Source organism: Bos taurus, chromosome 2, assembly GCF_002263795.3.
Source record: "Bos taurus isolate L1 Dominette 01449 registration number 42190680 breed Hereford chromosome 2, ARS-UCD2.0, whole genome shotgun sequence".
NCBI classification, from domain to species: domain Eukaryota; kingdom Metazoa; phylum Chordata; class Mammalia; order Artiodactyla; family Bovidae; genus Bos; species Bos taurus.
The window spans coordinates 95,617,041-95,689,129 of NC_037329.1; the positions used below are offsets into that span (position 1 = coordinate 95,617,041).

General features: G+C 41.1%; 1 long non-coding RNA gene across 2 annotated transcripts; it reads left to right on the forward strand.

Moving 5' to 3' along the window:
* The first annotated feature begins 21,663 nt into the window (after positions 1-21,663).
* Positions 21,664-54,132, forward strand: LOC100847666 (uncharacterized). Of its 2 annotated transcripts, none has more exons than XR_003031182.2 (3): positions 21,664-21,746; positions 50,548-50,752; positions 53,478-54,132. It is a non-coding gene; the product is annotated as an uncharacterized lncRNA (long non-coding RNA). The 2 variants fall into 2 exon arrangements; XR_003031183.2 differs by having other exon boundaries at positions 50,619-50,752.
* The last annotated feature ends 17,957 nt before the right edge of the window (positions 54,133-72,089 follow it).

The following is a 72,089-nucleotide window of genomic DNA, read 5'->3' on the forward strand; positions in this document are numbered from 1 at the left end:
TTGATGAAACATTAAAGATGTCTCTGGTTATATGGCTTCTAGAGTCTCTATTTTCTTTATGAAAAATCCATGGTGGTAGAGAGAGCCTTAGCCACGGGAAGGGAATAGATTTCTAAATTGCTGCCTATGGCCCCCTGGGACTTAATGGCACAGGGCAAAGAAGCAGCTGATCTTGGCAAAGGAAGCAAGATAAATAAAATTAGCCACTAAATCATCTCCCCTTAAAATACCAGCTGTCAATTCCCTCCAACATTTATGAATTTGGGGGCATGTTACTGTCATGTTGCGTCTCATCCAGGACAAATAGCATTGCTCCTTTCACTCAAGAAAGGGTCCCTGGGTCCCCACACAGGAGAGGCTAAAGCAGAGGGCTTGACCTTTTCTTTCACCCTCTTCCCCTGTCACATGTACAAGGAAGAACCCAATTCAGGCCAATCAATGTTTATTGCTCTAATGATTGTAATTGTTGCTTATTTTTAAACTATGTTCCCAGTCATCCCTTCAAAGATTGGGACTTCCTACAGAAGATGATGCACACGCCTTTTGGAAAAGACCATCTGCTCAAAAGAGTGAATCAGTTGATGGAGGATGAATCTGGATGAGCAGAAACAACACAACGGTGGGAATCCTTGTCCTTCTCTCGTGGATCCCCAGTGGGATCAGACCGCTACAGCTTTGGGAGAGAGGCTAGCAGCACTTGACAAGGACACTGAAATCTCGAGGTAGAGCTCTCCAGGTAAAGACGGGAGACATGCAGTAACAACTAAAAAGCTAACCTTAGCCAGACACTGCACTAACTGCTTTATAAGTATTATCTCACTGAATGTTCAGAACAACTGCCAAGATGGATAATATTACAGCTGCATTTTAAAAACAAACAAACTGAATAGTTCAGGAGTTGTTATTACTTGTCTCCTGCAAAGAAGCACCCTATAGTCCTGTGAGTAGTATGAGGCACCCTCCCTCCCCTGGACATGAGAGCAACCAGCAAACCACAGTCATATCCTGGCCTGAATCATTCCTGCCCAGGCTGAAAACATGAGAGGAGCAGAGAGATCCCTCCAGGCTTGTGCAAATCCCTGAAGCATTGCTGGGCAGGTCCTCCAGGGAGACTTAGCTGGAGTCATACAGGAATCTACAAAGCCCTACAAAGTCCTTCCCTCTACACCCCACACACACCTTTAGGAAACCAGAGGGAAGAACCTGAATAAGATCAAACACAGACTAGCTACTTTACTGTTAATTTCTACCTGACTACATCCTTTGGCTAGAGGATGAAATTTCTATTACACTTTATAGGAGCAAAACCATGAAAGTTTTCTCTAGTTATTGTTGCTTCTAAAAAAATAGAAATTGTACAAAGCTGAGTCCATAGCAGGCATATAAAGACCATATGTTGGTTCATTAAAATAGTAAATTTTTTGTTACTGTTTATTTAAAAATACATGAAGCTTTTCCACTGTGCCTGGAGAAGAACTCTATATAATCCTTAGAACACTAAAGTCTTTACCATTCCCAAAACATGCAGAATATCAGAATACATACAGACTAAATCCATACTACACAAACTAATTAAAGGACCTGGAGAGAGTGAGCCAGAAGAGCTGATACAGTTTAGTCTGAAAAAAAATCTTCTTTACTCAAGTATAATAAAAATTATAATGCTTTCCTCTTTTTCCTCTTATAAAGAGCTTTCCAATGATATTACTTTGCTTGAGCGTCACAAAACAGCAAAGAGAGGGTGTGGTCATCCCCATTTCCAGATTCAGGCTGGCTAAGCAACTGTCCAATGTCATGGTCAGGAGTAGAGGGAACTCAGGCTGTATATGGTAAATTATTTGAGTAATCAAAAAAACATGGAAGTCATCAGGATTTTTCTGCTTGAATTTTCAGCATGAGAGCTGGTCACTGACACAAATGAAAACATACACTCATAAATCGCCTTTGTCCTTGACTCCATCTAGACCCAGATGGAAGGAAATTTTATGCACGTTATGTCTTCATTCCTCCGGTCACATCTTCAGTTATTCCATAGGAGGTGAGGATAGAAGGGGAGTACAGGTTGGTGAGAGAGCCGCAAGAAAGGCTCCTTGAGGAAAAGTGGGAAAGAGCAGGGGTAAGGCAGGGTAATTTCCCTCCACCTTCCCCCTGGAGTAGAGGGGTCTGCTTTCCTCTAATGGTCCCCTTTCCTCACTGAATTACTATGCTAGGCACGTGGAGACACCACAGAAGGGGTTTCCATAAATTTGAGTTTAAAGGGGATAATACTTGCTGTTAAATCATTATATTAAATCATTCTTTACAAGACATTTTTACAATTTCAAATCATTTTCCCAACTAAGTTGCACAGTAAATTAATTACTGTGTTAGTAGTTCATTGGTGACTCTTGTACACATGTTTTACTCAAAAATATTCTCCAAATATTTGTTCACATATTTGAATCCATTTAAAAGTGTTTCTAATTTTAGGGGGATAAGTATTCTTGGTAATTTCACTGCTTGCCTCATTTTGTCCTGGGAAGAGTTATGTTCATCTTCCAGTTGGCATATAGGATAATTTAGTGTAGCTACTTATGTGGTACTGGCTAACATAATTGAAGATTTTTAAGAAGTCAAACAGAGTTGGGGAAGGGTAGTTATTAATCTAGTAAAGACAACCTCAATAGTTTGGTTCATACATATACTAAAAAGAAAGATGAACCATTTTCTCATCCCTAATGGCTGAAAATATGAAAGGTAAAAATCATATGTAAAAGGGTAAAAATCAAAATGTTTGATAAACTTACAACAAAAGCCACACACTTTATACCTGTTCATGCCCTTTCCAAAAACATTTCACTTTGCATTTGTAAACAAATGCTTAGCCTTATTAAGTGAAAAATGTGTAATAAAGAGAATATACATTAGCAAGACGACCTCATCAAGATGGGTAAAAAGTATAATTTGGGTAAAAATGTTCTTCATATCAGTAAAAGTATGTTGTGCTCAAATTCTGTATAAATAACTTGGATTGCTTTTACATGCTTCTTAAGCTTTTCCTAAATGCACATATTTAATGTATTAGCTGAAAATCACAAAGCATCAAAATACCTGTGTGAAAGGAACAGACTTTTGTGAGAAGTATGTTTACATGTCTTATATCTGCAGTAACCATTTTCTCCAAGCCCAAGTTTGCCATAAGTGCTTTGATAAGTTCAAGGAAACTCATGGAACAATAGGTATATCTGAGATCCTAGTATTTGAAATCAGGCCTGAGCCCCAGAATCTATGCTCTCTGGCTGCTATATCTCTGCAGAGAATGAGGTCACACAATGCACGGACATTTATGTCCAACATCAAAAGACATCTAAAATCCAAAGTTAAAATCACCCAAATGTCCACGAACAGAGAAACAGACAAATTGTGCTATATACATACAATGGAATACTGAGCAGAAATTACAGCACATTTGTGGATCAGTATATGTTGGCACTTACCTGGTGGCTCAGTGATAAAGAATCCTCCTGCCGGTGCAGGAGACTGGGTTTTGATCCCTGAGTCAGAAAGATCCCCTGGAGAAGGAAATGGCAATCCACTCCTGTAGTCTTGCCTGGATAATCCCATGGACAGAGGAACATGACGGGCTACAGTCCATGGGGTCGTGAAGAATTGGACATGACTTAGCGACTGAACAACAACAACAACTATCTTTTTGAAATGATTGAACGTCACACCCATAATGTTGGACAAAAGTAGCCAGACATGCAAAGAACAGTGTAGAGTTTCATTTCTGTACAGTTTTTTAAAAGCAAAAATACTCTAGGGTATTGGAGTTCACAGATAGTAGCAACTCCTGGGAGACAAAGTCAGTGAGAGGAAGGGGCAGTGAGGAGTCTTCTGAGTCCTGGGATCTTCTATTTAGTCCTCTGTGCTCAGTCTCCAGGCGTGTATGACTCTCTGCGACCCTTTGGACTATAGCCTGACAGGCTCCTCTGTCCGTGGGATTCTCCAAGCAAGAATGCTGGGGTGGATTGTCATTTCCTCCTCCAGGGAATCTTCTCAACCCAGGGATCAAACCTGGGTCTCCTGTGTCTGCTGCATTGCAAGCAGATTCTTTACCCACTGAGCGGTCAGGAAAGCCCATTTAGTCCTCTATAGACTGTTTACATTGTCAGATTTCACTTTGTGAAAATTCATCTAGCTATACACTTAGGATTTATGCACTTCTCTATGTATAAGTTACAAGTCAATAGAAAGCTTGCTTAAAAAGTAAAAATAAGCGACTTCCCTGGTGGTCCAGTGGCTAGGAGTCCACACTCTCAATGTAGAGGGCCTGGGTTTGATCCCTGGTAAGAGAACTAGGTTCCACATGTGGCAACTAAAGATCCCACATGCCACAGCTAAGACCTGGCACAGCCAAATAAATAAATACTTTTTTAAAGTTAAAATAAGGAGACAGCTAAGAAAGTGCTCTCCAAATATAGCTGACCCAAGTACTATGCAGGGTTGACCCTCCCCGTGCCCTCTGCAGGGGAGCAGAGGCCTTTGGATTTTTCAGAGACTCCAGGGAATAAGAACTCACCATCACAAGAAAGCCCTCATCTTATCATACTATTATGGTAAACAAGACATTTTTACCCTAAAAGAAGGGGAAAGCTCGTGGCCTCCCTGAGATAAATACCCCTGAGTGTGTATTGTTTCAACTTCACCATAACCCAGTCACACAGAGCCAGGAATTCTTCCGAGGGTATGTCCGTGGCTCTAGTTAGATGAACTACTTGCCACATGTGTGGACAGCCTCACTGCCTAGAAGAGCCTGTTCACTTGTGAGAAAACAACCTGGTTGGGAAAAGTGCATTCTGCCTCTGAACACCCCTCAGATTTGACAGGGTGCTGTAAAAGCAGTATTACAGTTCTGCTGCCACAGTTAGAAATGGAGCCTTTTTATTTGGTCTGAACTTTCCTTAAGAAATGCGCAGAAGGAAATGTGTCCGGGCATGATTGCATTTGGGGAACATGGAGCTCTGCTTTTCTCACCCACACTACTCCTCTGCTTGGAGTCCAGGACCTCCTCTGGAAGCTCACAAACATCGAAACAAAGCCTGGTGCTGACGCTGGGGTTTGAGAGGGCAAGCTTCAATACAAACATGGACAACCAGAAGAGGCAACCGACAAAACCCTGTCTATTAACACTAACAGCTGGGAGAACGGAATATCATTCCCCACTTTGGCTCTGCCCTCTCTTTAAATCCTAAATAAATCATCCTTTCTTCCTGGGAAATGGCTCTGGAACACTTTCTCCAGGTGGAGGCTAGAAAGGCTGATGGCTATCAGGGAAGACAGGATTTTCCTGCCTGTCTGGGCATGTATCCATGCTGCCCCAGTGAGAAACATCTTTATCAAACCTGACATCATTCACCATGATCATAACCCTCTGGTTTCTGGCAAGAACACACTAGATCTGTAATCTTTAGTTCTTCTAACCCTATCACTTACTTGCATTGTCATCCTCAGCTAATCATTTAAACTCTCTGGGCTGCGAATACTTTGCCAGCTGAAATTACCCTTATCTTTCTTCAAATACTCAAAGGAGCAAGATAGAGGATGCTTCTATATTGCTTCAAGCATTCACAAACTTAAGTGATTCTCTGAATGGGAAGGCCAGCCTTGCTTGCTGTGCTCTCCTTTTTCATCTCTGTGTATAAGCCCTGCCCAGCTCTACTAAGAGAACTGATGGAGTTCTGCCTTCAACAAAAGGTGGGATGGGGCAAGTGCTTCTCTGAACTACAGAGAAGTTGGCTCACTCTCAATATTCTTTTGTTTTGAATCAGTGGTCTCTGCCTCCTACCCAAGCTCCTACCAGAGTGTTTGACACTCTGGTATTTTGCCACTTCTCGACTTAAAGAGACTTAAAAGTTTTCCAATTAGATAAATCTGATTTTTGAGGAAGTGATAATTGTTAAATCATGATAAAGAGACATTTTATCATGCTTTTCAGGGGAAAATTGTTGCAGCTGCTGACAATTTAGAAAGAGGAGCATACTTTACAACTAACATGTTAGACGTTAGAGTTCAGAGAAGGTCAATGAGAAGTAAGTGAAAGCATTGCTGAGATTACAATTTGAACAAAAGGGAAAGCACAGTTCAATTTCACCCCCAAAGGGTGATTTTATATGCACATTTTTAAGGGAACACATCCATGATTAAAAGTGAACTATACCTGTAGATCACATTCTTTCAGCACTTTCCAGTAATCCCAGCACAGTATGGAGAAAACGAATGCTTCTCTTAGTCAAGCATGTAATCACATGTTTCCAGATGAGAGGCACAAAGAATGATTAAAGGTTCGGGAAATTGGATCTATGCAGAAAGACTAATGTAAAATATATCCTCAAGAAGAAGGAAGGACTAGTAGGAAAAGGGAGCTCTCAACCCTATTATGAAGGGATATGCACAACCAGTGTTTCTATGAATTAACTGAAGGCAAAAGCTTAAAATTCAACATTCAAAAAGCTAAGATCATGGCATCAGGTCTCATTACTTCATGGCAAATAGACGGAGAAAAAGTGGAAACAGTGATGGATTTTATTTTCTTGGGCTCCAAAATCACTGTGGATGGTGATTACCACCACAAAATTAAAAGACGCTTGCTCCTTGGAAGAAAAGCTACAACAAACCTAGACAGTGTATTAAAAGGCAGAGACATCACTTTGCCAACAAAAGTCCATCTAGTCAAAGCTATGGTTTTTCCAATAGTCGTGTATGGATGTGAGAATTGGACATAAAGAAGGCTGAGTGCTGAAAAAATTGATGCTTTCAAACTGTGGTGTTGGAGAAGACTCCTGAGTGTCCCTTGGACAACAAGGAGTCCCGAATATTCATTGGAAGAACTGATGCTGAAACTGAAGCTCCAATACTTTGGCCATTTGATGCAAAGAGCCAACTCATTGGAAAAGACCCTGATGCTGGAAAAGATTGAGGGCAGGAAGAAAAGAGGGCAATAAAGAATGAAATGGTTGGATGGTATCACTGACTCAATGGACATGAGTTTGAGCAAACTCTGGGAGACAGTGAAGAATAGGGAAGCCTGGCATGCTGCAGTTCATGGGGTTGCAAAGAGTTGGACACAACTTAGCAGTTGAACAACAACAACAAACGCATGGCTGTTCAAGAGCAGCCAGATATACTGTGAATAGGTGTTTAAATCTTTGACTATTTTGGCTATAGGACTACTTAGAACCATTCTAACAGTATCAAAAGAGGCTATGGGTCTGTCTGGAAACTTTAAGCAATGTTATACCTGGGATTTCTTTCTGGGTGAGCTTGGTTAGCCACAGAGAGAAGACCAGAAAGACTTTGAGAACCTCTCAGAATTAACATTTTAGAAACTTGACTAGCATTAAGCTCAATAAGATGGCAGCAATCTGACCAGAAAATAGCAGTGACCTTCAACACAGCCTCCTCAATCACCATCCAGATGTTGTCATGGGCCTACATCATCTCCTCAAACCACAGGACTGCCCTGAACCTATCAGCTCCATAAAACAAGTTGTTTAGTATGACATTCCTATCACTGTAAATGATGTCACCTTTTCTACAGTCATCCCAGCATGACACCACAGAGTGATTTAGACTCATCTGTCTCCCTCTGTCCTCACTGCTGGTCTGTCAACAATGCCTGTTGAGTCTTCCTTCTGTCTTTCTCATCTGATAACCATGACTTCCTTTTCACTCCCAGGGGCAACATCGTAGTTCAGGTGATCATCAAGACACATCAGTGAGAAAATACTTAGATGTTCAATTTCCCTCTCTCAAATTCCAAATTCTTCATCAGTGTTTCTCAAAGGGTGGTGCAAAGATCAACTCCAAAACTACCAAGTTCAGTTCAGTTCAGACGCTCAGTCATGTCTGACTCTTTGTGACCCCATAGACTGCAGCATGCCAGGCTTCCCTGTCCTTTGCCAACTCCCGAGCTTACTTGAACTCATGTCCATTGAGTCAGTGATGCCATTCAATCATTTCATGCTCTGTCATCCCCTTCTCCTCCTGCCCTCAATCTTTCCCAGCATCAGGGTCTTTTCCAATGAGTGAACTCTTCGCATGAGGTGGCCAAAGGATTGGAGTTTCAGCCTCAGCATCAATCCTTCCAATGAATGTTCAGGACTGATTTCCTTTAGGATGGACTGGTTGGATCTCCTTGCTGTCCAAGGGACTCTCAAGAGTCTTCTCCAGCACCACAGTTCAAAAGCATCAATCCTTTGGCGCTCAGCCTTCTTTATGGTCCAACTCTCACATCCATACATGACTACTAGAAAAACTATAGCTTTGACTAAACAGACCTTTGTTGGCAGAGTAATTCTCAGCCAACCAAGCCCCAGGCTTAACAACATCCCAAGTTTCACATGACAAAACGAACAGCATTAATATGAAACCATAGCTGCAATTTGCTCACAGATTGATAATGATATTACTTTGCATCCTGGGATTATAAGTGGGAACCTCAAACTGCAATCTTTGAAGTCTCACCCACGGAGTGGATGGGCTGCCTGGGACATTTTCCCAGTTGGGACTCCAGATGTGCTGTGACACGGGACTTCCCAGTGCTGTTTGAGTCTGGATGTTGGGCAAAACCCAATTTGGTGATGTATCCTCTGCTGTTTCTATTTCTCTTTTCTTTCAATGTTAGTATATTGAAAGTAAGCTAGACAATTCTCTCATAAATATTTGCATTATTTATGTGGCTTATTTTGTTAACAAATTCTTTGAACCTGAGACGAAAGTGAAAACTTTCAGCAAAACATCAACCACACCTCCTCCCTCTATCCCAAAATGTTATTCTTTCTCCATCCAAATTTTAACCATACATGAAAGACTGATTTTGCTTCCTCATGACCCCTTTTCCTGATCACTGCAGGTTGAATTGTGTCCCTCCAAAAGATGTACTGAAGTCCTAACACCTGGTGCCTGTGAATCACTGTCTTTGGAAATAGAATCTTTGCAGATGTATTGATAATTAGCTAAGAGGAGGTGATACTGGATTAGGGTGGGAACTAAATCCAATGGATAGTGTCCTTATAAAGAGGCCAAGTAAAGATACAGAGGCACATAGGGAGTTCATGTGAAAATAGACACAGAAATTGGAGTGATGTACCCATCAAAAGCTAAGAAAGAGGAAAGCAAGGATTTTCCCCTAGAGCCTTCAGAGGGAACCCCGCAACACCTTGACTTTGGACTCTAAAGTGATGAGAGAATAAATTCATGTTATTTTTAATCACCAATTTGTGATAATTGGTTATTGTAGCCCTAGGGAACTAATACACTGCTCCTACCCATGATCACCCTCTTTTACTCCTTGAGTCCCATGGCTCCTAAATTCTAAACAAATCCTTTGGCTGCTGTGGTAGCCAGCCTCCCACATGGCCCACAGGGATGTCCACCTCATGGTATTGATGCCCTTGTATAGCTCCCTTCCATGTTGATAGGACTGATATATATTTCCAAGAGTACATTATGGAAATGGTGTGTGGTTTCTGAGGCCAGGTCATAAAAGTCACTGCAGAACTTCCCTGTTCTCTTGGACACTTCCCCCTGGAAGAAGCAAGTTGCCATGTCATTATACACTCAGGAAGCCCTAAGGAGACAGACACATGGTAACAGCCCTCACAACTCACCATTTATGAGAGTGAACCAACTTGGAAGCATATCCTCCAATCCCTGTCAAGCCTTCAGATGCCTGTAGCCCAGGCTGAGATCTTGGCTAAAACCTCATAAGAATCTTTGAACCAGAATTATCAAGATAATCTACTCCTGGATTCCAAATCCACGTAAACTATATGAGGTAAAAAATATCTACTGTTCTAGCATGCTAGGTGATGGGGTAATTTTATCAGCAACAATAGACAAATAATACAACTCTTATTCTCATACACTAGCTCATTTGCTTGGCTCTAAAGATAAAGATATTTGGGGGAATATCTTTACTCCTCTTCAGTTCAGTCAGTTCAGTTCAGTCACTCAGTCATGTCCAACTCTTTGCAACCCCATGGACCACACCAGGTTTTCCTGTCTATCACCAACTAGCAGAGCTTGCTCAAACTCATATCCATCGAGCTGGTAAAGCCATCCAACCATCTCATCCTGTTATTCCCCTTCTCCTCCCACCTTCAATCTATCCCAGCCACAGGGTCTTTTCTAATGAGTCAGGACTTCACATCAGGTGGCCAAAATATTGGAGCTTCAGCTTCAGCATCAGTCCTTCCAATGAATATTCAGGACTGATTTTCTTTAGGAGGGACTGGTTTGATCTCCTTGCAGTTCAAGGGACTCTCAAGAGTCTTCTCCAACAGTTCAAAAGCATCAGTTCTTTGCCGCTCAGCTTTCTTTACAGTCCAACTATCACATCCATACATGACTACTGGAAAAATCATAGCTTTGACTAGACAGACCTTTATTGGCAAAATAATGTCTCTGCTTTTTAATATGCTATCTAGGTTGGTCACAGATTTTCTTCCAAGGAGCAAGCATCTTTTAATTTCATAGTTGCAGTCACCATCTGCAGTGATTTTGGAGCCCCAAAAAATAAAGTCTCTCAGTTTTTCCATTGTTTCCCCATCCATTTGCCAAGAAATAATGGGACTGGATGCCATGATCTTAGTTTTTTGAATGTTCAGTTTTAAGCCAACTTTTTCACTCTCTTTTTCACTTTCATCAAGAGGCTCTTTCAGTTCCTCTTCTCATTTCTGCCACAAGGCTGGTGTCATCTGCATATCTGAGGTTATTGATATTTCTCCCGGCAAACTTGATTCCAGCTTGTACTTCACCAGCCTGGCACTTCACATGATGTACTCTGCATATTGGAGAAGGAAATGGCAACCCACTCCAGTACTCTTGCCTGGAAAGAGGAGTGTGGTGGGCATGGACGGAGGAGTGTGGTGGGGTCTCAAAGAGTCGGACATGACTGAGAGACTTCACTTCACTCACTCTGCATAAAAGTTAAATAAGCAGGGTGACAATATATAGCCTCAACATACTCCTTTCCCAATTTGAAACTAGTCCACTGTTCCATGTCTGTTTCTAACTGTTGCTTCTTGACCTGCATACAGGGCTCTCAGGAGGCAAGTAAGGTGGTCTGGTATTCCCATCTCTTGAAGAATTTTCCACAGTTTGTTGTGATCCACACAGTCAGAGGCTTTAGCGTAATCAATGAAGCAGAAGTAGATGTTTTTCTGGAATTCTCTGGCTTTTTCTATGATCCAGTGGATGTTGGCAATTTGATCTCTGGTTCCTCTGCCTTTTCTAAAACCAGCTTGAACATCTGGAAGTTCACAGTTCATGTACTGTTGACGCCTAGCTTGGAGAATTTTGAGCATTACTTTGCTAGTGTGTGAGATGAGTGCAACTGCACAGTAGTTTGAGCATTCTTTGGCATTGCCCTTCTTTGAGATTGGAATGAAAACAGGTCTTTTCCAGTTCTGTGGCCACTGCTGAGTTTTCCAAATTTGTTGGTATATTGAGTGCAGCATTTTCACAGCATCATCATTTAGAATCTGAAATAGCTCTGCTGGGATTCCATCACCTCCACTATCTTTGTTTGTAGTGATGCTTCCTAAGGCCCACTTGACTTTGTACACCAGGATATCTGGCTCTAGGTGAGTGATCACACCATCATGGTTATCTGGGTCATTAAGATCTTTTTGGAATAGTTCTTCTGTGTAATCTTGCCACCTCTTCTTAATATCTTCTGCTTCTGTTAGGTCCATACCATTTCTGTCCTCTATTGTGCCCATTTTTGCATGAAATGTTCCCTTGGTAGCTCTACTCCTCCTAGATTGCAATTGAAAGCAGGCATCATTTTTTGTATTTCTTTGCATCCTCAAACATGTCTAATAATTATACATATATAAATACAGATATATATATATGAAAGTGAAAGTTTTAGTCACTCAGTCATGTTTGACTCTTTGTGACCCCCATGGTCTGTAGCCCACTAGGCTCCACTGTCCATGGAATTCTCCAGGCAAGAATACCGGAGTGAGAATACCGCCATGCCCTTCTTCAGAGGATCTTCCCGACCCGGGGACTGAACCTTGGTTTTCCACATTGTAGGCAGATTGTTTACCATCTGAGCCATCAGGGAGGCCCTATATATATAGGTATTGATATCTCACATTATATATGTGTGTGTGTGTGTGTGTGTGTGTGGATATACATATGTGTATATATGTATATATATATATTTCACACACACACAATATGCTTGATAAATGTGGGCATACTGAATGAATAAAAGAGCACAGTGTATCCCATTAGATAGGCTTTCAAAATATTGCATTGAATTGACTCTCATTTAAAGATCAAGTTTATGGACTTCTGTTGCAAGCAAATCACTTGAGAAAAGCTGCGTTTGAAGCCGTTTCGAAGTCATTCTTTTTTCCCTCACCCAGTTCCCTGTCTCTCTGTTGTTGCTTGTTGGCTTCTGAAATGTAGGTCACCTCCAGTAGCATGACCTAATTAGGAGAGGTAATTTAACAAGAAAAATAAAATAAAAGAAATCCTCTGAGATGGCAGAATTGAAACAAAGAAAAGTGGTTCTTTCATTTTATGTTTTTTGGCAGTAGCTTCCCTACTAAAGTTATCCCCTTTCCACCCTCAAGCTACACAATTTGTAAAGCACAAAGAAGAAAGGAAGAAATGAGTTTGGGAGCAGCTGGAAATGATGAATTTATAATGATCGCAGAAGGAGTAAGAGTAAGCTTTACTTCACCAAAGTGCTCTGTGGGGCTTCTTCTTGGCAGCGCCGTGAGTGAGGCTTTGGAGGAAGAAGTATTGATGCTGATACAAAGCATCACACATCTCAGGATGAGAGGAGACCTTATGGCTCGTCTTACCCAACCCCCAGGAAATGCTGTGACACTTGTTGTGTTTGGAATACAATAAAATTTTGTATATACAGCATTTAAACAATAGTGGTTTTTTCTTCATACATTTGGCACACTTCTTTTAGAAAAGATAAAAATGGTAAGTAAGCTAAGCAGATTTTAAGGGTTATTACCAAATTAACTTCTAGGGGATGTCACGGGGCCAGGTTGGATTCAGCCCATCTCCCTCACGTCTTCCTCTCAGAGGCATGATGCTGGGTTCCTGTAAAATGCCTAAGTGCTTTCTGAATCACCCCAGAAACACTTAACTACACTGATCATAATTGAATGCATTATTAATTCCTTTTTGGAAAACTGATATTCCATGCTTGTCATTAAATGATCCCATTGATCTATGTGTTGTTGAGTTGCTAAGTTGTGTCCAACTCTTTTGCGACCCCATGGAGTATAGCTTGCAAGGCTCCTCTGTCCATGGGATTTTCCGGGCAAGAATACTGGAGTGGGTTGCCATTTCCTTCTCCAGGAGATCTTCCCCACCCAGGGATCGAAACTGTGTCCCCTGAATTGGCAGGTGGATTCTTTACCACTTCCCTGATAAACACTATATAAATTATATATGATAAATTATATTTATATCATATATAATATATTTATAATTTATCCATTATAAATATATGATATAAATATAAATTTTATCATGTATAATTTATATAGTCTATATATATATATATGTATATATAGATATATATAACTGTATTACTTCCCTGGTGGCTCAGATGGTAAAGTATCTGCCTGCAATGTAGGAGACCCAGGTTTGATCCCTGGGTTGAGAAGATCCCCTGGAGAAGGAAATAGCAACCCACTCTAGTACTCTTGTCCAGAAAATCCCATGAACGGAGGAGCCTAGTAGGCTATAGTCTATGGGATTGCAAAGAGTCGGACACAACTGAGGGACTTCACTAATACTGATTCTTTACCACTGACCCTAAATTCAAAAGCCCCTTTACCACTGACCCAAAATTCAAAAGCCTGCTATGTGTATAACCTACCTGATGGCTGACATTTATTAAGGTGAATACAGTTATATTAATCCCATTTTACAGAGGTACAGAAAGATTAGGCCACTTATTTAGTGAATAAAAGGTTAAATCCAAGAAAGAAACCCAGGCAATCTGACTGCAGAGGCTGTGCTCTTAATTCCCTACATTACTTTAAATTAGCTATAAAACTATATTCTTCATGTACTTGGGATCAGTGGGCATTTACTGCCCAGGCAGTATATCTAGTTCTCTTTACAAGTACTTTCCTAATTGCTGGAAAGTACCCTAGTCATTTTCAGCCTTCTAGGGTAAGAACAGATAGCAAACACCTGACTTCAGCATTTGGCCATAAAAAAGAATGCCCACTGCTGGGCATACACACCGAGGAAACCAGAACTGAAAGAGACACATGTACCCCAATGTTCATTGCAGCACTGTTTATAATAGCCAGGACATGGAAGCAACCTAGATGCCCATCAGCAGATGAATGGATAAGAAAGCAGTGGTACATATACACAATGGAGTATTACTCAGCCATTAAAAAGAATACATTTGAATCAGTTCTAATGAGGTGGATGAAACTGGAGCCTATTATACAGAGTGAAGTAAGCCAGAAAGAAAAACACCAATACAGTATACTAACGCATATATATGGAATTTAGAAAGATGGTAACGATAACCCTATATGTGAGACAGCAAAAGAGACACAGGTGTATAGAACAGTCTTTTGGACTCTGTGGGATGCGGGGGAAATGATTTGGGAGAATGGCATTAAAACATGTATAATATCATATAAAAAGTGAATCGCCAGTCCAGGTTCGATGCAGGATACAGGAAGCTTGGGGCTGGTGCACTGGGATGACCCAGAGTGATGGTATGGGGAGGGAGGTGGGAGGGGGGTTCAGGATGGGGAACACGTGTACACCTGTGGCGGATGCATGTTGATGTATGGCAAAACCAATACAATATTGAAAAGTAAAAAAATAATAATAATAAAAAAATAAAACACAGAAAATAAAAAGAATGAAGTACATTCTACAGCTTGGATGAACTTTAAAAACACTGTGTAAATGAAAGAAGCCAATCACAGTAAACCATATACTATACTATTCCATTTAAATGAAATATCCAGAACAGGCAAAACTATTATAAAAAGTAGATTATTGGTTGCTTAGGGCTAGGGAAAAAGGACACACAGTACAGGGGCCAGGGGGTTAAAGATTGGGAGCTATGATAGCCAAAGGATATGGAATTTCTTTTTGAAATAATGAAAATACTCTAACGCAGGCTGCAGTGATAGTTGTACATATCTATGAATATACTATAAACATGTACACTGATAAATTCTATGGATATGTAAAATATATGGTTTGCATCTCCTGCATTGGCAGATGGATTCTTTACCACTAGCGCCACCTGGGAATCCCTTAGATAAGAATGTGCATGTGCTAAGTCGCTTCAGTGGTGTCCAACTCTTTGTGATCCTATGAACTATAGCCCACCAGGCTCCTCTGTCCATAGGATTCTCCATACAAGAATATTGGAGTAGGTTGCCATGTTCTCCTCCAGGGAATATTCCTGAATCAGAGATCGAACCCATGTCTCTTTTGTCTCCTGAATTGGCACTTCTTCACAAGTGTCCACTCCTCACAAAGTGGTGAGGGGAGGCAGGTGGCCATAGACATCTTTTCTTCTGATATTTCCCATTGAGCTAGTGTCCCTGCAGGTCATACCTACTTTGGGAAATATTTTAGGACACAGCCTTACAGGAGTATCTTACAAACGTGGACTCCATTGCCAAAACAAGTCAATGTGCAGATTGTAGGAAGCCCAACAAAAAGCAACGAGACAAGAATCTAATCAGAAGATAGACAGAAAACCGCTTGAAAGACTTCTCAGACATTTGATATAAATCGTGCCCTAAGTCAGGAGCTAGGGATAAGAGATAAAGGCACTCACTACTGACCACTGAGAAACACCTCGTCAGGGTGAATGTGTATGTGAAGTAAAGAGTGAGGGAGGTGTGGTCTGGAAGAAAGATTTAAAAAGAAAGACAGAAAAAGGTGTGTGTGTGGGAGGAAGCACAATACAGTGCCAAAAGGCTATAAATACAGATCCGAGACAGCTTCTTGTCTCTGTTGCAGAAACTTAGGTCACAAAATAAATCCCCCCCATACACACACACACATGTTTGCAGAATGAACTGGAAACATGGGAAGCAATAATCTTAGCAAATACCCATTGAGTGTTTACTGTTTACTTGTCAGAGCCACCCTAGGAACTTGACATACATCATGTCATCTAATCTCACAGCTCTTCAGGGAGGTACGTTTTTAATCTCTGTTTCCCAAATTGTGAAATTACAGCTTAAAGAGGTTAAGTGACTTGCCCAATGACACTCAGATATGAAATAATTGAAGTTTTCTCCACATCCACATGTTTAAACTCTGCACAACGCTGCCTGGGCAGTGGATGAAGTCTAAAATAGACAGATTTTTTCCCTTGTTTTAAAATAAAACTTTACGTAGGAATGAAAAGGGAAAAAAAAAATAAAACCTAAGTCCTCCATCCTTAAATCCATTCTTAAAACAGAGTCAGCCTCAGCTGATGAAGGAAGACAGAAACAGGAGGGGAAAAAAAAGGAATGGTCAGTGCATAAGTGTAAGCCACACTCCAGGGAGACCCGACTCCTCTGCAAGAGGACAGAAGAAGCAGCCTTCACTCCGAGTGAGCACTTCCTGTGCCAGATATTGATCCGGTGAGACAGTGACACAGCAGAATGAATTAAGAAGTGTGTACTCAGAGCCACTATTGCCTCAGAATAACATATGCACCAAGCTAGAGTACATTTTACGGTGGGGGTGTGTGTACACAGAAACAGTTTCCCAGAGATCATGAAAGAGGGGAGAAATGCCTGTTGAACAATTGCAAGGTGTCAGCACAGTCTGTCTGTCTGTTAGAGCTGAAGATCGAGACTCCTTTGGGCAGAAGTTTTTCAGCTGCATCACTGCATGGATCCAGTTAGAGACACATACGAATGTTCCAGTTCTGAACATACTATACACATGCGTGCTATGTTGGTTCAGTAGTGTCCAACTTCAGTCTGTGACCCCATGGACTGTAGCCTGCCAGGCTCCTCTGTCAGTGGGATTTTCCAGGCAAGAATACTAGAGTGGGCTGCGTGCCTTTCTTCAGGGACTCTCCTGATCCAGGTATCCAACCCGTGCCTCTTCTGTCTCCTGCATTGGCAGGCAGGTTCTTTACCACTAGCGCCACATGGGAAGTTCTATATTATACACAGTATGTATTAATAGGGAGAAGGCAATGGCACCCCAATAGAAACAGATCCTTTTATCGGAACCTATGAACTGAACTGAACTCATGGAATTGTCTTGGCCATATTTCTGGTTCCAGAAAGTATTACAGTCAAAGTAGGAGTAAGTGTGGCACCTGAGACACATCCCAAGAACTGTCTTTCAGTTTGGTATCACCCAGATATTTGGGGATAACAGGGCCTCCTTCTGCTGGCATATTCAACTTCCCCAGACTTGGAATCTGGCCATCTTGTCCCATTCTCCCCACTCTAAGATCAAAATTGGCTCTCCTAATTGTCACTTTTGCCGTTTTTAATTTGGCTTCATATAACTTAATCCGAATATATGAATTTTAAGAAATTATATATGAGGTGTGAATCTCTTTGCATAGATGGAATCCACTTGAAGAATCCTTTTGTAAAACCACATTTGCTTACATTTGCCAATAAAAGCTTCATGATAGATTTTCTTTCTTGAGTCTTCCCTAGCATATCCATTATGTACTCTGAATCAGGAAAATGACTTTGAAGAAGCACATGTAAATTGTGAGCCATGCCTTTATGGAGGTGGGATATGGAGAGAAGTTGTGCGATTGGAGGCTTTTTAGGGACGACATTATCTGGGTATCTAGTTATTGCTGTGGATTATAATTCATACTGACAGTCCTCAGCTTATACCAATTGCTAATGCTGAGTTCAGTGTTCAGTGGGGAAAGTATAGAATATTAGTGCTGGAGAGAAAATTAGAAATTTTGAGAAAACATTTTGTCTGTTCTTCTCACTTTATAGATAAGGAATCCAAAATTCAAACTGTTCATAGCTTACTCCAGATCATATGATACTGCAAGTTTGGTAAATATCCCAAACATTATAAACATTCTGCTGCTGCTGCTGCTGCTAAGTTGCTTCAGTCGTGTCCGACTCTGTGCCACCCTACAGACAAACATTCTAACATCACAAATATTATTAACCTTGGGCTTAGCATATACAGACCAATCTACTGAAGACTTCAAGTGGTTACAGCAATTTTCTCTTATTCTCAGCTACAGTCATGAAGGAAATCAGATATTGTTACCCAGAAAAAAATTAGGGTGATAGGTATTGGTACAGGTTTTGGGGGGGCTGAAGTTTATAAAATGTAGAAGCCCCTCCGAAAAAAAAAATGCTAAGTACAAGTTTAAAATTAGGTACCTTAAAGCCCATTTATTTAGAAGGAAGAAACAAAATACACATAATTTTTCAAAATTAATGAATAAATATCACATACATCACAAATACAAAAAAAGTAACTTTTTTATTAACTTCCTGACATGCCTCTATGAAAACTATTTTTGGCTGCTTGCTCTTTGATAATTTCCTCACATGACAATAACTTTGATATATTTTATCCCATAGAGGAAATAGAAAGATAAACCAGTTTTTCCCCTAGTATGATTGGTCAAAATTAGACTTTGACTATTAATAGTTTAGAAGATCTTCAGTTCCAGAAGTCATTGTTGGTATTGTCATGTAAACTGTTGGCATGGTTGTCAAATTTGGCGAAATCTTCATCAAGTTTCTTTCCTATATATGAGATTTAGGATTTGGAAGAATTTCCCACGGACTGGCTTCTGGCTCTGCATGTCTGAAATATTTTTACTCCCTGTATACACATGTACACCCAGCCTCAGGCATCTTATTGGGATACTCTCAGAAACACCCTTAACCCAGGCTGGAGGGAATCTGAATTTACAGGCTACACTCTGTTCCTCCTCTTTTTCTGTCCTTCAACACAGGGCAAGGGAGAAGGCAATGGCACCCCACTCCAGGACTGTTGCCAGGAAAATCCCATGGATGGAGGAGCCTGGTAGGCTGCAGTCCATGGGGTCGCTAAGAGTCAGACACAACTGAGCGACTTCACTTTCACTTTCCACTTTCATGCATTGGAGAAGGAAATGGCAACCCACTCCAGTGTTCTTGCCTGGAGAATCCCATGGACGGAGAAGCCTGGTGGGCTGCTGAAGCGACTTAGCCGCAGCAGCAGCAGCACACAGGGCAAGGCATCTACGGGGTCAAATGGACATGTGTACTCAATGCCCTCAGACAGAAGAAAATCTGTCTGCAATTCAGGAGACCTAGGTTTGATCCCTGGGTTGGGAAGATCCTCTGGAGAAGGGAATGGCTACTTACTCCAGTATTCTTACCTGGAGAATTCCATGAACAGAGGAGGCTGGAGGGCCACAGTGTATGGGGTCTCAAAGAGCCAGACACAACTGAACGACTAACATTTTCACTTTCACTTTTCACTCAAAGCCAATGCTTCCCACTTCTTGATCTTGCTCCAGGTAGATAGGATCCTAGGATTTCTTGTTCACACAGCACTTGCCCTCTTCCTCTGTCTGTCCTCCCAAGGGCCAACTTTACCCCACTGTAAACATTCCCAGGACAACCTCATTGCCAGGGACAGAGCTCATGCAAATGAGGGACTCGGCCTTAAACTTCACCAGAGTTGTGGCAAATCTACCTCTACACAGCACCCAGCTTTTCTGTGACGCTGCCTATTTATCTTGGACCCAAGCCAACGTGGAAGCTACTCTACCCCCCAAAAGCAGTCTACAAAAATTTCACTACCACCTCAGCATGGCAACCATGCAGGGGAAGCAGATAGAAAAGTTTCAAAGAGATAGAACTGTACATGGCTCTGAACACTGAAATCTTCCTGGATGATAATTATGTGACAGCAGACATCTTGCCTGTCTACCCTCCTGTAGTGCCAGGGCGCCATCTTGGCACCCCTCAGAGGGCACCCCATTGCCATGTGGTGCCTCCACTGTTCCCATCTGGCAGAAATTGGGGAACTTTTCCTTAAACCTGACCCCTTCCCAGTCTCTTCCTCCTCCTTAACCCCATAAGATAACATATCAGGTAGAAATCCCTCCTCAGCCCCTCAACAACTCATGATATTGGCAAAGTGGGCCTGGCCATGGTTAATGGGTGGCACACCTCTATTTGGGGCTTCCCTCATAGCTCAGTTGGTAAAGAATCTGCCTGCGATTCAGGAGACCCCAGTTCGAGTCCTGGGTTGGGAAGATCTGCTGGAGAAGGGATAGGCTACCCACTCCAGTATTCTTGGGCTTCCCTTGTGGCTCAGCTGGTAAAGAATCTGCCTGCAATGTGGGAGACCTGGGTTCAATCCCTGGGTTGAAAGATCCCCTGGAAAAGGGAAAGGCTACCCATTCCCATATTCTGGCCTGGAGAATTCCATGAACTAAGTCCATGGGGTCGCAAAGAGTCGGACACAGCTGAGCAACTTTCACTTTCAACTCCATTAGCTTCATCAATTATGTATTAAAGTGAGAGAGGGAAAGCAGTCTGGCATAGCAGTGATCAAGGAGGGTCATCTACCCTCATGAAGTAAAAAGACCTTTTAGAACAAAGCTGATCCTTTGTTGGGGGGGCTCTCCTGCACCAAGTATTGGGTGCCCAGCCCAAGCAGCCACCCTCTTGCTTTCTTTCCCTTTCGTCCTTTGGCCCCTGTGACCACGCTTCCCTCTTACCACTACCCCATCTACTCGGGGAACACCCCTCTGATGAACAGCATGAATCCTCCTTAGGGACCAAGCTGGGCAAGCCCAGGCAAACTGGCAAAGGGGTCTAAGGCTTATTCCAGCCTATATTGCTTGGCGCCTCTCACATGTCATCCTCTTGGTGCCTTCAGGACCACTGGCACTTTCCCCTGACCCTCTGAGGCCCAGCTTATGGGCACTGTTTTTCACATTCAGGTATATGATATTAATAGCATCCCCTGCCTTAAGACGCGTCTTTAAACAGAAGACAAAGTCTTAAGCAAAACGTTCAAAGTCAACAGCTTTAATAAAACGCCTAATACACATTTAGAAAAACTTCTAGGCATCTTAAAATAGAGTGTTGCATTTAATCATCAGAACCCCCTGTAATGGAAAGAAAGAAAGAAACCAAGAACTTTGGGGGTAATGTAGCCAGGTTGAGGGGGGAGCCTTGGGAGTGGGCTGGGTGTCTTACTGACAAGGTCAGAAGAGTAGGGCTGGGGACAAGCTGTCACTGGCCTGGATTCTGTTTAGCTGGTTCCTCTCTTCACACACACACACACACAGAGCACAGCACAAATGCCTTTGGGGCTTCTTGCGGAGGGGGAGATACTAACAGCTAGCCCACGCCCAAGCCTTGCATTTTGCATTCCCTGCACTCTGAGGGGCAGCCAAGGGTGTGCAGGGGGTTGGGAGGGGCATCTAGAAGGAGAAGGACAAATTTAAAAGGAAAGATTTACGAGTCCATGAAGATGTTTCTCCCAGACTCCTGAGTGCAGGAGTATGACTTATTTATTTTATTTTCATTTGTAACCAAAACCTTCCCCTGACTCCCATTGGCCCCAGCTGAGAAGGGAGAGAGGGCCGGCCCGTCAGGCGTTGATCACCGGGCCAACGGGAGACAGTGTGGCGTGATGCTGACGCAGCCCACTGACAAGCCAGCGAGAGGCCCAGGGGAGCAGCTCTGAGCCGAGCAGCCAGAGCCAGGCAGGTAGGGAGCTGACAGCTGGGGAATTGCTAAGAGGCGCCGGGCTGGTGGGGGCAGGCTGGTGAAACAGCAGACTCAGAGAAGGTGTGATTCTGCGATGCGCAGACACTGTTGTTTATCAGCTTTCCTGGGCGTCTTCTCCACGTCCTCTGCTCCACCAAGCTCACCTCGTTTTCAATTTCCTCTCTCCCTTCCCCCACCTACGAGATCACCAGTCAGTTCCCATAATCTCTTTTCTGCAATGTTTGTCTCCCCGACTGCTTTTGGGAGAAGAAAGGGAGCAGATGACTACACATTAGTAACATCACTAGAAATGTCACTTAGTGGTCAGCTCAAAAAGGACAGTCTTTGCTGGCCTCAAGGCAAACTATTGGATTGAGAGCTGCAAAGTCAGAAGAAAGAATGGGCTGGGAACTAAGGGGTGTCCACACTGGGGACTCGCGATGCAAAGGCACAGGGCTCCTGAGTTAGCAAAGGCTTGAGGACTGAAAGTCCACAGTTCCTAGAGGGAGGCATCCTAGGGAAAAGGGGAGCTGTGTCCCCAGGCTGGCATTCTCTTTTAGGGAAATAGAAGTTGAGAGGTAAAGGGGGAGCCAAGCTTCAAGCCTTTGGATAAGTCCTGAATTCTCTTCAGGACAGTGACCCAATACTGGCAGTCCCCTGCCCATTTATTGAGGATCACAGAGTCCCTTGCAAAGGCCTCCCATGTAGGAAAATCCATCATCCTTTTCATACAAAAATAACAAACAAAAATTAAGCAGAACTTTATTAATCAGGTTGCATTTACTTATCTTGCCTGTGACTTTTCTGGATGATGTCCAAAACAATGTGAAACCCATGCTGACACCTGTCTTGTCACTGAATATAATCAGCCAGTTCTCTTACACTAGACAAGGCAATATCATAATTTTCACTTGTGGAATTATCAGGATAGACACTCCCTATCTGATGCCTGGATTACTCAGACTGATTTGAACCACAGATGATTCTCAGCTGCCCGAGGTCACATGCTCCCTGCTCCCAAGGACGTGTAGGTCTCTGCCCCTCCACCTCATTACTGGATAAGAGGTTATATCATTCCCAGTGTATAAATGGAACAATAAAGGCCTGTTTGGGTGGAAGTGACTCCATGAGTCTGCCGCTTCATCTATTGTATTGGAAGGTGTGCCATTGGAGACATATTTCTGCATCACCAGAGGGCTTCATAGCTGAGTCATCATTATGAAACTTGCTTCACTCCATCAAAAGTCAGAGCCTCAGAGCTTGCCTTCTAGTCCAAACTCTGACACCTGCTTCATGTAGAAGTCTTCAGGTCCAAGAGTCAGAAAGTCTGAGAATTACCACTTAGCAGTCATGTTAATCATATCACTTAAAATCTTCCTGTAGCTTCCTACTGCCTTTATGATAAGCCATAACCCATATTCAGAACTCTGTATGCCCTGGCTGTTGCTCATCATTCTACCCTATCCCACACTTCTCTCCCTCTCACACTTTACTTCCAGCTGCACCAGCCTTCTTTCTATTTCTGAAGTCACTGGGCTTGTTTACACCTGGTTGTCTTCATACCTTTGTTCCCTCTGCCTGTGTTGTCCTAAAAGGAGCCTACTAATCATTCGGAGAAGGCAGTGGCGACCCACTCCAGTACTCTTGCCTGGAGAAGCCCAATGAACTGAGGAGCCTGGTGGGCTGCAGTCCATGGGGTCGCTAAGAGTCAGACACAACTGAGCGACTTCACTTTCACTTTTCACTTTCATGCATTGGAGAAGGAAATGGCAACCCACTCCAGTGTTCTTGCCTGGAGAATCCCAGGGACAGGGGAACCTGGTGGGCTGCCATCTATGGGGTTGCACAGAGTCGGACACGACTGAAATGACTTAGTAGTAGTAGTAGTAGTAGTAGTAATCATTTGGCTCTCAACAAATATGGATTACTTCATGGCAAATTAAGCATAAGTATTATAAAAAGTGATGGCACCCCACTCCAGTACTCTTGCCTGGCAAATCCCATGGACAGAGGAGCCTGGTGGGCTGCAGTCCATGGGGTCGCTAAGAGTCGGACATGACTGAGCGACTTCACTTTCAGTTTTCACTTTCCACTTTCATGCATTAGAGAAGGAAATGGCAACCCACCCCAATGTTCTTGCCTGGAGAATCCCGGGGACGGGGGAGCCTGGTGGGCTGCCATCTATGGGGTCACACAGAGTCGGACACGACTGAAATGACTTAGCAACAATAAAGCAATAGTACCCCCAAAAATATGGGGAAAATAATTTGAGATTTGATATGTTTTTTTGATCTCTCGAAGTCCTGGGTTCAATTCCCTGGGTCAAGAAGATCCCCTGGAGAAGGGAATGGCAACCCACTCTAGTATTATTGCCTAGAGAATTCCATGAACAGAGAAGCCTGGTGAGCTATAGTCCATGGGGTAGCAGAGACAGACCTGACTGAGTGATGAACACTTTCATGTCAGTCATCCTGGGAAAGATAAGAATCTTTCATTTGCTCATTAATTCATTCATTTAGCAGACATTAATGGTACTTACATGCCATCTGTCTCCTCAAACTTAAAATTTAAATTCCATGAAGACAGAAGCCTAGTCTGTCTTAGACTCCATCAGCATACAGAATGTGCTTGAGAAATGTCTGTTAAATAAATAAGTGAATGAATGAACACATAAATGAGTGTAATCTCAGACTAATCACTTAAACTTTCTGAGCCTCAGTTTTCTCATCTTATGACTAACACTAACATACTTGTCTGCTTCAAAGTGCGGAGAGAGTCTGAAATAAATATGTGTATGAGACCTAACAGAGCCTGAAGCAGGGATTAAGTACTGGTGCTTTATTTAGACGGTACAATCCTAGAGCATCCAGATTGAAGGCAAAAGGAAACAAGACAAGAAAAACAGGAAGAAATGAAAAGATGATGCGTTACTGCATTGACCAGCACTTCATGTGAAGCCACCGTGTCACCACCAGTTACTTGACAGATATATTTGCAGGATTATGTGAGATATCCATGGAGAAACTAGACCTGGAGACAACCCATCAAGGAAAGATGAGGCATGATGAATATTCACCCACTGAAAAACTTACTGCCCCGTACTTCCGGATTGCCCCATGCCTCTACCCCTTGAAAGTACCCAGAAAGTCTACTCCTACGTCCTTCTGAAAGAGCATAGTCTGAAAGTTTGTCCAAGTCTGAAAATGTCTGAAAGAGCCAAAGTCTCCAGGCCTGTGGAAGATTGACCACAGTGGTGACACCCCACAGCCCCACAGCTTCAGGAAGGGCAGCTCCTCAGAACAAGGAGCTGAGTCCAGGCCAGGAGGTGAGTGAGGATAAGAGAATCCAGTGAGGATGAAAAGATACACATACACTATTTCTGATAAAGTATCTGAAAGCAGTTTGAACGCTATAAAGTCCAAAACAATGACAAATGTTGCTGTCTTATTGGTCTTAAAAAAAAAAAAATCAAGTGTGTTTTCACCTCATAGTCTGTGCACTTGTATAAGTTTGATAAGCTTTCAATCAGACACTGCAAATGAAAAGAAGTCTCTTCTGTTTGCATTGCTATTGTTGAAACATCCCTCTCTGAAATAAGCCACCTTATCTCCGCATAAAAAATTCTTTTGTCCAAAATGGAAGCATAAATGTGTTCTGTTAAAGTGGGCATTTTTCTTATTATGTTTATTTAGTTTCTGTTCTTGAAAGAAAACACAGCAAACATGAGCAATTCATATGGGAGATACTTTTCAAGTAAACCTCTTGCCTCGTGAGCCTTCCTCCATCACTGCTTTCTTGTAACAGTAGCTTCCTTGAGCCTGTTCTTATGTTTGTACGTTGTCTACACTGTGATCAACTTTAACAGACCTCCAAAATGCCAGTAAATGTTAATAACAGAGAGCCCATGGAATGGTTAGACTGGAAAGACTTCCTAACCTGAAATGCCTCCACTAGCAGTTACATGACTTGCTGATATGTGGCCCCCTCATCAGATTTTCTCTACAAATCCCAAGCCTTTACTATTTAGGGTCAGCTTGAATTGAGGAGCCCCGTGTGTTTTGGATTTTCATTTCATTCCTGAGCCCAGGAAAATGAAATGCCTGGCACAGAGTAAGATGCATGCCCATGGACATGCACCTGTATAGTCATTAAGTGATTGAATGAATGAATGCAGTCAGTTTGCAGTAGAAATTTAAAACATTAAAAGTATAGCTTCTAGAACCAACATGTCTGGGTTCAAATCCCAGCTTTATCATCAAGCAGTGACACTGGAACGTTTGCTTAACCTCTCTGTGTCTCAGTTTGTGCCTTGGCTTACTCACCTGTAAAATGAGGATAAGTTCACAGTTCCTTTACAGCTTTGTTGCGACAATTAGATGATACACGGAATGTGAGTCTCTTAGCCCAATGCACTATCAAAAGTTAGCTTTGATAGTAATTTTGCATTTTTATTAGCTCCCCTCCTTGTTCAGCCTAGGTCTGGTTGAACCGTGAAGACATGCTTTGCTATCATGCCATCTGCCTTCACTGGTTCAACCAGATGCAGGTTTACATGTGTTAAATCCACTGTAAAGCCTGTCCTTAAAAATTTGTGTAGCCAAAGGGAATCTCATACTGGTCATGGCATTTATGTTACTTTGTGATACACTGTGTTTTTAAATGTGGTGCTGTCAACTGATTTAAGTATTTTATTGGACAATTTTACTGTTCTGGTGCCCCGAAGCTTTTTAAAGCAAGAACCAGTTTTTTAAATCAAATAGATAAATGTAAAGTCGTTGCACTTGAAATAACAGCAGTACAAGCAGTAGGGCCAGAATTTCCACTCTGGCTGTTTAATTATTTCCCTGAAGATTTTCCTAAAATTTAGGGGAAGAGCAATGGGGACAGCTGACTGAACTTTACTACCAACCTCCTAACCCCTTTACCGGGTGTCCCCCAGACTCCCAAGTCCACTTCCCTGAAGTTATTGCCAGGATCCAGGACACATGGCAATTTGCTCATCCTCCAGGGCAGAGGTAGTGTGACCTCAGCTATGTCTCAAGTCCCTTTGACATCCAGTCGTGTCTCCCCCATCACTGATGGAATAATGGATAATGAGTCATCATTTTAGACTACTCTTGCAAACTGTTGCTTGTGTCTATTTTGTAAGCTGCAAATCACCTTACTTTTAGTACAAAGGAGCTCTCTACTGTCCAAAACATAAACTGTTTTCTTATAGAAACACTGAAATTAAAGAACTTTAAAAACTTTAGCATCACTAGTAGCAGAATATCCTAACCTTCCATGCCTCCTGCTATGACGCAGTATGGATCACTTTTGAAGAGCTCTTGACAACCTGAACTGAACTAAACCTTTGACCTAACTTCCAGTTTACAAGAAGTATAGGGAACAGAGGGAACATCACAATAGAACAATAAGAAAAATTCAGAATTTGGGAAGTTCTACAAGATAACTGGCCTAGCTTCTCAAAAAGTGATGTCATGGGGAAAAGGGGGGGTGGGATAAGTTTCAGACTAAAAGAGACTAGAAACACCAAATGCAATTGGTTGACGAAATAGAAAGGAACCAGGATTTGTTTCAGTTGATAAAGCCAGCATTATTCGGGGTTTCTGTGTCTTCCATGAGTCATAATATTCAAAGTTATTTCAATCACAAGTATATGAGGTCAACAGTGAGCTATCCTCATACTGTGCCTGTCCTTGGGTGTTATAACAAAACAGGGCACAAGTGTACATGAAACTGTCTCGGGGCCAGAGTGAAACTAAAAACCAGGACCCAAACAACTGAATAGCTGAATATATTTTGAATTGTTCTTGTTTGGAGGATTTACTTCCCTGGAAAACACTTCAGGCTGCCACTTTCTATAAAGCACTCTTCTGCTAGTAAAAATGAATTCTTGCATTGCAAGAGCTCAACATGAAATCTCATCTAGGCCCTTCTTCTGAGACATCAAGAGAGTATTTTATTCATTTATTTAAAATCTAAAAAGAAAACCACGGACATTCATCCCACCCATGTTTTCATTCCTCCTTTTATTCTTTGGATTTATTAAATTCCCACTGGATAGGAAGCACTTCTAGTACTTAGGCGAGAGCAGACAGCATAACTAAGATTCATCAAGATTCTTGCTTCCTAGAAGTTACACTCTAGTAGGACAGTGAAAGCAGGTTAATAAGGAATAGTGAACAATAAAAAGTGGGGGTGTGGGGAACCTACCTTAGATATCATGGTCCAGGAAGTCCTCCTGAGAAGGTAAACTTGGAATTAAGACAGTTGCTCACAGTTACCCATGTGGAGATTTGATGAAGGGCATTCCAGGTAGAGAATGCAAAGCTCCTAGGGTAGGAGCGAGCCTGGTGGACTTGAAAGACAGAAAGAAAGGCCGAGTTACTGAACCATGTGAATGACAGAGAGTGAAATGAAATGTAGGTTTTGGTTAGGAGATTGGACTTTATTCTAATTGCATTGGGCAGCCATTGGAGGGCTTGAAGCAGCAGAGAGGCATGATCTGATTTTCACTTGAAAAAGACCTCTCAGGCTGACGCTTTTGATCAGGGACTATCTCCTCACATTTAGCCCAGATTCCTCCTGCTACAATTAGAGTGCATTTTCTCTCCTCACAGTGAACAGATGCTATTTGGTGCTGATATTAGTTCAGATGCCTGAGGAAACATCAGATGGCTATATCAGGATCCCCAGAAGGCTAGAATGAATGTAGTAAGAAGACCAGGGTGATGATCATCAACCTGAATTACAATCAGAAGCCCCTGATAAAATTAAAACCTGTTTCCTTCCCCAGTGGTGGTAGGGCTGGTTCTTTCCTTAGCTCTCTCATAGCTCTCGCATTCTCATTGTTTCTCAGACCCCACTCCCCACCAAGCAATCCATGGCAGCAGCAACATTAACATGGTGGAAGACTGTGTCAAGTATTTATGGTAGGGAACATATTGTTGGTGTAAAAGATCATTAAAATATGATGAATGGGACTCCCAGTGAATTCTCCCTAGCATCACAACAATTTAGATACAGAAAATTACAAAAATTAAAGTAAAATCATTTAATGTCTCTGGAAATTATCTTAAGGGCATAGAGCAAAAGGAGAAATACTCATGCAAAATAATCTGCTGAATTGCATAAGAACAAGCATCTATGACATGTCTGCCACCATCTGCTCCTTTAACTCCCATATCCTGGGCATGTGCAGCAAAGAAGAGAGGGGCCTCCTCTCCCTAAAGTGCACCGTCTGGGCTATGATTTCACCCCAGGAGTGGCATGTTGCCAGCAACATTTCTCATACACTAGCCCACTGTTGCAGAAGCTCTATTCCTAGGAAGAAAGATCTAGGGGATGGGGCGCCTTGCCAAGTCCTGCACCAGTTGTAGCTCACCGAAAGTACAAGGACCCTGATCACCCTTGCCCCAGCTCCATTATAGAGGTTCCGTTCAGAAAGGGCAAGCTGAGAAGGCCAGGGGCTGGCACTGCCCCATCCCCAACCAGTGCCCTCATAGAACTGGAGTAGAGTTCTAGTGTAGCAGCATGAGGGTCCCACCCAGGAGGTGAGGCGGACCTGAAGGATAAAGGATCCTGAAACTCTGCCTGAGGGTGTTAATCATTTGGAAAAGGAAGTAGAGATCTCTATGCTTAAGGGTGTTTTAAGAAACATTGGAGATCTTGAAGGTGAAGGTGAAGTTGCTCAGTCGTGTCTGACTCTTTGTGACCCCGTGGACTGTAGCCTACCAGGCTCTTCCGTCCATGGGATTCTCCAGGCAAGAATACTGGAGTGGGTTGCCATTTCCTTCTCCAGGGTATCTTCCTGACCCAGGGATCAAACCCAGGTGTCCCGCATTGGAGGCAGACGCTTTAACCTCTGAGCCACCAGTGAAGATCTTGGTAGAGAGTAATTGTAGATCTTGGTAGAGAGTAATTAACAGGAGAAGGATAGCTCCTGAAGACATGCAAAACAGCAGAGCAGCCAGAAGTTTAACAGAGAGAACTGGGAAAAGAGCAGCCAGGAAAAGCCCTCCTGGGAGCAGTCAGAGTCCAGGATGGAAGCCTTGCTGGCACAAGGGGCTTAAATATACCCCCTGACCAAACCATGAAGAGTAGGAATTCTGATCCAGGGTGACACCTAGGTTTAAAACTAAAATCACACTCGCCCCTAACAAACTGGCAGATTATGGGCATCCCCAAGGCTGAGCCCTCCTGGGAACAATCAGAGAAAGAAGCTCCAAGCTATAAGTCCTTCACTGAACATAGGGCAATAAACACAAATTCCCTGAACTGTAATAGCAGCCTCGAAGCCACATGGATGTCATAAAATATACAGCAAAAATCTGACTGGCTAAGGGGGATAAGTACTACCTTTGGCCAATAAGTGGCTTATGCCAACCCAGACCTAGGGATGACCCTTACTTAGGTGAAGAAAGAAAAGTGAAAGTGTGAGTTGCTCAGTCGTGTCTGACTCTTTGCAACCCCATGGACTACAGCCTGCCAGGCTCCTCTCTCCATGGGATTCTCTAGGTCAGAATACTGGATTGAGTTGCCATTTCCTTCTCCAGGGGATCTTCCCGACCCAGGGATTGAACCCAGGTCTCCTGCACTGCAGGCAGATTCTTTACCGTCTGAGCCACCAGTGAAGCCCTTAGGTAGACAGGCTTAAAAGCAAAAACAAGGGGGAAAATGTAAGTATGGATTAAAGGGGCTGCCCATTGAGGGGGAAATAGATGCCACATGATTAGTTCAGCCAAATCACTAAACAAATCAACAACTGACAAAGCCAACAACCACCACCATCCCTTGGGAGTAAGGAAGGGAATTGGTATCTAGAGTTGCTATAATATACTACCAAGAAATTCAGTTTCCAAAAAAAAACAAAAAAAAATGTGAGACATGCAAAACAATAGTAATAAGCACACCTAGCTCCCAGATCTTGGTTTCTAATACCCTTCTCAACCAAAAGGAAACAGGATTTTCTTGGACAAATGACTGATTCTAGGACAGGGGCAAGAAATATACAAGATGAACCTGGAGTATTTTGCAATGACAGAAATAAGGAAGTGCTAAAAAATAAATTAAAACCCTACATTGATAGAGATACGCCAAAGGAATATAGGAACCGATTGAGAGAGCTCCCAGTGGCCAAGGTTAGAATCATTTGAGCAAAATAAATAAATAAAATGGCATTAGATTATAGCCCATAGCATAAAAATAAATATCATGTGCCCACACTGATATAAAAATGATTGAATAAGTAAATAAATAGGGAGAAGAGAAAAATCTCCTGGCAGGAGAATTCCAAATAAATTATGTAGATATTCTGTTCCTAATGAGGGAACCTAACTTCCCATTCCCTACGTGTAGACTGCTGACCTCCTTCCAAAGAATCAATATAGAAGATACAGCTAGGTGAGAGTACCTTTATGGTGGAGAAACCTGAGAAACATTATCTCAGCCAAATGATCAAGGTCAAGATCAACAATGATGAGTCAGGCTGATAGTATGTATCTTGACATGATGTAATGAAAACGGCCCTTGATCTCTATGATCAAGTAAACCCTATAATGCCAGTTTAATCATAAGAAAAACACTAGACAAATTTCAATAGAGGAGCATCTTAGCATTCTTCAAAACTATCAAGATCATCAAAAATAAGGAAAGTCTGAGAGCTGTCACTCCTAAGAGGAAACTAATATAATATTGTATTACATTACAAATATAATGTTCAAATTTGTATATTCGTTACAAATATATGTTCATATTTCCAAATATAATGTTGTATCATGGATGGTATCATAGAGGAAAGAAAATAAGTAAAAACTAAGGAAATCTGGGGTACATACCCAAAAGAGTCAAGAGCAGAACTCAGATATTTGTGTGCCCATGTTCACAGCGGCATTACTTCCAATAGACAAAAGGTGGAAGCAATCCAACTGGTCATCAACAGATGAATAAACAAAATCTGGTATGCACAAACAGTGGAATATTATTCAGTCTTATAAAGGAAGAAAACTTTGACATTGATGAAGTTTGAAGACATGATGCTAAATGAGATAAACCAGACATGAAAGGACAAATATTTCATAATTCTCCTTATATGAGGTAGCTAGTTAGTCAAATTCATGGTGATAGAAAACAGAATGGTGGTTGACAGGGGCTGAGCAGAGTGACGGTTGGAGCTAGTATTTAATAGGTACAGAGTTTCAGTTTGGGAAGATGAAAAGATGGATGGTGGTGATGGGTAGACAACAATATAAATGTACTAAATGCTACTGAACTGTACATTTTTGAGTGGCCAAAATGATAGCTTTCAGTTTTTTAAAGCTTAAATTTTTAAAAAGCTTTTAAAAATTTTTTTAAAAACTAAGACAATCTAAATCAACTATGGAATTTACTTAATATATCAATTGTTGTCATTGTTTCATTGCTAAGTCATATCTGACTCTTTGTGATCCCGTGGACTGTAGCCCGCCAGTCTCCTCTGTCCATGGGATTTCCCAGGCAAGAATACTGGAGTGGATTGCCGTGTCCTTCTCTAGGGGATCTTCCTGACCCAGGGATTGAAACTGCATCTCCTGCATTAGCAGGCAGATTCTTTACCACTGGGAATACTGGTTCTTTAATTGTAACAAATGTATTATACTAATGTAAGAAGTTACCAATAGGGAAAATTAGTGGTGGCATATATAGGGACTCTAATATTTTCTAAATTTTTCTATAAATGTAGTCAGTCAGTCAGTTCAGTCACTTTTTAGTTTGTCTGACTCTTTGTGACCCTATGAACCACAGCACTCCAGGCCTCCTTGTCCATCACCAACTCCCGGAGTCCTATTCTGAAAAATAAAGTCTACTTTCTTTTTTTTTTTTTTAATTTTATTTTATTTTTAAACTTTACATAATTGTATTAGTTTTGCCAAATATCAAAATGAATCTGCCACAGGTATACATGTGTTCCCCATCCTGAGTCTACTTTCTAAAAAAAAAAAAAAAAAGGTAGTAAAATAGACATAGAAAAACAACAGGAAAAAAGACATGAGACACAGAGAACAAAACATCAGAATGTCAGATGTAAGTCCAACTATATCAATGATAACATTGAACATGAATGAGTTAAACAATCTAATCAAAAAGAGATTATCAGATTGGATTTAAAAAACAAAAAACAAAATCCAACTATCTGCTGGTAGAAGACATTAAATACCTTATATTGAAAGATACAAGTAAATTGAAAGTAAACAGATGGAAAAAGGTATATCATGTAAACAGCAACCATAAGAGAGCTAGGAGGGCTATACTAATGTCAAACACATTAAATAATGTGGTCACCCTGCTTACTGTACCAATTTTTGTGGGTCCCTTGCAAGATGGACCCTCCTTCCCAAAATTTGTTTCCAAATATAAGACCAATGCTACCACACCAAAGGGATAGGAAAAGATTCATTGCCTGAAAATGGGTTGAGAGAGCAGGAAAAGGAGACTGACTTGAGATATTTTTGTTGTTGTAGCTAGGCAGTGAGGCCAGGTTGAGGGTTTCCATTTGTTGTTGTTCAGTCATGAAGTCATGTCTGACTCTTTGTGACCCCATGGACTGCAGCACACCAGGCCTCGCTGTCCCTCACTATCTTCCAGAGTTTGCCCAAGTTCATGTCCATTTAATTGGTGATGCCATCCAACCATCTCAACCTCTGTTGCCCTCTTCTCCATCTGCCTTCAATCTTTCCCAGCATGGGTGCCTTTTCCACTGAGTTGGCTGTTTGCATCAGGTGGCCAAAATATTGGAGCTTCAGCTTCAGCATCAACCCTTCCAATGAATATTCAGGGTTGATTTTCTTTAGGATTGACTAGTTTGATCTCCTTGCAGTCCAAGGGATTCTCAACAGTCTTCTCCAGCACCACAGCTCAAAAGCATCAATTCTTTGACACAGCCTTCCTTATGGTCCAACTCTCACATCTGTACATGACTACTGGAAAGACCATAGCCTTGAATACATGGACCTTTGTCAGGAGGTGATGTCTCTGCTTTTTAATACACCGTCTAGGTTTCTCCTAGGGTTCCCATCCACTGCCACAGTAGAAATTTATTCACTTATGAAGGGAACTTCAGGTTAAGGGAACACCAGCAGCGTCTCCAAAGAAGCCAGGAGAGTGTCCAGAAGGGAAAGAGAAAGCATTGACCATTTACAAAGTACTTCCCTGAGCTTCAACACTTGTAGTGTCAGAAAGCAAGGTTAGATATATGCAGAGGGAAGAGTAGAAAAGAAGCAGAAAGATGACCACACTCCCTTCTCTGACTGCAACTACATGTATACCTGTGGCGGATTCATTTTGATATTTGGCAAAACTAATACAATTATGTAAAGTTTAAAAATAAAATAAAATTGGAGAAAAAAAAAAAAAATAACACAGTGTAATGAGATGGAGAATGACTGTTAGGAGTTCTGACTCCTGGAGATTAAGGCACTGGAACCTAACTGATAAAAAGGAGACCGTCATGATGGAATCTGAAGAATATTCTAGGCAGAAGGAACACACAGAGTTCCTTGCTGAGCCCACAGCTTGTGTTCCATCAGTATAAACCCTACTAGTGCATCTCATAGAATGACTCACAAAATCATTGTTAGCTAAACAAATTCCCTCCCAGTAGCCTGGAGTTTTAGAAAAATATAATTTAAAGTCATCAAACACTTCATTCATATATACCACTCATATGCCAAGATTCAGCCCACTATGTGCCAAGTAAAAATCTCTGCTGGTCCTCACACATGTGATTATAATTTCTCTTCCATCTTGTATGTCATTGATACTGTATAACTTCAGCATGTGATTTGATAAGGGAATTTTGTGAATGTCATGTTCCTCTTTCTTTCTAGGAATAATGTTTTAATTAACTTTGGTCTTCAAGTTTCTTGGCAAAAGTGTGACCCTTAACATTTTTCCTGTAAGAAAAGGAATGTGAACTATGTCATTCCTCTTCTTTGCCTTTAAAGACAAAATCAGTTCATTTCTATCAGGAATTGTTTTGCAGTTGTTCTGGAAAAACTCAATTAGTTTACTAGAGAGGACAGTGGGCTTTAAGTGGATGCACACAGGAGGAATGATGTTGTTATTACTATAATAATGAATGTTTACTGAGCACTTGTATGCCAGGCATCATGCTAAATGCTTATATGACTTATTTAATCAGACAACAACACTACAGAGTAAACATTATTATTTCAATTTTCCAAATGAGGAAATCGAAGCTTAGAATGTTGAAATAATTGTCTAGGGCCACATGGTTCTAGAAACGGAACTCAAGCACTCTAGCGCCATATCAGCACAGCAAAACCTGACCATTGCGTGATTACAGCATGCTGCTTAGATGGGCGTGAGGATGAATGCAGGAGAAAGTCAAAGAGACTAAAGGTAAACCAGGCAACTTAGGGATTTTAAGAAGTTGTCCATAGTTGTCAATAATCATTTTAAGAATGACATACAAGATGGAGAGAGGGAACCTTCTTCAATTTTGCACCCCAGACAATTTTTGTGATCTTTATGCTAGTCTTGGTCTGGGAGAGGCAAGAGAAACTGTAAGAGCTAAAAACAGGAATAAGGGGAGGATCCTGTAGGGCCCTGTGGCTTCTACTAAGAACTTTGTTACTCAGAGTGAGTTGACAGTCATTGGAGAGGGTTGAGGAGAGAAATAGCATGACCTAATTTAAGCATGAAACTCTTTGGCTGCAGGATGATAACAGGGTATAGGAGGGTGAGGGCAGGGGCTGGGAGACCAGTTAAGAGACCATTGCAATAATCCAGGCAAGAAGTCATCGTAACTTGGACCAGGTGGCAGTGGGATGTTGGGAAGTAGTTGAATTCTGGATGGATTTTGAAAGTAGAGCTGACAGAATTTGCTGTTGGATCAGATGTGGGATGTGAGAAAGAGATCACGTGGAAGATTTTTCTCTAAGCGAACACCCCAGAATGCCAAATAATCAGAGGCCTAACAAAAACCCTATTGGATTTGGAGTTTAGAAGACGCTAAATGATTTAGGTGAAAGTATTTCATGATTACTGATGGGGATGGAAGTAAGGTTGAGCTAAGCTAAGTTATAAATGAAACATAAGGAAGTAGAATAAGCTACACTTATGACTATATATGGAAAGGAGTCTTACAGTAGCTAGGACACTCTCAGTCAAGGGAAAGTTGTATATATATTTTTGAAGATGGGGGGAAATTGAGTGTATGTATGTGCTGAGGGCAGAAACCAATAGAAAAGGAGTGACTGAAAGCACCTAGTAAAGCACCCTGAACTGAGCCCCCTTAGGAGATGGGAGTGGAAGTGTCTGCAACCCAGAGCTCACTTAGAGAGGCTAGGCTGAACAAAGGAGGACTTTGGAGAGAAGGAGGGTGTGGCTGTCACTGTTTATATATGACAGAAAAAAGAAGTTGAAGGAGTTCTTGCTGGTCAGGATATGTGTATTCTGTGAATTAGGAGGCTATGGGCTTCCCTGGTGACTCAGATGGTAAAAAATCTGCCTGCAATGCAGGAGACCAGGTTTGGTACCTGGGTCAGGAAGATCGCCTGGAAAAGGAATGGCTACCCATTCCAGTATTCTTGCCTGGAGAATTCCATAGACAGAGGAGCCTGGCAGGCTACAGTCCACGGGGTTGCAAAGAGTTGGACATTACTGGGTGACCAGCACTTTCACTTTCAGTAGGTTATGTCATGAGCCAGGCTATTCAGAATGATCAGGAAAGGAAGCATAGGATTATGGCTGCAATGAGGACCCAGCAAAAGCTTGAGGTTGTAAATATGTAGCTGAACCAACTCACATGGTTGTATGAAACAGACTTACATAACAGTAAACAGTTTTTGCAATAAAACTTCCATCCACAGACACAGTGGACCATATTCAGTTTCTTAAGAATTAATAAAACATGGTCTACAAGCCCCAAGCCACAGTTTCAACCAGTAAAGAACAAATGGTGCCCAAACTTTCTTTGCTCAAGTTATGCATAGACTACACCAAAGCCTAGTGCTAAAATAGGTTTAGGTCAATGTCAGATTTATTTCACTAAGGACTCCCACACTCCCTCCCTCTTTCACACCATTTTTAAGAATATATCCACTTCAGTTTTCCATTGTGTCCATTTCAACATCCGATTTCTCTGATACTAATACATATCACACAATTATGAAACTTTTAAATCTCATCTTAATTTTGTTTTTTAAACAGAGAGAATATTACCTGGTCTCTACTTAAAACATAAATCTTAAAATTAAACTGTTTCATTCTAGAAGCTTTTCCAGCATATTTTTAAGATTTCATCAATCTTTCAATTGCACTTAAAGAAAGAGAGATAATTAAGTGTAGTTGAAAACTGCTTTATCATTGCAGTAGTTGTATCATTAGTTTTTTCCATTGGGCAATGTGCTTAGCAACTTGCACATTAAGCCTTCTATTAAAGTTATATTAATATCATAAATATGCAAAAAGGAAATCACTCTGAAAGTTCAAAATAATAGCAATAACCTTTCCCTCATATAAAACCTTTTATCTTGAGATGTCTATATACTTCCCCAAAAAGCCTGAGTACCCTGTCCAACCACTTTCGCAAGGAGCCAATTAAAACAGCAACCTCACTTTATTCACTGACTCAAAACGCTAGTAAGGATCGCAAAGCAAACACCCAATATAATCATGATTTTAATTCTTAATGTTTCCTATGGCAGCATGTATAATCTTTAAGAGGACCAGACCTCTCGTCTGTATGAAGTCCCTCGTGGCTGCCTCCTTCTTGATTTTATTATTTAGCCAGAGCTGATGGAGTATGATAGAAAGCAGAGTGGGGAGGGGAGGGTGGATAGCTGTGGCGAACTCTTTCATATGACTGGAGAAACACCCACATGTGTCACACAGAGACACACATGCACAATGATGCAATCATGGCTAGAAATGAATCAGGGCCCTTGAGGCAAGAGCCCAAGACTAATTCTCTCTAAGGAGCCCATGGGCCGCCTGGTGAACTGGCTACAGCAGGCCCATTACTGAACAAAGCACAGGTGAGGAATGAGAAAAAGGAAAAAAGAGGGACTGAGGCATTGGGTTCCAGGTTTTGAAACACATTCTCTTGAGATTATCCCCAGGGAATTATTTCTGGGCACTGGAAGGGGAAACTGAGATTTGGCCTGATCAATAACATGCAAACTCACTGTGAGATGAAGGATGACTTTCTTTATTTCCCTGGGCTTTAGTTTCCCCATCTCTAAAATATGAGGAAATTATACAACTACATCAGGAAGACTCCTACTTCCTCCAGTGAAAGTAGCTCAGTTATGTCTGACTCTTTGCGACCCCATGGACTATAGAGTCCATGGAATTCTCCAGGCCAGAATACTGGAGTGGGTAGCCTTTCCCTTCTCCAGGGGATCTTCCCAACCCAGGGATTGAACCCAGGTCTCCCGCATTGCAGGCGGATTCTTTACCAGCTGAGCCACAGTGGAAGCCCAACACCCTATGAAATAAAGTCATTATTTTCTGTCTTTCAAGAGAAATAGAGTGTCATTAAAAAGAGTGGGGGGAACACTTCCCTGGTGGTGCAGTGGATAAGAATCCGCCTGCCAGTGCAAGGACATGAGTTCAATCCCTGCTCTGGGAAGATCCCACATGCCAAGGGGCAACTAAGCCCATGGTCACAGTTGCTAAGCCTTTGATCCAATGCCCCTATTCTGCAACAAGGGAAGTCACTGCAAGGGGAAACCCACACACTGCAACGAAGAGTAAAGTCCGGCTTGCCGCAACTAGAGAAAAGCCCGTGAAGCAACAAAGACCCAGCACAGCCAAAAATAAACAAATTAATTAATTTTTTTTTTAAAGAGTGGAGGGAATCATTCTTCAGAAAAGTATTTCAGATTCTGGAGGAAGTATGACAAGCTCTCTGGCATGTTTCAACCCTGCTGCTTCCATTTGAAATGACAAACCAGCATAAAGAGTGGAGAGGAAAAGTGTTTCTCTCCTAGTCCTGAAGTCCTGTAAATGTCCGTGAGAGGCATTTTACCAACATGTATACACCGCTGCAGACAGAATCAAGAGGAGCATTTCTGACCACCACCAGTCTGCTGGAAATGCATAGTGTGGAATATTTCTCACCACAGTGGCTAATTCTGCCCAGTCACCACCTTTGGAGACATTATTCCTTAAAGTGTCATTTTCCTAGAATTGTGTCCCAGGGTGCCATTTATTAAACAAGTAACAAAAATCCATAAATATGTCAGCCTCGTTTTTCACCTGAAGAAGAAGTGAAAAAGAAAGATAACTTCCCCCAGCCTAGGTCAAGCCCAATCTAGGACTTGAAAATAACAATAAGAACATTTGGGAGAGGGAACCAAGGAAGGATCCTCAAGAGAGACCAGCAGGTGCTCATACCTTAGGCAGCAGCTACAGTACACAAGAGGCCCCCAGATCTCTCTTTTGCTTCTAAGAAACTGGGAGAGGGGTTAGCCTAGATTTTTCATTTTAATTGATGCCCCTGTAAACCATGTTTCTTCAATTATGGAGGGTGTTTGAGGTCTTCAAGATTGGAAGAACAAAGGTCCTGTTGAGCAACTGAAGAGAGCTGAGTTGAGCTGAACTGAACTACAAGTTGACCACAGTTTGGGGTTTGCTTGTAAGTGATATGGCTTTGGTTACCCCCAAAGTGGTAAATCTCCTTTCAGTACTCCTCACGACTGTGATCTGTTGCCTCTTCCTGGTGTTCTAAAAAGTTGTACAAGACAAGACCCAGACACATTATATCAGAAGGACAAGGTGCTGAGAAAACTTAGCAAGGTAAGAGGAAGCAAGTGTCAGAAAAGGGAGTTTTTAGATTGGGGTCACAGAGAGCCACAGGAGAAAAGGAAGTTAATTCTGTCTCCAGAGAAATGGAAAACTGTCTTGTTGAAGATTAAATCCATATCAGCATAGAACCAGATCTGCAAATTTAATACTACTCTTGAAGTTTATTTTTCCCCAAGTGTTTTAGTGTAGGTATTATCTACTTTCAATTAGTACAATAACTATCTATCTGAAACTGACATTTACAAAACTAATCAGATGAGGGGCTATATTGATTCTCTCAAAGAGCCTCCCTAATGCACTATGTTACTCACTCAGTCATGTCCAACTCTTTGCAACCCCATGGACTGTAGCCCGCCAGGGTCCTTGGGATTTTGCAGGCAAGAATACTGGAATAGGTTGCCATTTCCTCCTCCAGGGCACCTTCCCTACCCAGGGATAGAACCTGGGTCTCCTGCACTGGCAGGCAGATTCTTTACCATCTGAGCTACCAGGGAAGCGCAAGGCACTAAATATATGATTTACAAAAAAATTATTTTTTCATAGTATCTTTCAGGAGCACCATTATTATAAAAAGTGAATACCGGTGGTTTCAGACACACAAAAAATAGTCAAGATATATGATTTAGTATTGTTCAAAAAACTTGCCCATTTATATAGAAAACAAAGATTTTATATTTAAAATTTCACTATTCATGAATTTGGTTTTACCTAAAATCCTATTATTTGCAACTGTGTCCATCACAAATTGTTGACACATAACATACCATGCTGTTTAGGTATCAAGTCAGCAACTATCCCATGCCTTTTACATGCCCTGAATTATGTAGTTTCTGTGAGAGGTATAGGGACAGGATATGCACAGTACTCCTTGTGACATGGATTACAATGTTATTCCCCAATAACTTGGTTCTTTCAGGTCATAAATGGGTTGCCTTTGTCTTCTAATAATCCATGTGATCTGCAGCAGAAATTTTCTAGATGGCAGCCAATGGATTCACTAATTGTTTAGGTTTGTCCAAGACAGAGAGAGTTCCTAGGATGCCAGAGTTCCAGAGTTAAAATTGGGAACGTCCCAGGCAAACTTGGATAAGTTGTTCACACTAAAGAGCTGAGGAAAAAATGAAATTAGTAAATCATATTACTGCAATAGTCACTATAATTCCCATTACCAGTTCCAATGTCTATAGGTTTTTCCCACACTGTTCAGTAATACTCTGACACCAGCTGAGTATCCTACAGTTCAGCTCAATGCCATCCCTAGTACTGGGAGGTAGTACCATATGTTACAGGTTAACAGCTCAGACCTACAAGTCTGCTCCCCATCCCCCACTTCAGACACCAATTGTAAGTCCAAGTTGTCATCCATGCTTCTGACTGACATGCTCTAAACTGGAGATTCCAATATCCCACTCCTTAGGTTTGATAAATTGGCTAGAGTTGCTCATAGAACTCAGAGGAACATTTTGTTTACTTAGATTATCAGTTTACTACAAAAAGATACAACTCAGGAACAACCAGATAGAAGAGATGCAAAAGGGCAAGGTATGAGGAAAGGGCGCAGAGCCTCCATGCCCTCTCCCAGCCACAGTTTTGCTGAACCCCCATTGCATTCACCAGCCTGGAAGCTCTCTGAACCCCACTACCCCACATTACATAGACATGATTGATTAAATCATTAACCACTGTTGATTGAACTCAATCTCAAGTCCTTCTCCATCTCTATGGAGGTGGGGAGTAGGAGGTGGAGAAACTGAAAGTTCCACCCTCTAATCACACAGTTGGTTCCACTGGCAACCAGCCCCCATCCTTAGGTGTAGCTCAAAAGTCACCTCACTAATATAACAAAATACACCTTTATCATTCTCATTGATTAAAAATTCTGAGGGTTTTAAGAGCTCTGTGCAAGAAACTGGGATGAAGAGTATATATTTCTTATTATAAATCACAGTATCATACGCCCAGTCATGCTTGTCTTCTTTTTCATTCTCTCTCTCTCTCTGTCTCTCTCTCCCTTCTTTCCCATCCCATATTCGTCTCCCAGGGTACCTCTATGGCACATTGACTAAGAACCAGACTCTGGTTTCCAAATAAATATATGGCTAAGTTCCAGTCTTGCCATGACTTTTTAAAGAATCTTGAATAACTAAATTTCTCCAGTACTGCTTCCTTACTGTAATACTAAGAGCTGTTAGGTTTGGCAATTGAGAAAATGCATGTGAGGTATTCACCACCATGTCGGACACCTATGTCACCTTGTATGTGTGGTAAGTGTTATTATCTCACAGATCACATAGTTACGGATATTTCAGACTTTCTGTGTTCTGGATATAGTGAGTCTGATTTCAGACCGTGCTGTGGGTCAGCTGGGATTAAATCTTCCACCACAGGGCATTTGCTGAGCCATAAGCAGATCAATCCTTTCTCCCTTCATTAGTCTGAAACCAGAGCTTTTTCAGTTTTATTCATGCAGACTTTTCAACCAAGGTCTTTGCGCTATTGTTTACATATGTATCTCACAACACACACACACAAACACACACACACACAGATTTTTATGCTGTTAAGATGGGAGAGATAGGATAAATATTTTTTTCTCTTGTTTCTTGACAAATTAGTATGAGGAAAATGATGTGGCACTAAAGAAGAACAGAAAAAAGTGAAGAGACAGGACCAGGAGTGGAGGAGGGGAGAAAGTACTGGGAAGAGAGCTGCAGAAAGAAGACTTGGTGGGGCACAGAGTTCCTGATAAAAGTGGTGAGGAAGCCCCACCAGCCAGTGTGTGTGACCTCCTGGTAATTTCCCCGGGGAGTCCCCCCTCGGAGAACTTGTACATCCAGAATCAGGAGGAAGCTGAGCTAGGTAAATTCCCAAACAGAGGGGCCTGCCTAGATGATGACCTAAAGACAAACAGGACAAGTTTCCAAGCGGGTTTCCCCTCTCTGCTCCAACAGTCATGAACATGAGCTGAGCCAAGTAGAAGGGGATGCTGTGACTAGCGATTCTTGCTGGTATTTTCTTTTGTCTCTCAGCTTCCTGGGTTTGACATGCAGGAATCTGAGGCTTTTCTGTGACCACTCTTTGTCTGGGATTCTTTCCTCAAGAGGCGTTCATGAATTTGTCAGGACTGCCAGGAAACAGCGTGAGTCACAGCTTCTGAGCAGACAATATTCGGCTTTAGAAATTCCCAGAGATACGACTTGTTTATAGGAAAGGAAACAGAGCTATTCTGAGCTGCCAGGGGAAGAGGAAAGCACTGCTCATTTTTTTCAAATGCTATGCTGAAAGGTCATACAAGTGGCCAGAGTGCCAGCAAGAACCTGGTATAGACATTGATGTTAGCAGTTCATTTGTCTACATTTTGGAGGCTATTTTTAAGCTTGGCATTTAAAAATGTAAGACTCATGGCACTGAAATTCTACTCTCAGTCTTAAACCCAGAGGCCAGAGATTGCTGAGTATGAGCCAGTGAGGCCTGGCGGGGGCGGGCGGGGGGTGGGGGGGTGCAATCGAGGGCGCAGGGCCTGAACCTTTGGCTGGAGAGAGAGGCGCACACACGAAAGGCACCATCTGGGACCACCTTCCAACTGCACGTTTCATGAGCAGGCCACTGATTTTCATTCCCATTGTAGGGAAAGTAAAATTTCCTCGACCTTCCTGCAGTCTCCAGCTGGGACTGAAAAACAGATTCACAGGAGAAAAGGAGACACATTTTATTTATATATAAATGAGGGTCCTCACAAGAAAAGTGAAAAATGAAGAGCAAAAGAAGTAACTAGACTGAAGTGCTTCTCTACCAGGTGAAACTTTCCAGAGTAGCACTTTTGGAAAAGTAGCTAAAACATAAGGGTGACTAAAGGAGGACGAGCTGCTGAACACGTTTTTTGTTGGTATAGATTTTTCTCAGCCTCGATTCCCCATCTCCAGTGATAAGAATGGTTCTTTCTCCTGGTACAGGGAGGGCACCTTTCATGTGGGAACGTTATTTCCTACTTTTAGGAAGAAAAAGGAACATCCGAGTGCCATCCTTACATCTGCTGTTTTTCAAGCACCTTTAAAACAGCAAAACTAATACAATTATGTAAAGTTTAAAAACAAAATAAAATTTAAAAAAATAAATAAATAAATAAAACAAAGTAATTAATACACTGAAACCTCACATACTGAGGTGGCATGTCCTCAACTCCTTTACTGTACTCCATACCGCCTCCTCTAATGTGGTTTTTTCATAGTGTTAACAACTCTGATGTCAGCTTAGAAAACTGTCCAAAGCTACCAACTTTAGAGAACGTGCCCAAGGAGACAGGTTCAGGGGGGTTCTCTCTCACAACCCTTGCTTCCGCGTTGGCCTGCTTTCTTGTGTATTGAGTTTGGCCCTGGTGTGTTCAAACTCATCAAGACACCATTTAGACATTTATCATTGTTAGCAGAGCCGGTCAGCTGATAACAGAGATTGATTTCCAAGGAAAAAAAGAATCCACTGAGTATTCACTGATTCAACAATAATTAACCTGTGTGATAATTTCATAGACACCACATTTGATAAAATCAATATCTTTTCCTAATAATGAAGTAAACATTTAAATAGAATTAGGATGCCCTTTAAATCTGATAAAGGTGCTCTTGGCTTAAAATAAATAAAGCGTATATTTAATGAGTAAACACTGGAAATATTCAAAATCAGAAATAAACTTAAGATGTCCTTTAATATTTTTATCACCTTATATTCTCTGGCTAAAGCAGTAAGTCTTGAAACAAAAAGAATCCATTTTTTGAACTAAGATATTAAATAAAGTACTCAAAAATCACATAAGCATATATCTGAAAAAGCCAAATGAATTAACTAAAAGCTTTCTGCATTAATAAAGACATAAAATGACTTGAAATAGGATAAATACCTAAAAAGCAATAATACTCCAATATACTGACAATAACCAAATATACCATAAAATAGAAAAGAAAAGCTATTCAAAGACCAATAAATAAAAGACCTACCAACTCAATGTGAAATGTATTAAAACTTAAAACTTTGATTAAGAGATATAATTTGAATAATTAATAGGAAGAGTTACATTTATATTAAATGGTAAAATTTTAACATAAAGGTGTCATGGCTTCTCAAACTTATTAAAATAATTCTATCCAAAAATACAACAGGACCTCTCTGGGAAGTCATTAGAATTAGTGTGGACTAACTGTTAAGCTTGGTGCCTATCTTATAACAAGGGATCAAAACTCTAAACAGGAATAATTAGCAAAGGAAAATCCCATGGACGGAGGAGCCTGATGGGTTACAGTCCATGGTGTCGCTAAGAGTGGGACACGACTGAACGGCTTCACTTTCACTTTTCACTTTCATGCATTGGAGAAGGAAATGGCAACCCACTCCAGTATTCTTGCCCTGAGAATCCCAGGGACGGGGGAGCCTGGTGGGCTGCCGTCTATGGGGTCGCATAGAGTCGGACACAACTGAAGCGACTTAGTAGCAGCAGCAGCAGTCTTACGGATCAGTCTCGTTGGATATCAGAATACAGATGTGAAGAATCAGCAATTATAACTGAGTTTTGATATAAATGTAAAAATGTAAACCAAAGGAAAGGACCAAACACCCTGGGGACAGATTTGTTACACTTAGTGTCACATTTATAGATGGCTCTATAGTTTACAAAGCTTTCTACCTGCATTACCATTTATGCTTCAAAACCATGCAGTGAAGCAAGAATTATTCTTATGCTTATTTTCTTTATGAAGCAACTGATACTCAAAAATTAAATGACTTGCCCAACATAATAAAGTGAAGATGAATGTGGACTTGAGCCCAGATTTTTTGACTTCCCAAAGCAGGCCTCCTTTTACTATATTTTTCTCACAAAGCAATGGAGAATGGCTATTTTTAAAGTGATACTGAAATTTAGAGAGAAAAAACTTTAGACTCACCATATATCCCTGCTAAAGATTAAAAAAAAAAAATCTGATCGTCTGAAGATTTCAATATTAAAAATCAAATTATAGAAACGTTGGCAAAAGAAAAAAAAAACATAAAGACATGAGGCTGAACCAGCATCTGAGATGTCCCCTCACTGAGCCCAGTCAGAAGTAGGAGCTGCAATGCTTCTGCCCTGTCCTGTTTTCTAGGACTAGCAACCCCTATCCACTGCAGATGAATTTCCCATTATCACAAAGATGTAGAAGTTCCCAAAGTAAAGATGAAACTCTCCAGGAAATAACTGTTCAGAGAAAGTGTATAGTCTTCTTGTTGGACTCCTATGACTTGGGAGCATTCACTGGATCTTACAGATGGGCAAAATCAGGAGTGGAAGAGAAGTCCCTACAGGCTGAGTTTAATTAAACAAACAGTTGTTGCACTGAACCAGGAAGGGATTTTGTGGATAACTCGTGTTGTGGTCACTTCAGGAGGCAGGAAGCTATGAACTTTCTCATTCACCCTATACACCCCCTCTCCCATCACAGACATTAAATCTGCTCCTCCAAATGCAAGAATATCTATGGAGTTTCGATGTGTGTGACAGGTACAGGCAGATTGATGGTTGTTTACAGAAACCAGGAAATCCCCAAACTAAAGTGATCTAGAGGAATTCATTTTGCTCCTCTGAATCCAAGTTTCCCTTTCTGTAGCATGGAAATGTCTTTCTTTAACCTTTTTTTGTCCCTCAGGATGTCAAAATAATAAAACAGAAAAAAACTCTATGTAAAGTTCATTGGGACCTCAGGGAAATGTGTTATGAAATGACACAGTCTCATTGTCACCTGATATCTCATGGCTTCAGCTGGCTCCGCTTCTTTGCATTTCCCTTTTGGCAGGGAACTTTGCCGTCTTTACATTTAACATGTCTCTGTTGAGGGACTAGCACTATTAAGCTGGTGCTTTGACAACTACATCGACAAAAGAGCAGGATATACGACATGTGAAGGTGAAAGGACAGTGACTACGGGGAGCAAATGAGCTTTTAAACAAGCCTGACACCATCCAGCTAGTCTTCATACTGCCTCCTGTGAAAAATCCTGACATATTGGTACATTGCTATGAGTTATTTCTTCATATAACTGGCTATAGTGGCCTAACATTATTTGATCTTGTAAAGTGTTATCTGGGACTACAAACTTATTTTATTTTAAGCTCAATGACATTTCATCAGCAGTTAACGCAGCATGAATAGCTAAAACTCACTTTGGCACAGTGCATGAGGCCCTCAGGATTTCTCTGCTTTATTTTTGTTCGAATACATAGCTCTCTGACTTTTCTACTTTTGATAGTTTTTGTTTTGATACAGCTTTGTGAGTTTTGAGCCATATTTTTAGTCCATTATTATATATATTATTATTTATTTCACCACAAGATGTACTTATTATCTGTAATAGTGAAAACTAATTCACTTCATTTCCCTACATTAGCTACACCTAAAAAGGGAAGACGTTTATTTCCTGATCATGTTTATAGGGGTAGAATGAAGAGGAGACAGAGATGGTCATTAAGTACTCTATGAGATGCTTCCATCCTGACAAACCTCTGTTCTGGGCTTGCAGAGGACTTAAACACAGGCAGGGTTCTCACTGAACCTTCAGAGGATTCTCTCGATTTGAAACTAAAACCCTCACTAAGACCTGGATTGTTATAATGCTTTCTGGAAACTCAAAACTATCAGTCTTAATTGCTATTGAGCTACCAACTCTCTGGGATTTTTTCTTTAAATTCAAGAAATTGTTTATTTTCTAGATGTATTTTAATTTTATTTTGTTTAAACTCTCTGATTTCTGCCCAATCAATAACATCAACCATACAATTAACCTGCTTCTGTCTTTGAGACAGCTGAAAAACTAGCTAATTTTTCAACCTACTAGGCATAAATTCAGCCTGTATGGAAACTCAGCCTACTTTTTCACCAGTTCTGTAACAACTTTCTCATCTGCAACATGAGAAAACAGCCACCTAGGTCATAGAGTCACCAGAAGAATTATATAATAAACAAGACTGCACCGTATTTGGTGATTGACAACATATATTGCTATCAATAGCAATATTTTCTTAATAAAACAATAATAACATATGCCCCAAGAAGATAAACAATAGATTTTTGCATGCTCTGTCCATTGCAATACTTTGCTTATGCCTAACAAGAATTCATCAGTCAGGGTGACCATATTAATTGATAAGGATAAGTGTTGACTTTTGCATCTGTGCTGATTATAATTTAGCCCTCCCTTTAGAAAAACTTTTTATGGGTGTATAATATACATAGAGAAAAGAAGTCTAAGTGTTACAATGTGATGAATTTTCACAAAATGAACACAGGGTATGTACCCAATACTTGGATGAGAAAACAGTATTTCCAGCATCCTCAAAGTGCCCCTGTGTACCCCATCCTGCATACTGGAAAACTCCAGAGAAAACCACTAGCCTGACTCCTAATGCTGTAGGTGTTTCATCTGTTTTATAATTTTTTAGACATGGAATTAGACATGGAATTTTATGTATGGAATTATTAGTGCAAGCCTTTCTGAAGCTTAGTTAAGCTTACCACGTCAAGAAGGTGTGAGCCCTAAAGAAGCTTGCCTTTTCTTGGGTAACTTAAGGAAAGTGAGCTGGAAGAGAAGGGGGATGAGGAGAAGAACCATATAATCTGCCATCCAAACTGGAACACCTTTGAGAGCAAAAGGAGGTACTATACATAATGCTGCTGGGACAAAGCGTGTCAACAGTGACTGTCCCCAGCAAACCAGGTCAGGTAGTCGCCCTGGTGAGAAGGGATGGTAGAAGGAAGCAGGGTTGCACTAGCAGGCAAAATCTATCTTAAAGACCATAAAATAAAATCCACTCACAGTGCCTGAGATGTAATTAAGATTGGGGGCTAGAGAGCAACTTCCCATAGAGTGTGAAAGTGAAAGTGTTAGTCGTTCAGCCATGTATGACTCTTTGTGACCCCATGGATTGTAGCTCACCAGGCTACTCTGTCCATGAAATTCTCCAGGCAAGAATACTGGAGTGGGTAGCCTTTCCTTCTCCAGGGGATCTTCCTGACCCAGGGAGCGAACCTGGGTCTCCTGCATTACAGGTGAATTCTTTACTGTCTGAACCAACAGGGAAGCCCCCCATAGGGTGTGGTTATTGGTAAAACTCAGGTCAATAATTATTTACTGAGTCCCAGGTAGGTGCAAGGCACCACAAGGGCATAAAGACATCTCAGGCATTGCTCACAATACCACAGTAAAGCTCAGAGTCTAATGGTGGCAATAAGACAAGTTCACAGATAGGTAAACTGCCAATGGAAATATACAAAGCACTCTGAATTCCAAGGACATATACAAAGAGATACATGGATTCTAAGGAATGAGAGGTCATGTCTACTGGGAGACAGGAAAAAGCACCATGGGACATGTAGCAGTTAAGATGAATTTAGAGTCTGCTCCAATGGTTCTCAACCTTGACTGCACATTAGAATCATTTGGGGAGCTTTTCAAACTCCTGTTACCCAAGAAGTACCTGAGACCAGTCAAAACAGAATCTCCAGGAAAGGTATTCAGGCAAAAGTATTTTGAAAGCTCTCTCTCACTGGTAATTTCAGTGAAGAGTCAAAGTTGAGAACCACTATTGTAGAAAGATGAATAGGCATTAGCTGGCAGGAAAGGTGGGAAAGAGAGGGAACCATGGAGAGAACAGATGTTAGTTAGTATATTCCATTTTTGGTAGGCACACAGAGAAGAATCATCCATTGGGAATTATATATGGAGAAGAGGCACCAGGGCAAAAATAATTTAACCCCCACCAGGAAAAAAAATTAATTAATTATGAAACCATTTGCTAAGGCCAATAACAGGGATGGATGGGGAAAGGATGCACTGAACATCAAGGGAACTCAGAATGGTAATAAATCCATCATGAATCATACAAGCCATCTGATAACTTCTGTTCCTCACATTAGCATCCCATTAAGCCGTTATTAGTGAGAGCAAGGAAACTGAATGAAACCAGCTTCCTGGGTTAGCACTAGCAGCCGGGAGAGAGTTAACAAGCTGCAGTCTTCCACTGGCATCTTTAAGGACCTGAGCTCTATTTGTAAGGGATGCTTAGAGGCCCCAAATCTTGACCTATCACGCTCCTGCTGTGGAAGTTTGGGGGGCAGCTAGAATTAATCACAGTGGAGACACAATTTACCGATCAATATCAGCCAATTAGAAGGCTCCCTGCTGTGGAGAGTTCCCTTGGAATGCCAGATGACCTCTGCCCTTGACTTTTCATGGGGGCAGATGTTTCTTTATCACAGCTGCTGGTAAGTATGGTATTAGAGGGTGTGTAGCTCATTTCACAACATGCCAACCCCACCAGGGCACCTTGAAGCTGAAGATTCTTAGGACTTACATATGAGCCACCTGTCCATGGAAGACACAGACGGAAATTGTATCAGTAATTAATTCACAGCCAACGTGCCACTTTTTCTGCAAACTAACCCCCAACCTTCAAGAAGCCATTGATAACAACAGAAAGTAGGAAACTCAGTCTTTCTGGTGAATTCACTCTGGTGTCGCTCTCTTGCTCTACTGCTTGTGCTGTATCCATCAGAAGAGAGGAGATTCCAAGACCTGGAGCACAGCCAGAGGTGGCCAGATTTTTAACACATCAGTTTTGCCAATGGCCCATCACAGAACCACCTAGTGGGGAAAAAATCCTAGTAGCTGCCACTGTGTTCTGTGGTATGGTCAAGGGACTCAAGACAGAGCTTCAGCATGGGCTCTAGGACCTCCCATCCTCCCTGAACTTATGTGATAGCTGTTTGTCATTATTGTTTATAGAGTCAGACCAATTATTTTTTATCACTTTTCTGAGATCTTTGCCACAGAGGTAATAAGCCCCAGGGCAAGAAAGTTTAGAAAAAGAGAAGTAAATAATTTTGGAAAATGTTCTGAAATTTATCATTTATTTTTCTGCTTTTTACTTTCCAATTTTTATTTTAAAGAGAAAAATCTATTATTTACAGCCTTTCCTGCAGACTCCAGGACTTCAGGCATTTGACCCCAAACTCCTTATTTGTTTCATCCTCTCTTGAAGGACTGCAATCATGGTTTCTTCAGATGCACACTTAAGGAAAACTTCTCAACTCTTCTCCAAGAATCCCCTGCCTCCATCCCTAGAGAATCATGGCTTCAAAATGAAACATAAAACAAAGTTTTGAGCTGACTTTGGTAAGTACAAGACCTGGGGCTTGTGATTCCCTCCCCTGCCCGTACCCCAATCCATAAATCTTTTCATTTAAGTCAAACTTGATAAAAACAACAATTTAAAATTTCCTTGAAGGGAAAAAACAAGTTTTTGGAAGGTCAACCTAGAAGTTGTGAATGGATATGTTAGGGACAGCATCATAGATTTTGCCTTGGAAATATAGGAAGAGAAGGAAAGTTTCATAAGCTGATGATATTTCTACAAATTAGACCCAAGAATTTTGAAGTATTTAAATGCACCACTTGGGGCCAACCTCTTTCTGTCTTGAGCCTTCTCATTCACCAAATCCCTAAGTGATTCACTCTCTAAGCCCGTCCCCAAATATAAAGCAGTCCTCCCATATCACCTGATCTGAGGGATGACTCTGCCCACATTCATCACTGCTATAAAAGGGGACATTGTCACCTTCCTATCTCATCACCTAGCTCTAAAAGCTTTGAAACCCTCTGCTGCGTTGCACTCTTGCCAAAAACGTTTAGCTTGATTCTTATCAGGAGAGAAAAACCCAGACAAGTCCAAATCAAGAGACATGATGCTTGTGTGAGTGCAGGCACAAAACTGGCAAAATGTTAAAGCAATCACTGGGTCTAGTAAATAGTATCAGGACTATATTACTTTTTCAATTTTTCTGTAGGCTCAAAATTTTTTCAAAAACCCAAGGTGTACCTCACACTGACACAGTGTTCGATCTGCTGCATATAGCAGTCCATGAATTAACTCTGATAGTAAAAAAAAAAAAGTCTTACACTAGTATTTGGCACAGGAAATGAAACAGATTCTTAAACCAATTTTCAACAAAACTAGAGGATCTTTATGAAATACTGAATTCCCTTTATCAGGAAACGATCTCTTAAAGGAAAATAATACCATGTCCAAGGGACCAACTTCCTCATGAACAGAATTAGAGAAAGTTCTTCTCTCCACGGTGACAAGTCTTGTTTAAACTGCCTCATCAAAAGATGAAGAATTCTCAATTAACTAACTCAAAGCACTCAGATATCAAAATGGCAAATTTTCAGGAGAAAGCCACTGCTTTAGATATGGAAGGACCTCAGAAGTAATTTTAGTAACTACATTAAATGGTAAGTAGGTTTCCTGCAATGTGAATGAGACCAAAAATGGATAATCAATTTATTTTATCTAAGAAATGTTAGACTAAATTATACTTTAAATTTCTTGATTTAAGGTCACCAGTTATATTTACTTGTATAGCCACATACATATTACATGATACAAACACGTATATGTGGCATGATACAGAACATGCTTCTAAGCACAATTTATTAGATTTATTTACCACATTGTTTACAAGTTTTGTGCCCAGGAAAGACATTAGTCAACTTATACTATTTTTAACTGCCTAGATGAATTTGTATTAGAATATGAAAATTTATCAAGTTGTCTATTATTTTTGTTGATTAAACACACTTCTTTAAAAAATATTGTAAGTTGACTAATGTCTTTCCTGGGCACAAAACTTGTAAAGAATGTGGTAAATAAATCTAATAAATTGCACTTAGAACCACATTATGCATCATGCCACATATATGTGTTTTTATTATGTAATATGTATGTGTCTATACCAGTCCATTCTAAAGGAGATCAGCCCTGGGATTTCTTTGGAAGGAATGATGCTAAAGCTGAAACTCCAGTACTTTGGCCACCTCAAGCGAAGGGTTGACTCATTGGAAAAGACTCTGATGCTGGGAGGGATTGGGGGCAGGAGGAGAAGGGGACGACAGATGATGAGATGGCTGGATGGCATCACCGACTCGATGGATGTGAGTCTGGGTGAACTCCGGGAGTTGGTGATGGACAGGGAGGCCTGGCGTGCTGTGATACATGGGGTCACAAAGAGTCAGACACAGCTGAGCTACTGAACTGATGTGTCTGTACAAGTAAATATATATAACTGCCGACCTTAAATCAAGAAATCTGAAGCATACTTTAGTCTAACATTGGCTCAGATGGTAAAGAATTCGCCTGCAAAGCAGGAGATGCAAGTTCGATTCCTCGGTTGGGAAGATCCCCTGAAGAAGGGAATGGCTACCCTCTCCAGTATTTTTGCTTAGAGAATTCCATGGACAGAGGAGCATGGCAGGCTATAGTCTATGGGGTTGCACAGAGTCGGACAGGATTGAGCAACTAACACTTTAAGAGATCATTAACATGTATAAGAAAGAAAAGACAAACAAAGAGTAAAACCATCACAAATTGCGTATCTATAAAAAGAAAATATGCAGCACATTGTGTATTTTCAACATGATTAACAAGGCTAATAATCTGTATTCAGAAGCATTAGTCCATGTAGCACATGCTACTTAAGGCTCTCGGACTGATGATCAGAATAATAATCATGAACAACTTTTCCTGAATGCTTACCAAGTGCCAGGCACTACATTAAGCACTTTGCATATATTATGTCTTGTTTAACCCTCATTTTGTAGAGAAAGCTCCTCAGACCCAGAGACGTTGAGTGATCCGCCCAAGGTCATGTGTTTCATAAGTGGTCAAGCAGAGGTCCAAATCCAAGTGTCTCACTTCAGACCCCACACTTACCACCATTCCAGGCACTGCAACTGTCAATGAGCGGCTCAGAATGAGAGCGTGAATGGGACCACTCATGCACAAGCCACCTCACAGCATGACAAAACGGTATAACTGTTCTGTTCTCCATTTGTTTTCCAGGTCGAAATCTCAAATACTATAAGACAGAAACTGTACAGTACTGTCTGCAGGTGGACCACATTGTAGGGGAAATAACGTGATTCAAGCCAGCCACCTGCCCCTGCTTTCCAGGATTCTACCACTCAGCTCTGATCAAGCTAGCATCCCTCCTCCTGTCACCAGCAAAGCCCATGAAACATTTCCAAGAATTAAAAATAGAATCTGGGTAATAAAATAAAGTCTAACCTTTTTTCCCTTTGTGCTTGGACAAAGGAAATAGTTTCATTTGCTCATAGTGGGGCATGTGCAGAGGCCTCACACTGGCCATTCAGACCAGTTCCTAGAGCAAAATGGCCATGCCCACACCTCGGCTCAGGGCATGTGCAGGAGCGCTGTGAATGGCACTGCAGTTCAAGTTGGTGGCAGCAGGCTGTGTGCACAGAGCCGCTGCTCTGGCACTGTGACCCAAAGCCCTGAGCAGCATGCCTGCGCCGGACTCACGAAAGCTCCGCCCCCTTTCCTCCATAGTAAGACTTCAATAAAGCAGCCCTGCTAATGGCTTGTTGGGGGGAACGTGTGCTAAAGAGCAAGGTTCCCCAGCTTCTGGGATCTAATGCCCGATAATCTCGTGGAGCTGAAATAATAATAATAGAAATAAAGGGTATAATAAATGTAATGCGCTTGAATCATCCTGAAACCATCCCGCCCACCCCCACCCCCAGGCCAAGGAAACATTGTCTTCCTAAAAACCAGTCCCTGGGGCCAAAAAAGGTTGGGGATCCCTGCTATACAGCACAATCTCGCATCTGTCCATTTTCTGATCCAAAAATAAAACTTTCCTTGGCTTCTGATCCCAGCTTGGCCTGATTCTGTTGGCCAAAAGGACCCCAAGCAGGAGCACCCTTGCTGGGGACCAACTCTGGAAAGTAAATGACTGTCCCCAACCTGAGGTCCCCACTGTGAGATTGATCATGAGAACCATTTTTGCCCTGGAAAGCATGGAAAGGCCCTGCTAACAGGGGAAAAAATCAACCTGGAGCCTAAACAGGAAAGAACCTTTCTCGTCCACAGATCAGAAGTGGGGCTAAAGATTTTGGTTTTACCTGACTTGAAGACAGTGAAGAATGAAATGAGAACCACGTATTGCACTTGGCACATAGGAAACATGCAGCAAATGGCTGTTGTTGTTACACAGCTTTTACCCTTGTACTCTCTGTAACAGAATTGAGTCATGCATCTTAGAAAATCTGTGTTGGATTCCAGTGCTGGGGAGAGGGAAAGGTTACCCCTAATACAGTCTGAGAGTGCCAGACAGATGGAGCCCTGGGGATCCACAGTTTGCTGGAAGAAACCCCAATTCTTTCAGCGTGTAAAGTAGTGGCACATAGCAGAAAGGTGAAATTATTCACTGGACAAATGCATTAGAACATGTGACTTGTATTTATAGGATCTTTGCCATCACAGTTTATACTCTATCAGGCTGAATGAAAGCCACTATTTCATAATTTTAATTTTAACCTGTAACTCAGATACTAAGTTTCCTCAAGCTACATATTCCCCCTACAACTACAGCATCATCAGTTTGACATTGTAAGTTGGGAGCAGGGGAGCCATTTTTCAAGAAAAGCATTTTTAAGCTAATATATCATTTCCAACACATCCTATATATAAACTACATATAAAACTACTATGTGTCATGGGCTATTTAGATTATTTTAGTCTGTTAAAAAGAGAAAAAAGAAAACATAATACTTTTTGGACACTTCAGACTTCTTTCTCTTTGCTTTGATGATCTTCTTCTTTTCTCCCCTTAGTTTTTTCTCTGTTCAAAAGCAAAGTTTTAGATTGTGTAATTAGAAACTGAAACAATTTCTGGGTTTTGTACATCACCTGGCTCATTCTTCAGAAGATTCTTTGCTCTATTTTTTAATGTACATTTTTAAAGGTAATAATGTAATCGACTTTGACCTTTAAAATCTTCAAAGAAATCAATTAGAAAGAGAAAAGGACTAGGTCATGAGCAGAATGGGAAAAAAAAAATATATCTAACAAGGACAGGAAGACATAGAAAAATCCTAAATGGAGTGTGTGTGTTGTTTTTCTTTTGTGTATGTATGTTTTAAGCAAGGAAATTTTGAGTTTAAAAAAAAAGTAAGAAATGAGAAAGATGGTAAGCTGCTTTTTCATAGGCAAAGATTTGTAAAGCAAAGAAAAGGAGAAAAGAATTGTAAAATATCAGTGTGCTGCTCTGTGGCACCTGTTTATACCATCAAGCTGACGCTTCCAGGCGCCTTGTGTCCACACTGTCATTCGGATTCTTTGTTCTCAGCCAGGAGGTGATACTGATGCTCTCTCTATTTCTCTTCCTTTTCCTTCCTTTTCCCTCCCTCTCCCCTCTCTTCTCCTCTCTCTTTTCTTCATTCTCCCTCTGCTTTTCCATTCAGTTTCTAGTGTGCTTCCTGATTTGCCTGCAAACATGGCTCGTTTTCCTGGTACGGATAACATTTTGTCTGATCAAAGAAAATCAGTGAATTAAAAGTCCTTCTGAAACCAAAAGTTCTTCCATGTTGTATCACAGTAAAATCTACAGCAGAGCCCCCGAAGCTGTTATCATGCTGCAACGAACATAGGAGCCGAGGCAAAGCCAATACAAGCTGAGTTCAACAGTCACATGTATCTGAGGCTAAGGGAAAATTACTCCTGAAAGAAGTAATATGTTGGCTGAAATTCATTATGAAATATAAATGACTACTGTCAAATCTTTTGCAGAAGCAGAAATTGATGAAGGGGAGGGCAGAGATAGGAAAGGGTGAGGAACCCTTTAAGAAGGGAGCCTTCAGCAGAAGGGAGAAAAATAAGCAGAAAAAGACCTTTTCTGAAGGTCATCTGGGTCTGTGCTTCTATTTCACCTTGAATTTGCTCGACCCTTCACATATGTGTGAAAGAGTCCAGGTATAGTCATCCAAAATCAAACAGAAAATAGACACCTATCTCAGAAAAATGGGAAGAATCTACAAAAATTCAAGGCAGTCATAGCCTAATTGTGTCTCAGGTTTGGGCCAGCCAACAACTCCCAACCCCAGGTCAGCTCCTAAAATTCTACTGTTCCTGTCTCACCTGGTAGAGGTGGGGCTGTGTGTGGGGGGGTGCTAAGTCACTTCAGTTGTCTCAGACTCTGCAACCTGGGCAGAGCCAGAATCTCCAAGCTCGTCACTGGACCATTGTTTTGATTCCTCCATCTCTTGTTCCTTGAGCAAATCGGCATTCTCATGCTGGCTTTGCTATCTTAAAGACCTTCAACAGTCTCTGAAATTGGATAGTCCTAATAGACTATTCCTGTCTAACTCTAAAAGTCCATGGCAAGAGGCAGTTTCTCATTTGCTGAGCACTACTTCAGTTTTACTGTATAGGATAGTTAGTTTTGTGAGACTAGAATATCTCATTGAGGTCTACTTGCCTCTTCCTCCCCAAAGTATTAACTTATAGAAGTAAAAAAAATTTACCTCCAAAGCAGTTGGGGCATTATTCCCAAATCTGAGGATTACTAAAGGTCTCCTGACATAATTTTCTCCCTAAATATCAATGATAACAAAATGTATTTTTATATATAATCATAACATATCTCCATTTACTTAATGTTTATTATGAATCAGACACTTTATGTACGTGTGTGTGTGTGTATATATCAGCTCATTTATAGATAAAATAGTTCTATAGGAAGACCTATATATATATAAATAAATATATCCTATACATATATAGAGTAAGATCTATCCCATTTTACAAATGATAAAATTGAGATTCAGTGATCTTAAACTACTAATTAGTGGCAATGGTAGCACATGAACCCAGGCAGCCTGACTTCAGAAGCCCGTGAGCTTACATGACACTATAACGCCTCTGTATGTGCTTCTGCTGCTGCTGCTGCTGTGTCGCTTCAGTCATGTCCGACTCTGTGCGACTCCATAGACGGCAGCCCACCAGGCTCCCCCATCCCTGGGATTCTCCAGGCAAGAACGCTGGAGTGGGTTGCCATTTCCTTCTCCAAGGCATGAAAGTGAAAAGTGAAAGTGAAGTCGCTCAGTCGTGTCCAACTCTTCACGACCCCATGGACTGCAGCCTACCAGGCTCCTCTGTCCATGGGATTTTCCAGGCAAGAGTACTGGAGTGGGGTGCCATTGCCTTCTCCTGTATGTGCGTCTAGCCATGGTATAACACCTCTGCATGAATCCTTTACAGTAGACCAGAAGCTCCTCACATTCAACTATGTCCAGATTTGCTTGATTTCATATTCTCAGTGTCAAGGCCAGGCCTATAAGAAAATGGTCAATGTACTTGGAAGTAATGCAGGGAGGAGCTTCCCTGGTTTGTACACAAAACACCCTTCTCACCTCCCCATTATATATCTAGGGTCACAGCTATCTACAATGCCATTGGGAAGATGCGCTAAATAAAGCTTTGTAATGTGATTTTGGAATAGATAAAAGTTCCTTTCTTCATATTTGGACCTTATACTGACTTGTGGAGCCTTTGGTAGCATTTACCTGGACCTAACATGATGGTTCCAGTAGCTTTTAGACCATTAAATGGATGGCATATCTCACCTTAACCAGAAAGTCAGTCTCTAGCTTCCACTCCCTCTTCCTTGCTCTCTCTCTCTCTCTCACACACACACACACATGCACACATACACTTCATCTGCTTCCTTCCTGGTTAAGGTTATATTACACTGGGCTTGCCAGGTGACGCTACTGTTAAAGAACCCACCTGCCAATGTGGGAGACATAAGAAACGCCGGTTTGATCTCTGGGTCAGGAAGATCCCCTGGAGGAGGGCATGGCAACCCACTCCACTATTCTTGCCTGGGGAATCCTATGGACAGAGGAGCCTGTAGGGCTACAGTCCATGGGGTCGCAAAAGAGTCAGACACGACTTAGCGACAGAACAACAACAAACGACAACAAAGAACTTCTTTAGGAAATTTCAAATATATTTGGAATATAACAACAGTACACATTTTCTAAAATTATGTATAACAAAGCCATTTTTCCACCAGCTATTCCGGTGGACCAGAGCCTGCTTATTCCAGAAGCCCCAGGATGCCTTAAGAATATTTGTCTCATTATCCCCATTATTTTCCCCTCCAGGGAACTGTCCCTAATAAACTTTGCTATGACTCCTCTCCTGGCTAGTTTTAATATGAGCCAAGGGAAAGATTTCAGAAAAGCATGAGTTCTTTTCTGCCTGGGCTTGCAAAATTGTCTCACAGCAGATGCATCTGTTAGTAATGGTTGAGACAATCTGTACAGCCTAAGACAACTTGTTGAGAGATGACTCTAAAAAGATCCTCTTCCAAGGAACATTTAACCTCTTAGTACCTTTTCATGAAAGTAGGATCATTAATTTAGTGGCTGCAGAAGACTAGATGATGCCTTCTCACTAGCATGGCCATCTTAAAGGAACACTTGCACTGTGAAACCAAGAGGACCTTGAGAACTTCAAGGCTCCCAAGACTATAAATATTACCTGGAAGGATATTTCAGGTTCATATCCCATTTCAAATTCTCACCCTCTCTCTTAGGGCCCCAGATGAATGAGCCTGATAAAGATCTTTGAGAGACTAGAAAACTGTCATTCTGTACATGGCCAAAAAGACCTCAAATTTAAAGCCAAATTCTTAGGATGCTGATAAAATCAGAAAACCCCTATATTTGAACTTAAACTCACTCCTCCTATCACCTTTGGTCTCAGTCTGAAATAAAATCACCATAGTTTCTAGCTAGAAATTTAGAGTAGCCTAGACATGAATACCAGGCTTTCCTGGCAGCTCAGATGGTAAAGAATCCGTCTGCAATGCAGGAGACCTGGGTTCGATCCCTGAGTTGGGAAGATCCCCTGGAGGAGAGCATGGCAACCTGCTCCAGGATTCTTGCCTGGAGAATCCCCATAGATGGAGGAGCCTGGCGGGCTACAGTCTATGGGGTCGCAAAAGTCGGACACGACTGAGCAACTAAGCACATCACAGCATACAGCACAGACATGAGAATACCAGGCTCAGTGGCCTCAAGACAAAACTGGAATCATCTTTGGGTGTCCTATTTCCTCTGTAGCTTTATTTGCCAGCATGTTAACTGATACATAAGGCCACTCTGCTCAAGCCAGGGATTATAGACCCTAAGGAGCACATGGCCACATGCCAGGAGAACAAGAAGCTGCAGGATAAACATGAGACATTTTCCTCAAGTGCCAATAATAGGGGAAATTCCTTTTTTTTAAGAGCATTATAAACTAGAATACTATACAAACATGGAGTAAAATGCAAAATTCATGGACTTTTAAAATAAAATGAATCAAAACTATAAATAAATTTTGAGCCTGAAGCAAGAGCTTCCAAATCCTTCCTCAGATCTCCAGGGTCTAAATGTTTATCTTTCTCCTCCATTAGGGGCACTTTGATGGGTATTTGAGAAAAACTGTCTTAAGACACCTCTCCTAGAGTCACTGATATTTTAAAAAGATACTCTTAATGAAAAATAAAATCTGTTACCAAAAAAAAAAAGAGAGAGAGAGAGAATGAATTAAGGGAAAAGAAGTATTTACAGTACATATAGCATATACTTATGGCACTAGTCCTCGTTGTATGAAGGTGGAATCTGAGATTCAGAAAGGCTGAATAATTCATCTGATGCCACACTGAGTGGCAAAGCCAAGGCAGGCAATGAATGTAGATCGTGAGTAAGGAGATCCTTTTCTGAAACCCCTATATCATTGCCCATGGGCAGTCATTCACTCCACCTCTGGAAAGAGCCCTGGGATCCCCTGCAGTTGGTGTGTGGCTGCAGCACTGCCATTTTGCTCTAGGAAGGATTCTACCCACGTGCCTACCAGCACCACAACACCCTGCCAGACTCAGAGAGAGTGAGCTTACGTTTATTTCCTCAGGAGATATTTCTCATTTTTTCCCAATTTTATCGAGGTAAAATTGACATAAAACATATCCTAAAGAAAATAAACCCTGAATATTCATTGGAAGGACTGATGCTGAAGCTGAAACTCCAATACTTTGGTCACCTGATGTGAAGAGCCAACTCATTGGAAAAGACCCTGATGCTGGGAAAGATTGAAAGCAGGAGAAGAGGGCAACAGAGGATGAGATGGTTAGATAGCATCACTAACTCAATGGACATGAACTTGAGCAAACTGGGAGATAGTGTTGGACAGGGAAGCCTAGCATGCTGTAATTCATGGGGTCGCAAAGAGTCGGACACGACTTAGCAACTGAGCAATGAACAACATTGTATTAGTTAATCATATTAGTGTACCATGGGACTTCCCAGGTGGCTCAGTGGTAAAGAATCCTCCTGCCGATGCAAGAGATGCAGGAGACATGGGTTCAAACTCTGAGTCAGGAAGATCCCCTAGAGGAGGAAATGGCAATTCACTCCAGTATTCTTGCCTGGAAAACCCCATGGACAGAGGAGCTTGGCAGGCTACAGTCCATGGGATTCCAAAGAGTCAGACACAACTTGGCAACTGAGCACATACACACACACACACACACACATTAGTGTACAATATGATATTTGATATATGTGTATGTTTCAAAATGCTCATTATAGTAAGTTTAATTAACATCCATCACCTCACACAGTAACAATTTTTTTTCCCATGATGAGAGTTTTTAAGATCTACTCTCTTAAACAACTTTCAAATATATGATACAGTATTGTTAACTCTAATCACTATGCTGTATGTTTTATCCCCAGAACTTGTTTATCTTACAAGTAGAAGTTTGTTCCTTTTGACCATCCCATTTCCTCCATGTCCTATTCTCCACCACTGTTTCAGAAAACAGTGTATTCTGTTGCTATGAATTCAGATTTTGCAGACTCTACATAAAAGTAAGATCATGCAACCTTTGTCTTTCTCTGTGTCACATTTCATTTAGCATAATGCCCTCAAGGTCCATCCACATTGTTCCAAATGGCAGAATTTCCTTCTTTTTATGGCTGAAATTTATAAATATCACATAGTTTTACTCATTCATCCACCGATGGACACAGATTCAACCCATGTCCTGGCTATTGTAAGTACTGCCGCAATGAACATGGGGGTTATCAGAAGATATTTCTGTTGTCCTCTGTGTATCCCTCCAGCCAAGCCAGGGATAGTTTTGATGAGACAGACTTGCTATGCTTGGCAGTGAAAAAGAGGTCTTTGAAGGAATCACATGAAAATTTAAAAATGACCAAGCTGAGGATGCCTGACTATTTTGGTTCTTCTTCTCTCTGTGCCTCTCTCTGAGTCTCTAAAACTGTTCCTTTCTCAGTTTCCACTTTTCTCTGCCTTTTTTTTTTTCCTTTCTATCCATTCTCTATGTCTTCCTCTTCTATCCATTTTTCTCTTTATTTGGTTTGAAAAATTTGCATCATTTGCTTGAAGACCTAAATGTTAAGACTGGATACTATAAAACTCCCAGAGGAAATCATAGGCAGAACACTCTTTGACATAAATCAAAACCATATTTTTTTGGATCCATCTCCTAAAGTAAAGGAAATAAAAGCAAATATCAACAAATGACACCTGCTTAAACTTAAAGGCTTTTGGACAGAAAAGGAAACCATCAATAAAATGAAAAGACAACATACTGAATGGGGAAAAACAATTTGCAAATTATATTCCCAATAAGGAGTTAAATTTATATATTCCCAGAATATATAAACAGCTCATATAGATCAACAACATATACAAGAAAAGATGTTTAACACTGCTAATCATCAGGGAAATGCAAATCAAAACCATAAAAATATATCACCTCACACCTGTCTGAATGGCTGTCATCAAAAAGTTGCAAATAACAAACGTTGGCAAAGATGTAGAGAAAAGGGAATATGCTTACATTGTCAGTGGTAACAGAAATTGGTACAGCCACTGTAGAAAACAATATGGAGAATTTTCAAAAAAATAAAAATAAAAGTACCATATTACCTACCAATTCCTATATATATAACTACTAGTTATATATCTGAGAAAAACATTAACTTGGAAAGATACATGCATCCCAATGTTCATAGCACCATTATTTACAATTCCCAAGACATGGCAACAACCCAAGTGTCCGTCAACAGATGAATGGATAAAGAAGATGCGTTATAAATATAGAATGGAATACTACTCATTCATAAAAAAGAATGAGATATTGCCATTAGCAAAAACATAGATGGACTTAGAAGGCATTGTTAAGTGAAAAAAGTCAGATAAAGACAAATACTGCATGGTATCATTTATATGTGGAATCTTTAAAAAATAGATTTTTTTTTAAGAAAAACAAACTAGTGAACATACCAAAAAAGAAGCAAACTCACAGATACAGAGAATTAACTATGGTTCCAGTGGGATAGGGGAGAATTAGGAGGTACAAACCCCTGGGTGTAAGATAACCTCAAGGATGTATTGTACAACATGGGGAATACGTGAATATTTTGTAATAACTGTAAATGGAAAGTAACATTTAAAAATTATATAAAAACTTAAAAAAATTTTAAAAAGGAAAAACTGTGTCCTTTGCAAACAAGCCTGAGGACATAAGCATTACAATTATGTAATTAAAATATGTAAAGCAACTGGCAGCCCTAGTACATTGCTTGGAGTTTTTTGCATATTTATTAATTTATTTATTAATTATAATTTAATTTGAAATATTTTAGCCTAGACTGAGATATTCTGAATATGCTAGTTTAAGCTCCCACTCCAGGGGCAGTCAGCTGCCTTAATGGAAAACCTATACTCCTGGGGTGCCCAGTTAGCATCACATTTGAGAGGACTGTTCTAGAAGCAGCTACTGCAAATGATTTTGTCTTCTGTAGTCTCAATCAGTACCCAAGGTTTTCTAATTAGTGAAGTAAATTTTAGAAATATTTAAAATGGTGATTTATTAAATAAATGAATGGCTTTTTAGAGTATCACAGAAGTTTCCACATATTTGTAACATCACTCCTTAAATATTTTATTTTACAGAAGTGAAACCTGAGGTTCAAAAGGTTAAAAATGTGCTTTATTGGTAAAAATTAGATGTATTCAAGATGTATAGACTGAATAAAATATTTATAAGGCCCTCTGCATCCTTGCTTAGGTATCAGAATCGAGCTGGACCTGTAGCCTGTCTCTTTAAGATGATGCCCCAGACTTGATGTCTGAATGGTCCTACATCCAGTCATTAGCCAGGACTTCTGTAGCCTAAACTGGTCTGAACAGTTGCAGATTCTACCTCTACAATATCACCATGTCTTCCCCAAGTGGACCTTTCATACAAGTGAAGATAAACACAACCAAAAGGTGAGAGCCCTGAGATGTCATCAGGTTGGCAGAGCAGGTTGTATGAGCTCCTTTGTGCCAACCTGTTCATATTCATATATGGGGCAGAATTTGTCTTGAGATCCGCTTTCACTTGATTGAGAGGTTGTGAGGAAATAACTAATTCACCCACCTCCAGTTTCTTCAAGGCTCTGCTATATCCCCCAAAGAACTTGAGATTTGTGCATTAAAAATAGCCTTGGGTTAGTTACGGTAAAGAATCTGCCTGCAATTTGGGAGACCTGGGTTCAATACCTGGGTTGGGAAGATCCCCTTGAGAAGGGAATGGCAATCCACTCCAGTATTTTTGCCTGGAGAATCCCATGGAGAGAGGCTCCAGTCTGTGGGATTGCAAAGAATCGGATACGACTAAGAAACTAATTCACTGTTAACCACAATGTAAGGAAATAAGCAAAGGGAGCTTTGTTTCATATTTTTGCTGCCTCCAAAGGCCTGTGAAAAGGGAAGTCTGAGAGGAGCTAGTGGAATGACAGAATCATGCACTAAGAGGCTGTGAGAAATCTAGGTTCCCCATCTATCCCACCAATTACCTGTATGACTTTGCAGCAAGTCATTTAATCCTGAGTCTCAACTCTGCATCTGTAAAACAGGAACAATTGCTTACTTACACCCAGTGTGTCTTGAGTTTTACAAGTTATTGTTCAAAGAAGTTGCAGCTTTGCTTTGGGGGAGGGGTCATCTTTCACAACTTTAAAATGCTTTGACTCCTTTTTATTTAAATTATTGGAGATTATAGTTTTTGAGGATAGCAGCTTTCAGTTCAGTTCAGTCACTCAGTGCTGTCTGGTTCTTTGTGACCCCATGGACTGTAGAACGCCAAGCTTCCCTGTCCACCACCAACTCCCAGAGCTTGCCAAACTCGTGTCCATCGAGTCAGTGGGGCCATCCAACCGTCTCATCCTCTGTCGTTCCCGTCTCCTCCTGCCTTCAATCTTTCCTAGCATCAGAGTCCTTTCCAGTGAGTCAGTTCTGCACATCAGGTTGCCAGAGTATTGGAGCTTCAGCTTCAGCATCAGTCCTTCCAGTGAATATTTAGGACTTGATTTCCTTGAGGATTGACTGGTTGACTCTCCTTGCAGTCCAAAGGACTCAAGAGTCTTCTCCAACACCACAGTTCAAAAGCATCAATTCTTCGTCACTCAGCTTTCTTTAGAGTCCAACTCTCACATCCATACATGACTACTGGAAAAACCATAGCTTTGACTAGACGAACCTTTGTCGGCAAAATAATATCTCTGCTTTTTAATACGCTGTCTAGGTTGGTCATAGCTTTTCTTCCAAGGAGCAAGTGTCTCTTAGTTTCAGGCCTGCAGTCACCATCTGCAGTGATTTCAGAGCCCAAGAAAATAAAGTCTCTCTGCTTCCATTGTTTCCCCATCTATTTGCCATGAAGTGATAGGACCAGATGCCATGATCTTCATTATTTGAATGTTGAGTGTTAAACCAGCTTTTTTCACTCTCCTCTTTCACTTTCATCAAGAGGCTCTTTAGTTCCTCTTCACTTTCTGCCATAAGGGTGGTGTCATCTGCATATCTGAGGTTATTGATATTTCTCCCTGCAATCTTGATTCTAGCTTGTGCTTCAACCAGCCCAGCATTTTGCATGATATACTCTGCATATGCAGACAGGCAGATGACACCACCTCAAATATGCAGATGACCTCAGATATACAGATAACACCACCCTTATGGCAGAAAGTGAAGAAGAACTAAAGAGCCTCTTGACGAAAGTGAAAGAGGAGAGTGAAAAAGTTGGCTTAAAACTCAACATTCAGAAAACTAAGATCATGGCATCTGGTCCCATCACTTCATGGCAAATAGATGGGGAAACAGTGGAAATAGTGACAAACTTTATTTTGGGGAGCTCCAAAATCACTGCAGATGGTGACTGCAGCCATGAAATTAAAAGATGCTTACTCCTTGGAAAAAAGTTACGACCAACCTAGACAGCATATTAAAACACAGAGATATTACTTTGCCAACAAAGGTCTGTCTAGTCAAGGCTATGGTTTTTCCAGTAGTCATGTATGGATGTGAGAGTTGGACTGTAAAGAAAGCTGAGCGCCAGAGAATTGATGCTTTTGAACTGTGGTGTTGGAGAAGACTCTTGAGAGTCCCTTGGACTGCAAGGAGATCCAACCAGTGAATCCTCAAGGAAATCAGTCCTGAATATTAATTAGAAGATCTAATGTTGAAGCTGAAACTCCAATACTTTGGCCACGTGATCCAAAGAACTGACTCTTTTGAAAAGACCCTGATGCTGGGAATGATTGAAGGCAGGAGGAGAGGGGGATGACAGAGGATGAGATGATTGGATGGCATCACTGACTCAATGAACATGAGTTTGAGCAAACTCCAAGAGTTGGTGATGGACAGGAAGGCCTGGCATGCTGCAGTCCATAGAGTCGCAAAGAATTGGACACAACTGAGCAACTGAACTGAACTGACTGAACTCTGTATATAGGTTACATAAGCAGGGTGACATTACACAGCCTTGAGGAACTCCTTTTTCAATTTGGAAGCAGTCTGTTGTTCCATGTCCAGTTCTAACTGTTGCTTCTTGACTGCATACAGATTTCTCAAGAGACAGGTATGGTGGCCTGGTATTCCCATCTCTTGAGGAATTGTCCAGTTTGCTGTGATCTACACAGTCAAAGGCTTTCAGTTCAGTTCAGTTCAGTTCAGTCACTCAGTCATGTCTGACTCTTTGCAACCCCATGGACTGCAGCACACCAGGCTTCTCTGTCCATCACCAACTCCCGGAGCTTACTCAAACTCATGTTCATCAAGTCGGTGATGCCTTCTAACCATCTCATCCTCTGTCATCCCCTTCTCCTCCCACCTTCAATCTTCAGTCAGCATCAGGGTTTTTTCCAATGAGTCAGTTCTTTGCATCAAGTGGCCAGAGTATTGGGGTTTCAGCTTCAGCATCAGTCCTTCCAATGAATATTCAGGACTGATTTCCTTGAGGATTCACTGGTTGGATCTCCTTGCAGTCCAAGAGACTCTCAAGAGTCTTCTCCAACACCACAGTTCAAAAGCATCAATTCTTCAGCACTCAGCTTTCTCTATGGTACAACTCTTACATCCATACATGACTACTGTCAAAGGCTTTGGCATAATCAATAAAGCAGAAGTAGATGTTTTTCTGGAATTCGCTTGCTTTTTCTATGATCCAATGGACGTTGGCAATTTGATCTCTGGTTCCTCTGCCTTTTTTAAATCCAGCTTGAACATCTGAAAGTTCACGGTTCATGTATTGTTGAAGCCTGGCTTGAAGAATTTTCAGCATACTTTGCTGGCATGTGAGATGAGGGCAATTGTGCAGTAATTTGAACATTCTTTGGCATTGCCTTTCTTTGGGATTGGAATGAAAACAGACCTTCTCCAGTCCTGTGGCCACTGCTGAGTTTTCCAAATTTGTCAGCATATTGAGTGTAGCACTCAATATGTTAAAACAGCATCATCTTTTAGGATTTGAAATCACTCAGCTGGAATTCCATCACCTCCACTAGCTCTGTTCATAGTGATGCTTCCTAAGGCCACTTGAGTTCACATTCCAGAATTCTGGCTCTAGGTGAATGATCACACCACCATGGTTATTTGGGTCATGAAGATCTTTTTTGTATAGTTCTTCTGTGTATAGCAGCTTTACTGAGATAAAATTCAAATACTACACAATTCAAATATTTAAAGTATACAATTCAGTGGGTTTTTTAAGTGTATTCATAGAGTTATGTAATCATCATCACAATCAATTTTAGAACATTTTATCACCCCCAAAAGAAGCCCCATATCCCTTAGCTATCACACCTCAATCTCCCCATCCATTCTCTTCCAGTATCAGGTAACCACAATCAACCTTCTGTCTCTAATTTCTGCCTATCAGCCATCTGTTTCTACTTTCTGTCTATCTTGGATGTTTCATGTAAATGGAATCATACTGTAAATGGACTTCTGTGTCTGGCTTCTTTCACTTAGCATAATGTTTTCAAAGTTTATCCGTGCTATAGCATGTATAAGTACTTATTCTTTTCTATGGTTAAATAATATTCCACTGTATAGATATAACACTTTTTTTCATTCGTTTATCAGTTGATAGACATTTGGTTTATTCCTACCTTTTAATTATTACAATGGCAACCCACTCCAGTATTCTTGCCTGGAATTCTCCAATGCATGAAAGAGAATGCATTCTCTTTCACGAATTGGAGAAGGAAATGACAACCCACTCCAGTGTTCTTGCCTGGAGAATCCCAGGGACGGGGGAGCCTGGTGGGCTGCCGTCTATGGGGTCGCACAGAGTCGGACACGACTGAAGTGACTTAGCAGCAGCTTAGCAGCAATGCTACTATGAACATTTCATGCACAAGTTTCTGTGTGGACATACGTTTTCATTTGTCTTAAGTATGTACCTAAAAGTGAAATTGCTGGGTTCTACTCCATGTGGTCTCTCTATGTTCTTTTGAGGAACCACTAGCCTGTTTTCCAAAATGACTGCAACATTTTGCATTCCTGCCATCCTTGTATAAGGATTCCAATTTCTCCACATCCTGACAATACTTGCCATTGTCTGTCTTCTTTATCACAGCAGATAAAAAGTGGTACCACATGATGGTTTTGATTTGCATTTCCCTGATAGCTAATGACATTTAGCATCTTTTCTTAAGTTTGTTGTTCTTTTTTCCTTCATTTTGTTGCCTGTTCTTTTGGTGTCATATCTAAGAATCCATTGCCAAATCCATAGTGACAAAGATTTACTCCTGTTTCCTTCTAAGTGTTACCATCTTTGGAAAGATGTTTACTCAAATCATTTGCCCATTTTAAAATCTGGCTATTATTGAACTGTAAGAATTCTATACATATGGTAAATATATATTCTAAGTATTCTTAGAAGATCTGTGATTTGGAAATATTTTCACCCATTCTGCAGGTTGTCTTTTCAATTTCTTGATAGTGTACCTTTTGAAGGAAAAAGTAGTTTTTAACGTTAGAGAAGTCCAATTTTTTTTTTCATTTTGTTGTTTGTGCTTTTGGTGTCATATCTAAGAATTCATCGCCAAATCCAAAGTCACAAAGATTTACTCCTATGCTTCCTTCTAAGAGTCTTACAGTTTTAGCTTTACTTTTAGGCCTTTGATCCATTTTGATTTAATTTTGTAGCGGTATAAGGTAGACATTCAACTTCATTCTTTTGCATGAAGAATGGCTGTCCATTTGTTGGGTCTATTCTTTTTCTATTGAATGATGTTGGCATTTTTTTCCCAAAAACCAGTTGACTGTAGATACGTAGGTTTCTTTCTGGGCTCTCATTTCCATTCCATTGATCAGTACGGCCATCCATACTCTGCTACCATACTGTCTCAATTACTGTTGTTTTGCAGTAACTTTTGAAATCGAGAATATGAGTCCTCCAACTTTGTTCTTTTTTTGCCAAGATTATTTTGTTTTTTCTGGGTTCCTTACATTTGCATATTAATTTTCAACTCCTTTCTAAAACTTCAAAAAGAAAAGCTCTTCCAGTGTTGGTGAGCTGTCACATATATGAATTTTTTTTTTCTTTCTGGGGATATAAGAACAAAGAAATCAACGTTTTTCTAAGTCTGCCTTCAGTATAGTAGGAATTTCCCCAAAACAAATTCATCCAATTGAACATTCTTTAAATTTACCCTTTGCACTATTTATCCTCTTCTTTCCCTAATGAGAGATTCTTTAAAATTGTTCAGCTTGAGAAGCTTTGCCTGCTAAGAACAATCTCAGACACTTGGCCACATCTTTCTTAATTCCAAGCTTTAGAGGTTGTCACTGGTTAGTCAGAGAAGGAGGCAACAGTAATTAGCCCTGCATCAATTTGCAATTTGACAAGAATATATTGAAGAAATGTTCTCTAAAACCATTCTCTTATTTTAAATTCTTGATATTGGCATCACCTAATAAAAAGCTGATGCCTTTACCCACCCTCTTCACCCCCACGGAGTAATGCAATGGTCTCAAGAATTCATGTAAAAGCCCCCTCTCAAATGAGCATATTTAGAGGCAAGGGAAATGGTGTCGAAAGCAATGGAGACCTGCAGAGAGAGCAGAGGAAAGGATAAAGAGCAAGATAAGGGCAGAAACCAATTGGAACAGAGAAAGGAAGAGAATGAAGAGGGAAAGGGAAAGGGGAGCTCAAAAAGGGAGAGCGAAGCATATGGCAGGTATCAATTATTTACCATTTATGCACAATAAAAAAAATGCACTTTAACTACAGGAAGAGCACCAAATCCACTCAATAACCATTTAAAAGCATATGGAAATAAAACACAGCCATTTAAAGGGCTGTAATAAATGTTCAATGCTCTTTGTAATGCCCCTGAAAGAATACAAGTGTTAAGCCTTGGTAAATTACACTTAAAAGTAAGTGTAACATAAAAACAAAATTAGGCATACAAATAACCTCACACTTAGGCATTTTTTAAAAGTCTCTTTCAAACAGTTAATTAGAAAAGCCTCTAAGGAGCATAACTTTTCTTCTCTCATATTCTCTTCCCTAAACAATAGAACCAAGCCAGTGGCAAAAGCAAATAAACATAGATCCAGGATGCACAGAAGGTCTGCATGTCCTCAGCCCTGGAAAAAAAGAAAAACAGAGGAAGACAACAAAGAGCAGGCACTGTCAGAACCGTTCCCTTCACTTATTAGAGAACTGAATGAAACCCTTAAACATGAGTCATAGGAATATATAGATGGCATCATAGGCTCTGTTTCCCAACTGCACATTTTAATAGCTTAAGTGTTCTCTTCACAATGCAATAAGCCAATCAAAAAGTACTATTAAACTCATAGTCACATTTCCAGTAAACCAGTCCTACATCTTACAGCCTTAAAAGGGAGAGAATCAAAAAGAGGCTGGCTCCAAGGGAGCCATAGCCATGAAACACCAGCTTAAAACAGGGACAGGGTGGGGTGGGACTGCTGGCAGAATTTGCCATGTTCTAGCCTGCAAATGCCACATTAAGGTTCTCATTACAAACAAGAGTTGTCTCAGCTGTCAATGAGCAGCACATGTTTTCCCTACTCTGTCAGCCCCCCAATCTTTTTGCATTTGTAGTACAGCACATGACACCTACAGAATTTCATGAATGTGGCAGCCTGGGTGTCCCAGGAACAGACTCTGAGACAGAGATTAGAGTGCAGGACATCTTTAGGGGGCTGCTCTTGCAATACCAGCACCTGTGGAAGGGAAGGGAAGACAAGGAAGTAAAACTGGACAGAGAAAGAATTCGAGCTGCAATGCAGTTTCTTTGTTTTGTTTTTTTTTTTTTCTTTTCTTTTTTTAATCTTGGCTGGGTCAGGTCTTAGTCGTGGTGTGTGGGCTTAGGTGTTCTGCAGCATGTGGGATCCTAGTTCACAAACCAGGGATCAAACTCACGTCCCCGGCATTGCCAGGTGGATTCTTAACCACTGGACCACGAGGGAAGTCCCTGTAATGCAGTTTCAGTGGACCTCATTCTAGAGGTTGGCTTCTCAATGCTGTCCCATTTGGATGAGAGAGCCAGGGCTCCTACCCCTTGCTCAGGCAGTCCTTGGATACAGCTGTCCCAGAGAGGGGCTATGGCCTTGTTCAAAGCAGCTCTCCTCACCAGAGAGAACCCAGAGGGGCTGGCTGCCTGCAGCACCCCAGCAGTTGGAGGTATCAAACCCATAGGACAGAGAAGGGATCTGATCAGCACCACAGTAAGCAAGTAGAACAGGCCTTTTGGGGTTCATCTGTTCATTCAGAAAACATTTGGTGCATCATTTCAATGGGCACGGCCCTGGAGGTGGAAATGGCAACCCACTCCAGTACTCTTGCCTGGAAAATTCCACAGACAGAGGAGCCTGGCGGGCTATACAGTCTGTAGGGTCGCAGAGTCCGACATGACTGAGTGACTGAGCACACATGCACATTCTTTCCGCAAACATTTGTTGCATCATTTCAGTGGGCATGGCTCCCATCTACAATGATTGATGAGCGTTTCCAGCATGTCTGCCTGCAGAGAACACAAAGAGCTTTATACTCATCATGCCCCCAGAGTCTCTGTGAGGCAATACTGTATCAGGGACTCACCTGCCCATTTTAGACATAAGAAAACTGATGATGAAGAAAAGCAATCAGCTCAACTCTTTTACAGGTCAACTGTCCAGTATTTAAAAGAAAAAAAAAGGCATCCTGAGGAGATGATGGCAAATCTTGCCTGCCAATATAGGCAGTCCACTGACATGGAGTCATAGATGGGC